Below are 72089 nucleotides of genomic sequence, written 5' to 3' on the forward strand. Positions count from 1 at the left end.
TTTTGTTAATTTATTTCCACAAAAAAGACTTTTGTTGACCTTTTTGTGTACGCTAAAATTCTTGGTGTAATATTGCTAGCCTTTATTAACTGAATAATCATATATATACTTAAGGGCCAATCATAGAGTCCAACCGGTACAAAATTAATGATCTAGAAAATGTCAAAACACCAACATGTTAAGCCGAAAATAATTTCATAAATCAACTTCATAACAGTTATCGTTCTGTTATTTTAATCCTTTGAAATAGTCCGTACATCAAATGTAAGGTAACGATTCGTTATGAATATCTAAAATTTTGGTTCGGTGTGCCGCTGTTGTTCGGGAACTGTTCACGAATCTGACATCTATTTAGGATGACATCATTTTGTCAAATATGTTTTACGGAGGGCTTGTGTGGAATGTGGGTTAGTGTCTAAAATTTTGATTTTGTTTACCAGCTTTTAATGTGACTGTATCCTCTGAATAGTTTCGTCCAGGTGTGCATGAGTCACCTGATAAATAAATAAATTCATACCCTGAGACTCGTGCTAATATATCTCTCAAGCCGTAGTAGTAGTAGGAGACTTAGGTAATCCACAATGTCTGATTGTTAACATATAAATGATTATTATCATTCAGCCTTAAATAGTGAAAAATCAGTATTATAATTAAAATCTTTGAAAGGCTTTTGGAAGTGGAATGCATAAGAAAAGCAAGATTTATGGATGTCAACTTCTTTTTGTGAATAATTCTACCAACAGTAAAGTTGTTAACATCCATAATTCTTGCTTTTCTTAGCATTATAATTTGTTTCTCATGCTACGAAAATATACGAATTTTTGGAAGTGTTTGGAAATGTTTGTTTTTCAAGAGTTGAAAACATAGCAGATTTTCACACATTTGTTTCTGTTATTTTTGTAATAAATGTCGGAGGAAACTGAACATTAAATTTGTTTTGGTTTTTTTAAAAATATCCCTCATTGTATTGTTAGTCAGTTTTACTAATCTATCATTGCAACTTTGTATGTTGGTTCCTTAACGCCGCAAAGGCAGTATTCCAGCTACAGTCGAGTCCGGACCAAACAATCCAATGATTGACAGCATGAGTGTTGATCTTCGCTACTGGGATACGATGTCAAGCATCAACCAAGCCAGCGAACCTGCCACCGAACGCGTTAGTCGCCTCTTAAGACGAGCGTGTGTTGAAACATATTCTGCACATGAAGTCTGAAATTTAAGCACATAATTTAATGACAACTAGTCTGGACAGTATAGTGAGTGAGTGAGTGAGTTTAGTTTTACGCCGCTCTTTAGCAATATTCCAGCAATATCACGGAGGAGGACACTGGAAATGGGCTGGAGAGTATAGGCAAACTCAACCAGTGATATGAAACGACATAATAAGAAGACATCAAACGACACAAATATACATACTACAGCTACACTAAAGTAGAGAACCCCGGATTTCTTTCATGTGACAACAGTTAATCTGTCATTAACATGACAAATTAACTACATGTGAATAATCATCTGAAAATACACAAAACGTGTGCTGAAACTACTTTTTGAGTAGATCTAGGATGTATTGTTTTATGAAAACAATATTTTAGGAACTATGTGCTCGTGTAATATATACAAACGAATGCAAAACAAGTAAAGTTTGTTTTGAAACTACAAATACAAGTGCATGACAGCGTGTACCTCTCCTTTAGAACCCCACGACATTCCGTCGATTTTGAAAAGGGTTGACCTAATGTCAAGTCGCGTAGCAGTTCACAGGCGAACAGAGTGCAACACTTCCGGTGTCGCTTTCTAGGTCACGTGACCCTGACTGGGTGGGTGCCAACCACTGAATCTTGCCCCAGGCGTGAATACAGCTATCGGGCTTTGTCGGTGAATAGAAATGTGAGCGCTTGAAGTTCGTTTAAATTTTTATGGGCGTTTTCACAATGGTGAATGATGCAAACGAGTTTACTCGGAATTAAATTATTCATGGGACTGGATTATCCAAATACACGATCTTGTGAATGGGAAAATTAGTTGGATCAAAATGGCTTTTTAAAAAAATAATATACAGCTAATGTTGAACACTGATGGAATGAGAAGTATTGAAAATTTAGGGCTGTGTATATTTAAGCGGGCCTGGGTAACAATACGTGAACTACAGTGTGTGTGTACAAGTTACAGATTAAACATTAGCAACAACAACATCGACATAGATATTGACAACAACAACGTACATATAAAATGCGCAACGCCAGAGAACAGCCAGACTCGATTACCCGCTGACTGAGATTCTGCCGGGCGTAGAAGACAAAATAGCTGTGAAAATAATCAGAATGGATTGCGTCAAACCAGCGATAACATAGGTGTTCGAGAAAACGGTACCCGGTGAACATGTCCTGCCCTGCCGGCAATATTCGTCACAAATTGCAGCAGATAGCGTGTGTTTTTAGCCTGGCGTCGCACAGCAATACTCTGTGCCACACCGGCGGCCTGTGGACATTCGAATTCAGGGCAGCACTGGGACTGATTCTTGAAAACTATAAATATTTCGTCAATGTTGAATTACGCTGTATTGCGGGCAAAAATTTGTCATTGTTGCCCGATCCGATGAATAATCGAACGAAAGAACGTGAAAATAGGTGATCAATGGATGAAAAACTGGAGAAAATATTCGATGGATGCACTGACGAGTATGTGAGCTATGATTGAACGAAAAGACAATAGACTGACAGAGCGACAGAAATAACATACGACTGATACAACAAATATTTCAACACAAGTCAGTCGTGGTATCGTTTCAGAGCAGTAATGTAATACCACTTCAGAGCAGTAATGTAATACCACTTCAGAACAGTAATGTAATACCACTTCAGAGCAGTAATGTAATACCACTTCAGAGCAGTAATGTAATACCACTATAGAGCAGTAATGTAATACCACTACACAGCAGTAATGTAATACCACTTCAGAGCAGTAATGTAATACCACTTCAGAGCAGTAATGTAATACCACTTCAGAGCAGTAATGTAATACCACTTCAGAACAGTAATGTAATACCACTACAGAGCAGTAATGTAATACCACTTCAGAGCAGTAATGTAATACCACTTCAGAACAGTAATGTAATACCACTTCAGAGCAGTAATGTAATACCACTACAGAGCAGTAATGTAATACCACTTCAGAACAGTAATGTAATACCACTTCAGAATATTAATGTAATACCACTTCAGAGCAGTAATGTAATACCACTTCAGAGCAGTAATGTAATACCACTTCAGAGCAGTAATGTAATACCACTTCAGAGCAGTAATGTAATACCACTTCAGAGCAGTAATGTAATACAATGTACCACGTTAGCCTTCTCGCAGTGTCACATCATCTCCACATCACACAAATCCACATCACACAAATCCACATCAAGCGGAATATACATATATTATATTCAGTATTAAAATGTGGTTCACTTAGGCAATTTACAAAATGCAAAACTATATCAATTATTTTACAAACTGATTGAAAAATAGGTCCATTCTGTTTCAAGACCCATTCAAAATGTCTTTAAACCATTACTATTTATGCTGTGGTAAGGGAAAAGAAATAACCATCCATATGTACATTGACTTCCGTTTTGTTATAATTTTGTTCTTTTCTGGCACTACCTGGTAAAATTTTACACAAAAATGTTTCGAATTCGTTGGCATTATAACATAATTTGACAGAATATTCAGTCATTTCGTAAAATAACTGAAATATTAAGGCTTTTTTAGCCTGGCTGAAATCTTCCGTCATTTCACTCACTGACTATTACAAATGTCTGATAAAAATTATTTAATCATCTGAAATAATAACGGTGGTGGTGTGGTATAATACTTACTAGTTGTCGTTATGTCTTGGCCAGTTTGTTAAAACGAGAGCGTCATATTTCGCTTCAATTTCTTTTCGAGAGCAATGCAATTCGGACGAGTTATCTCCCTTGGTCCACAAAGCCCATCTTCCCGGACTCGCGTTTGTTCCGACAAATTAAACCTGAAAGCCGTTTATGACTTCCAGTTTTTTGTGTCATGTTTTTTAAAAGAATAAGTCTATTTCCTTCTCCTGAATAAGATAACAACTTTATTTCGCCGGGTAACCACGCGCGTGTTACAAATGAAGCTTGTATCATTAAACGCACGTGACAGTTCAGCCTATCAAAGGCTTTAGGTACAGTTCCGAGTAACGGTGACAAATATTTATTGCTGAAACTAAAACCACGATTATTTAATTAAGTTTATGTCAAAACTGTAAGAGAATTGACAGTTCAGTGTAGAAGCGACCTTTTCAGAAATATTTACAGAAAACCAATCGAAGTTTGTTTTCAAGAATCCTGCTTATATTTGGAATACTTGTCTAAATCGTCATCGTCCACATGTTAAAAATGGCAGTTTGATACGACTAAAAATATCTGATTCACATACAGTCGCGCAAATTTAATATGAAGAAATATCCCACACATTCAGTTTGGATGTACAAGGTTATAATTAATTTTAAAATAAACAGAATATATCCTTATCATTTACAGGAACGAACTATACATAAACTTGCGAACAGTATCGACATGTATCAACATTTATCAGACTAACGCTTAGTCTCTGAACACATATATTTTTTATCGTAACAAATAATCCCATTTAAACTGAAAAGGAGCACCAGTGAGATAGGAGATTCAGAACCTGGGGAAATCTCCACATTTAGGGTTTTAGAATTACAGGGACGGCTTGGCAGTGGGAAGCATAATGCGGTTCAGGGGCTGTAAGACAGACTATAACATTCATACATTTATATACACTGGTGTCCAGCTCAGCGAAAACCTAAACATACAGACTAAGATAAATTAGAAAATACACCGTATAAATGAAAGTGTATCGAGTTTGTTTTCACATAACTGAAAATTACGAGAACCTTCGTTAACTTATTCTGCAACAGTTTGTAAAATGTAATCCGTTGCTGGGTAATTTTGTGTACAAATAAATAAATCATGGTTTCAATAAATACAGTTATTTTTAAATAAACAAATTATTGCTTCAACGACGGCTGGGGTAAGACATGAATCAGCAGCCGCACGCCGCCTACTCTGCTCCAAATGGAACTGTTTTGCCGAAAAGTAATTACATATTGATTTTTCAAAGCTGTCCATTGATAGTAGCATATTGTGCGATTTTTGTAAAATTTGGAATGTTTCAAATTAAACCATATTAAATAAAATAGAACAATTTAGAAATATGTTTTGATTTTTGAGTGCTGCCTTAGCGCCAGAACAGTTCAGGTTTTCATATAGTACCCAAAACATAAGAACCTTTTCAACTACAAATCGAACACATCTTAATCTGAAATCAACTGGGAGGTACAATTTCTTTTGCCCAGCATTTTATGTCCATTAAACATTTTTGAATATTTATTTAAATTAGAAGTTATGTGTTCTACGTACAGATTTTGATGAGCAGGTATGGATATATTGATATAACGCTATACTCTGATGTGCAACTGTATTCTGCAAATTTGTGACGGACTTTTGTCAACAAAATGGAGATAATGTTAGTTTGGTACAGCTCTGTAACCCAAATCACTACGATGACAAACAAGTCATTAGGACATTTGCTAAATTATATTTTCCTTTCCATACGAACATTATATTGTATTATAATGTTGTAACTCACAATTGTCAATCAACTATTTTAAATCTTGGTAAATATATATTTTTTTATTTTAAACTTTATGGTACACTAAATATATAATAGTAACAGTAGTAAAAGTTGTATTTATTAATATGCTTTGCACATATGTATCAGTATACATATCTATTCAATTTTGGGACAAGTGTTAACATGATGCTTTTGTAAAACATGTGTTTGTGTACTTGTATTGTTCTATGGGCCTGTGGCCTCTTTGACAGAAATAAACTATATATATAGTTATATAAACTATATATACATGTATATATTATATTTTATTTCTCTTATACCAGGTCATTTTGTCAGTGGATATTTCGAAAGTTAAATAATGAACGAAGCACACTCACTCACACAGAAAAAGAAAGGTAAAAGAAAATACATATTTGAGAATCTAATTTAACCAAATAATTAAAATCGTGATGAAGCATACCTCGGATGGAAACAGTCGCCGACCCGTCAAAAACTGCAAACTACAACTGTGTTACACACGTTTAAATGACATTTGTGACGTCACTCCATTGTCTGCTCGCTCACTATTTTTCATGAATGGAACGATGTGTCCCAGTTTCAAATTAAAGCCTTCATTTTGTCATTTTGACATTTAATTTTGATAACAGAAATATTCCCAATACTTTGAATGTAATTTAAGTAGGGTAATGTCCTCGTAACTCTCCATTCCTTAAAATGGGGCCTCGGCACCATTATCTTTAAAGAATGGAGAGGTACTCGGACATTTCCCTCTACGAAATAATTTCTTGTGTGTTTCAGTTTTCGTCATCACCAAACATGGCTGTACACCTTCTTATGCCAGGCATGCATTTGGAGACGTCTAATACAATTATGCATGGAGTGCAATAATCTGAACCTCCATAATATATATGTATATATAGCTAAATATAAAATTACATATATATTATATGCAAAATGTATAAGTCAGAACTCACACGTTTTGGGGCTTGCTGTGAAGGGTGACCTGAATTCTTAATTCTCATATCGACAAGGAAAATTATATCATCACAGTGATACATTTACATGTGTGTATTACGTGTGTGACCCCTCCACCCCTACACACTCGCGCGCGCACACACGCTGTCATATTGCCCGTATATTGCTGAAGCGCTGTAAATCTAACTCACTCACCCCGGGATGTCAGTGTTAACGCTGTAATGATCTCATCTACAGGTAACATGCGTGTGGATGTTTGAAATGAACTATTATCAAGGTGACTATCCCTCGCACACAGGCCGATGTAGACTTCTTCTTCAGACCTCTTGACGTGCACACAGCCAATGCAGTGTGCCACAAAGACCCGGAAATAAATAAATTAAATTATATCCAATGCAGCCCATGCAAGTCTAGATTCTGTGGCAAGTCTAGATTATGTGGCAAGTCTAGAGTATGTGGCAAGTCTAGATTACCACAGATTCTGAAAATGAAGAAAGTCTCTGGGCTCCTTTTCATCACATTTTGTGATTATAATTTGCGAACATTTTTTTCTGCAAAATATGTACATTTCAGAGACTAGATGTTAGTCTAACAGTGAATGGTATAAACGTTTTGAAATTCTCAGGGTATGTTTAACCAATTCTTATATTTATGGAAATATAGGTAGCACTGCTTTAACTGAAAATATTTTCTTGGGTCTTTGTAAAGTTCACAATACAATTTAGAAAGACTTAATATTTCGTAAATTAAGCTTCTCTCATTATTAAATATATGCCTAAATTTGAAATTGTCCTCAAATCGCATTTGATAGCATTTGCGTTTCTCTGCCTGGCGGTGAAAACATGTATACGTGTTTGTGTGCCGGTATTTTCACCTGTGTTTATATCTCTGATTTGACTTTACATTTTTTCGATATGAATGGATGAGTCTTTGTTTATATTATAGATTGATCGTGTTTCTTCTCGTATAATTTAACCGTTCTTATCAACCACACGAACTGCCCTTACTTATCAAATGCATTGAGCTTCCTTTTTTATTTATATCAATTGGCAATTCTCTGTCTCCTCTCTTATTGGAATGTTTTCCCCTTATTTCACTTTTATCCTAGTTTTCCCTGTTTCTGGTTAACCATAAATATATGCTTGATTAACGTAAACAACAAATGATAATCCATGTCTGTTTAACTGTACCCCTGTGTGTGTCAAATTATCCTTTACCCCCAATTTATCCTTGATATGTGTTCCAACATAAATTTCTAATTAATGTCTGTTTAACCACAAATTCACACATATCTTTGTTTAACATTGTTTCCTATTTCTTTAACACAGCAATTGTCACCGATTTCACCTTCACGTGTTTCACAGTATATCGACCCTGTGTTTCTTTGAACACAATGTATCCCTCACTTCTGTTGAGACATATAGAACTATTTCTGTGTGTCTGACATTTATCAGACTGTTACATATTGTGGGTGCAACCTTTTGTTTCTATTTTTCCTGATTATTTCATGAATTGTCTGATGTTGGACCATCCATATCTGTCTGTCTTTTGGAGACGTTTGTCTTCGGTTATTTTTCTCTTTTGGAATCAAAGTGCATGCTATTTTCCGCAATATATACCAAAGAAGTGCTAAAAGGCGAGATACAGTAATATAACTGTATTTTCATTTTCCAGCGCGAGGTAAGCGTAGTGTTTGTTTGATTTTATTTGTTGTTGTTTACAATATTCCAGCTATATATGGCAGCGGTCTGTAAATAATGGAGTCTAGACCGGACAATCCAGTGATCAATATCATGTGAATCGATCTACGCAATTGGGATACAATGACATGTGTCAACAAGTCAGCAAGCCTGACAGTCTGATCGAATTGTCGCCTCTTACCACCAACAGAGATTGCTGAAGACCAGTTCTAACTCGGATCTGGACGGGTCGAGGCAAGGACAGAGAGGTAGCCTTGTGGTCAAGCCGTTCGCTTACCAGAAGGCCTGGGTTCAAGCCTCTTAACGGACATAACATGTGAAGTCCCTCTCTGGTGAATCCAGCAGTAATTATGCAGGAGAAAGGGCGGTTGTTAACCATACCTGTACCTATTCACCCTCAATGATGCTTATCAAGTGATCAGCATTTACTCGTAATATCAGCTGACCTATAATTACCGTTATTTCTGTTTACGGTTAGGCTCATGATAATTACAAATACAGTATGTCCGATCACGAGCTTGACGCCGACAGTTCAACAGCTATTCATGGACATCATCGACCAGATAATATGTTCTCTTTATTGATAAAATAGTAAATCGCAGTGTTGAATGACTTCCCCGAAAACACCTTAACACCTTTATGATAAATAATAATTATTTAAAAATACACTGCACGTCACTTATATTAGAGCGTGGGCTCCTTTCATATTCAAAATGATAAACGTGAGAATATTTACACTGATCAGTGATAGGGGCTTTAAACACATTGTGCTCACAAAAATATTTATTTCTGTCTACTCGTCTGTACATCGATATTTATACTCGTGAAAAGTACGATGTAATTAAAATTTAATTCTCATTATAAATAATTAATATTCATTAAGATATACCCAATGTTTTATCTAGGATTTAACGATATTTTGACAGTAAGCAAGTTTAGATGAAAAAACTAAAATTTATGAAATTTTAATGTAGAATATAGTTGAATTATTTTATGTTAAATAAATTAAATTAAAAATTCGAGTAATTTGTTTGGTGGTAGTCATATCAAACAAGATAATTATTTTTCGTGCTGTTATATTTCAATGTAATGATATAGAATTAAACCAGTGTGAAAAAATAAATGTTCGATCCCTTGGAATATTTTTGAAACCAACCGGTCAGCCTACAAGATCAGAAAACGTCAATCAAAATCAAACGACGCAACCCGACAATCAACAGAGATCAAGGTTATTACATCCCTACAGCTTACCATCAGCTGATCAACAACAAATAACAGTAACTCCTCCTACCTTTGTGTATCTGGCTTCATAGCCATTATCTATGATCACAACAGCTATCAGCAATATCATCACATTGTACATTGTACATCAACCACCTCGATTGTATAACTCAATTATCCTTCATATTTATTCTCCTTGTGCTTAATGTTGTGTCACTTGCATGATGACGGCGTTAGCATCTACACAGAAACGTCGAATCTGCTGCAATAAAGATGTTGTCAAATCACAAAATTAAGTCATAACAGCTTCTTAATGTCACTTATAGAAAAAAATGTTTGTTAGACCTTAAAGGGACGTTGATATATAATTTATTCTGGTATAATTTATTATTAACAGAAAAGGACATCAGATTAGTTTGTCATATCCATCAAATATTTCACCTCGGGGATTTATTTATCGAAACTGACAGCATTCGAAAATCTGTTTTAATTGAATTTCATACATTTAATCTGGGAAAAAATAGGCATGTTCCGTTACACGTAGTGGATTCAGTCACGATTCCTCAAGCGGAAGTACGCCTTTAAATACCTCAAGCCCACTGCATTAATTTACCAGCGTGGTTAAGAGCCTAATGACTGCTATCGGAATGTGTAAACACTGCTTCGAAAACTGTGTCAATCATTTCCTCAGAAGGGTTCAAAATAAATAAACTTTATTAATTTTAAACGAAACCAGATCGAGGCTTACCACTCAAGCAATTTATATTACACAATAAGCATAACACGAACGTCATAAAAAAATTGCGCGCGAATTTCTGCGATATCCCCTCTCTCTACCTTGGCAAAGCGATGTGTAACAAGCTCTATCACGTGATCTCTCACGACCGAGATCCTCCGAATGAATGCGACTGGTGTTGAGGGCTGAGTCCCTTGCTCCACCCGAGAGTCACACAAACAGGTAGGTGAGCCTTCACATGCCATTCCGGACTGAAGTCGTTCATATCCGACCCAAGATCTCATTTCCCCAAAGCTGTCACCGGCCGAGCAGCATGTCTGTCGCCTGTGCTCTCCCGTTGCCCAATCCAAGATGGCGTCACAATTTCCCTTCAGTGGGCTTGCTGTTCAAATTTTGCTGCAGACATGTTAATCCAAGGGTTACGGCGTACACATACTGTGTGGTCCGTCTCTGTCGTTAATATTGCCTCGACTCACGGTGAAAAAATACTGCATTTGTGTGATTTAAGCTATCAATACCGCAGATATCCGACTCCTGTTACTATTCAGTATTTCGTGTCATATCTTACGTATTAAAACATATATAAGTATACAAAAATGACCAACTAGTTTAAAACAATTGCTGTTCCACACTGTGAGTTATAAACTTAATCTTAACCTAGAAATGAATACGTTTTGTTTGCTCAATCAATATTTAAACATGGCAGTTGTCAAATTTATTTAATAGGCGCTGTTAATGGCTGTTAAAAAATTAACGTTTTCTGTCAAATTTCATGCTTCTCGATCAAAGTTATGTTTCCTTGGACTGTCGCGCATGTGTTATCGCGAGCCAACAGGTCGCTTTGCCAAAGACATAGCTCCAGCGATTTTGCACCGGTCGGCCTTTGAAGCACGCCGAGTATTTCCTAAGAAGGGGTCGAATAAAACACTATTGTAAAATGCGCTGGGGACAGTGGGTCGAATGAGAAGGAAAAATAACTTGAAGAAACGAAACACAAACACTCTTACAATTGATCTTGTCATATTTTGCACAGGATTAGATTTGAGATTTTAAAAATCAAATTCGGAATGTACAAACTCCGACTCCGGCGATGTTGCGTCGTGTTCTTTACTGAAGTAAAACAGGTGAATTAATGCCACGCGAAACGTGTACAGGTGAAAAAGCTACATTCTGGGGAATATATTTGACCGAGGCCTATTTCATTGGCGAATATTCGTTGTGCTGTATAAGTAAGTATTGATTAAGCACACAGGTGTCACGTGTTGCCTGGCTAATAACTATGAATCTAGTGAAACGAATCGTACCTCCATTTTATTACAGCTGACACACTGATATGTCATTGTGAGTGAGTTAGTGAGGTTAGTTTTACGCCGCTTTTAGCAATATTCCTGTAATATCACGGCGGGACACAAAAATGAGTTTCACATATGTGGAGATCGAACCCGGGTCTTCGGCGGGACGAGCGCACGCTTTACCTACTACCCCACCGCTCCTATTCCATAATGGGTGTAATCTGAAACTAATATCCGATAAAACAGAAACGTCAATAGGTTTACAAAAGCGATAATGTCACGTTCTAAAGAAATACTTGTACTGAATGTATTTTAAATTCACTTTGTAATTTAATTCAGGTCGGGACTTCGCAATACAACGATGTCTGTTGCGAATCCACCATCGATGTGTTTGCTGAAAAGCATTTCATGACTTCTTGTAGGCAGTTGACTCTTCTGACAGCAAATGTTACAATCTCTACATCATTCGGGCCCTGCGTTTTGCATATTTGTTTATCTCAAAACGATAAAAATGCCTCACTGTTTTAGGTTTTGTCAGCAATATTTTGACATGAAAATTCGTTAATATTCCTCAAATATTATGTATGTAAATATATGTGTTTAATTATGTATGCGCTCTGATATACACAGGGGAGGTGATCAGACAAAATATTCAAGAAAACAATTTGTATTGCCGCATCGAAATACCAACGTTATACTCTAAATATTTTGAAATTGTTAACAAGAAATACATTATATTGCATAAAACGGATATCTAGCCAAAAATCCATACCGGGAGAAATATGGCGAGGTAAAGATATGCATCTGAAGACTGCATTTGTCTTTTCAAAAGTATTAATTTACACATAAAACTAATACAACAAGATACAACGGTATGGACGGTATTCTAAACAAGGGCTGTTTACTAGACAGAAGTAATACTAGAAAATCTAATCTAGTCCAAGCTATTCACTCAGAAATTGTGATCTTGACAACTATATTCCTACCATTAAAGGACTTTAAGCTTAAATGATTAAAACCGTGAACTTACCATCTATCAATAGTGGATATTCTAGCCAAAATTATCCACACCTAGTAATTGATCTAGCCAAACGAAATGAGATCCAGGAAGGGTTCTCTTGTCAAAATAATTTTTAGCTAGAAATTATGGTCTTGTAGAAGGATTTGACACGAAAGAAGGGTGAAAAAGATGTTTTCAAAAACAGATAACGCCAAAACGTTACTATTCTAACCATGACATTATAATCTATCCAAAAGTATTCATCAAGCAGCTATATCTATCCATAATAATGTGCACTCTGTTAGCGAGGTGACATTTCCTGAATATTGCTTAAAGCGGCGTAAAACTGCTCACTCACTCACTCACTCACTCACAATGAGCGAGATGACGAAACAATTATGTATTCGCCAGAAAGACTTGGTGTTGTCATGTTTAACATCGAAACATTTACTGATTATCACTACTGCATAATGGTAGGTTTAGAAAACAACGCAAGGCCGCTTCTTGCAAGACTTTACAAGGACATGGTAAATTGTAAGGCCGCATTGACTCCACTGTCCATAGTTTCATGTCACAGAGAAAATAGATTTCATCAGTTTCCACTTAACGAAACAACACAATAAAGGGCTAGCTTGTTTCTTTGGGTCAAGGTTTTCCACGACTAGCCACTCATGGATGTAGCTAAATGACCGAGGTTGTTAATTCCTATCAATATTCTCCTTTACACACGCCATTACGCAGTGCACCAACATGTAGTAATTTTAATGAAAGCATCATGAGTGAATTTTTTTCCCGGCGACATTAGGATACCGGGATTTTTTAATCATGGGGTGTAAGTTTTTATATAAACTGAGGAGATTGACATGTTGGATATTTTCACATATATCAGATGGTTTTAATCTTGAATATGGGTGTATTATATCTATTATAAGATACTCAGAATTGTTTCTCTTTTTAGTTCCAAAACATGGAAAATTGTTGCGCACATAATATGAAAGTTATTTTATGCAAGGTTAAGGCACATTGAGTTCAAGTAGATCAGCTTAATTACCCAAACGAATCTGTAATCTTTTAACCGCATTTAGATACGCAATTGCGATATAGTCAAGGCTGAAGTATTTTGTCGAAGGTCAAGTTGTTCTCCAGCTTTTGTCTCCACAAAGCTGCTTAAGATACTCGCTGCTTAAGTGAAAGCTATACCCCCCGCGTTTTGAGGACACTAAGAAACCCTGTTACTGTTAGAGCGACGTGACATAATTTAAAAACATGCTTTTGTCACTGGTAGGAGAACGTGTATGCGTGTGTAACACAAATACCGCGTCAGCTAAGGACGGCGAGTGTCTTGTCCCAATAAATTCAACTTTAGGTAATATTTTACTTTTGCGTTTCGATCGAACCTCTTCACGAAGTAAGGTAAGGGTTCGGTAATTCTCGCCTTCCAATAAGCGAAGATTTGATAATGTTGTGCTATTTATTTGTGTTATTAAGTTATCTTATTTATGGAAACATCGGGTAAAGTATTCTTGTTACACCTACCCGATCTTGGGAATATATGCATGGTCAACAGTGGTGTTGAATGAAGTGGTCAATATGGGTTGTATTGCTAGGGAAGGAGTCCCGAAGCAAGGACAAACATTATTCAGCCATCTCAGTTGTAGGGTGACTGTATGCGTTTGTTACATTTCAACTGCATGGGGACCGACTGCAAATAATCGAGGCTGGACCAGACAAGCCAGTGATTGATTTCATGGCCATTGGGATGCGATGACATGCAATCACCGAAACTGAACACGTAATCCATTCATTCGTATTTTACGGCAAGCAAAGGCTGCTGCGGTTTAATATTATCGCCCAGCATCCTGGTGCGTACGTCCAGGGTGAGAGATCACATCGGCAACGTGGCACCCATGTAGTCACGAGGGGCGATGGGGTAGCCTAGTGGTTAAAGAATTCGCCCGTCACGCCGAAGACCCGGGTTCGATTCCCCACATTGGAAATCGAACCCACGTCTTCGGCGTGCCGAGCGAACGCATTAACGAAGAAGAAGAAGAAGAAAATATTTTTAATGTTGTTTCACATGTTATATATAAAACATACATAAAATTTAAAACATTCAACAAAATATAACATCCGGCCATATGGCCTATGAGACACAAGGCACTATATTATATCTAAAACAGATAGTAGTAAATAAAATATTAACCACAAGGCTACCTCACCGCCCTCTGATTAGAGTGATTTCAACATGTCTGGAGCATGTCGTCTGTGTAGAAGTTTATGCCACGACTGTCTGTACCTCTTCATAGCCACGCTGAGAAGAACGCCTGTTTGCACTACAGCCATTGTTTCCTTGTATGTAGATGATATGTCAAATTATACGTCTTTGCTGTCCAGTGACTGATTAACGGTACCATGTAGATGGATTTGTCTTCTGTGGTCTGAGGAATGTGTTGCTCTAATGTGTCCCTTCTGATACACTATATGTGCGTCCACCTTTCTCATTCATTCATTCATTCATTCATTCTACCCGTGAAGGTCCGGGTTAGAATATTGATCTTCAGTAACCCACGCTTGTCGTGAGAGGTGACTAACGGGATCGGGTCGTCAGGCTCGCTGACCCGGTTGACACATGTCATCGGTTCCCAATTGCGTAGATCGATGCTCATGCTGTTGATCACTGGATTGTCAGGTCCAGACGTATTTACAGACCGCCGCCATATAGCTGGAATATTGCTGAGTGCGGCGTAAAACTAAACTAACTCACTCACTCATTCATTCATACTCCTTATCAGTAATTAGTTTTCATTACTGTTTGCTTTGGTTGGGGTATTTGAGTGTTGCGGTGTAGTCTTGTCGTTGAGGCATTTTCCCGACACTTTGAAAGTCTGGGTTATAGTCTCCTCATTAGTGTTTAGTGGGTAGCCATTTCTAGTGTCTCTTTACACTAAGAATTATTGTTGAACGCGGCTAAAACAAATATATAATATATACTAATATATAATCCCTGTACTTTTATGTTTGAGAATTGATAGAATCTGAATTAACGAAACAAAATGTTTCTAATATTTTATGTTCATTGGATTTAAAAACAAGTGTAAAAGGGCAAATTCTAGTTAGTTTCGTAGATGGTGTTCTTTCAGCTTGCAGGCGTGATGTGGTGGTCGAGGGGTGTTCTTTCGTCACCCAGAATACCCAATTGCTGCAATGCTGCTAAATTCAGCGTACCATGCCAGTTCGCTTACTCTTTTAGGGGTACACAGATTAGATGTGTGTCCGGCTTATAACGGCCAGTTCAGACGCAGCCGATCGTCGCATACGACGATATGCAAGGATCATGATTTATATAGTTATTGTATTTTCCTGTAAAGATTCAACATTTAGACTTGTTAATTTTAATAATTTATCTAAAATAATATAAGATACAATTTCATGAAAAGTATATGTTTTCCGGAGTGAATTAAGCAGTGTTAGAATAAATTATAAAACTTTGCATGAAAATACCATAATTGTTTGCTTCGCATAGTAGAAATCGAAGTTGGATAAATTTATGTTATTGTTCTGCCGTTGAGTTTATAGTTGTTTCCCCGATTTCCTGGTATAGTTCGTCTATGTACATAAAGCTACTTTCTTTAAATTAAAAAAGTGTGCATAATATAATGCATTAGCCATGTATAAATTATGTTACCAACTGGCACCATTTCCTTTCTTGGTGTCTGGTGCTTCTTTCCATGATGCACTTCGTGCCAAATTCATAAATTAATTTCGTTCATACTGCTATACGTCTCTACAATATCCGTTTCGTCAAATGTTATTCAGTTAGTTAGTGAGTCTGGTTTAAACCTAGATTGAACAGTATTCAGTTACATCCATACCAGTTTAAGAAGGATGAAATCCCGGAGTAATGCATGTCGAGACGCTGAACACTTTAGTGAAGTTCATTAGCACTGGATGGCGTAGGCAAACCGAGGTAATGATCTAGAGGAATCGGAGAATCGAACCCACGATTATAGGAGTCTGAAACCTTGGGATCAAAGTGAAGCTGCTGTGCCCACATAGCCATCAGTGAAGTTTTATTATTTTATTATTGTCGATATTGTGTTCATTATCATCAGTAGCAGAGTTTTGGAGTATGAAGGGTCAGTACATGTAGTTTAATCGTTTATCGTTAAATTTGGATATTTTGAAAAAAAAATCTGAATTCACATGGTGAGTGAGTCAGTTAAAATTAACGTCACCTCGGTAATATTTGCCCATATAGTGACGAGAAAGGTTTTGCATATACGATAATTACAAGTTGCTAAATAACCAGTCATCGAAGTACTGTAAAATAACTAGTGTATCACAGATGGAGTCTAAAACTAGCATGTACATCTAAAACTATTTTATTTACGAAGACAATACAATATAAAAACAGGCTATAGGTCGTCAACAACTGAAGGTAGATCACCATACTAGGGACCATGGGGACTTACAGTGCCTTTGCTACCTGCATGGACCCTAGCTGGATTACACCACCCCTTCAGCTACTGGTGATTGTGCTTAGCCACAAATTAAAATGACACATACTACTTTTTTCCACAATTGATTAAAAATGTGGTAGGTCTGAATGCACATAAGGTTTGTTTCGGTTTTAAAAAATCTGTAGAGGATACTAAACGACCTTCCGTGTAATACCATAACGAGTTAATGATTTGGTATCAAACGAGCGAAAGTTTAATAAATATGGTATTTCACGGAAGCGAGTTTAGTATTGTTTATTTCTCTCCAACATAATTGATAGAAACCGCTTACAACTAAGGGTGATGACTCTGAGCTTTCCGCGTGTCAAGCAAGGCCTAATACCATTGTGACAGAGGTATTAGAATTGTGACATCATAACTGTAAAACATGACGTCATACGTCTAGCGGTATTACACTAGTGTAATATTGACGTAAAAATATTAGACTACGGTAGCTTCCACGGGCGAGTAATAAAAAATATTATTACCTACGAGGGCGAAAATATCGGGGTTTATATTTTCATACGATGCCCTAGGGCAAAATATCACTTTGTCGTGGTGACGTGACGTCACGAACAATGCTATGACGTCACGTTTCTTCTATGACGTTGCGTTCTACATGCGGCGACGGCAGGTAGCCAGCCTATGTTTGAAAGGAGATTTGGGTACATTTTCCTCAATTTGACGACTTTGGTAATAAATAGAATATTATATTCGTGCCCATATCATACTATGTTTACGACACTCGTGCCTAAATATCGGTATATCCCTCGCTCTCGCTCGGGAAATACCAACATTTAGGCACTCGTGTCGTAAACATAGTATGACATGGGCATTCATATAATATCCTCTGTATATTGGTCGACTCAGAGAAAAAGGTTTAAGCAGTGATTGCAGAAATCATCAAACGAAATTCTTAGTCTCCTATAAAACGTGGTGTATCTGGATTTTTTAGCGCTAAGATATCATGTTGGTGTTTAGACAATGGAGCTGTAGATCAATGTTGGATGATAATAGAAAAGGAAAATTCTAGTTTTCTATGTCCGCCCAAAAGGGAAGGTTGTCGGTATCTTCACATTTTGAAAATATGGAAGTTAAAAAAGAACATGAGACCATCTTCACGCCTGAATACTGACAACGGGAACAGATGTTAAAAACGTTTATCTGCTAATACTTTATGGGCTTTTGCGGTTGAAAAACACACAATTTCTCGACAACCCTCTTCAGTATATTTGAAATCGAAACATATTTTATTAAACCAATGACACGTTTTTAAAACGCGTTTTACTGGCTGTAACAGATAAAACAGCTCAGCAATCATGAATTTTGGATTGAAATACTCACAATTTCTGATCAATATGTTTTGAGAAAACCCTCATAAAAATATTTGGAATCTGTAAAACAACTTTAAAAACCAATGACACTAGTTTAAATGCATTTAACTGGTTGTACGAGAAAAAACCACTCTGCAGTCGTGTATCGCGGCAACGGGGAAAGTCTTTAGTGCACGCAACAGTGAGTATGTCGTATATTTTCCCGCGTTTTTAAGTGTCGTTTATGACCACATCAATCTCTATTAAGGGAGAAGTTTCGCGCGCTTTCTGTCCTTGTAGTGATTAATTACCCTTTGAATGTTTTAATTTCTGATAACAACCTTTTCATTTGAGCAATATATCGTAAACAGCAGTTAGACGATGCAACGTAAACATGGCCGTTCAGTTTGATTTTTTTGTTTTCGTGTTTTTTTATAGTTTATGGAACGTGTGAATGCAAGCAGTAACGAGAGTTTGCACAATAGTTTGTATGAAATTGAAATTGTTTGTAATTTTTTAAAAACGATATCTTTTTGTTCTGTTACTGCAGTAAATTAGAATCTAATTGTAGTTGATAGTTTCAAAAAATATTTCAATAAAAGAAAATATCCAACACCTTATTTAATCAAACTTGTTTTCAATATTTGGGTGAGTGAGTGAGTTGGATTACTCCAGAAATATCACGGCGAGGGACACCAGAAATGGGCTTCTCACGTCATATTTAGTGTGGAGAATCGAACCCGATCTTTCGGCGGAAGGAACAAATGGTCCACCGACAGGGCTACCCAAGCCCCATCAGTATTGAGTCAATGTTATATTAGAAACCGGATATTAATTATGTGCGTATTAGCCCAGTGCGACGGTTTGTCAATCTGGTTCGAATCCTCACTTGGTGCAGTCAACAGTCGTCGGTTCGTATGTACGCCCCTAAGAGATACCTTGGATAAAGCCAATTCTTGGTGGCAACCAAAATATGGAAGAAATACATAAGAATGGAAACAACTAGTCGCACGCAGCGCCCTATAACCTGTACAGCCCCACCCCGACGACAGGCTGTTTTACCCAGCAATACTCCAGCTATAACCCACACCCTATTAGACTAGTTGCAAGCACGGGTTTCTGGAAACGAGGGGTAATCAGATCAATTCGCAGTCAAACATTCACTAATACAGCATTCACACACTTGCCCAAAATATCCAAAAAGCTACAGTTGCAAAACGAAACAAACTATACAGGAATTAGGAGCCGGTCATATTTCTCGGAAGTATCTGCTCGTTCTCCCGAGAAATTGATCGTTCGCCGCACCTTACGGAATGACCCGACGACCTCCGACGGTCGGTAATTAATTCAGCAATAGATGTATCCAGGGTGATTTAAGTTGTTTTGTTTGAAAACAGATACAGAGGAAGATAGTCTATAAGTCAACAGAGATTAGTTTTCCATCACTGTTATTTATTTTTCTGTTTTTGTTCGGAGACAATCGTGTTTGTGGTCGCTTCGTGAAGACGAGGAAGATTAAATGATGTTCTTAATTCCGAAACGGGATCGGGTGGTCAGGCTTGCTGACTTAATTAACACTTCTTCGGTTCCTAATTGCGCAGATCGATGCTCATGCTGTTGATCACTGGATTGTCTGGTCCAGACACGATTATTTACAGACCGCCCCCATATAGCTGGAATATTGCTGAGTGCGGCGTAAAACTAAACTCACTCACTCACCTTTTCGACAGGGGTGGTGGGGTAGCCTAGTGGTCAAATCGTCCGCTCGTTACGTCAAACATGGCCATAAGACGGATTCATTTGTTCCACAGAAGGTAGAACGCCGGTATTCCGGCGTCAAACTAAACTCACTCACTCACTCATACTCCTTTTTGAAAGTTCGTATCAGTAATTATTTTTCATTACTGTTTGCTTTGGTTGGGATATTTGAGTGTTGCGGTGTAGTCTTGTCGTTGAGGCATTTTCCGAAGGGCAGACTATAGGATGGTCATGTTACCGATCGGAAGAGTACGTGAGCCGATCTGACAGGTTCTGTTTCAAATGGACAGATTGTTTTACCAAACTCTTCATATCAAAGTCTTTGAGGGCGGTGGGGTAGTCTAGTGGTTCAAGCGTTGGCTCGTAACGCCGAAGACCCGGGTTCGATTCCCCACATGGGCACAATGTGTTAAGCCCATTTCTAGTGTCCTTGCCGTGATATTGCTGGAATATTGCTAAAAGCGGCGTAAAACTAAACTCAGTCAGTCAGTAAAGTCTTTGAATGGCATTTGAAAGTGATAAACACTTGTGGGAGATTTATGGATGTCAATATCTGTAATGAATGGAACACGACATTTTGGGGCATGTTCTAAGGAAGGAGAAAGAATCTTCTCCGAAAATGGTATTCCTCATATTGCAGGAGGTGACATTCATAAATTCCACTTTGTGTGTATCAATTCTTATTCGCTGTAGTTATTCATTTGTCTGGCCTCTGTTTTCCAGTCCCGCGAGTAATTTTGTCGTACCACTTATAATAGAGTCAGACAATGAACTGGGTGCCGTTGTACAAAACAACCTTAGCGCTGAGACTACCTTATGTCTACGTTAAGGTATGAGAGTTACGGTCACCTTAGCGCTGAGACTACCTTACGTCTACGTTAAGGTATGGGAGTTACGGTCACCTTAGCGCTGAGACTACCTTATGTCTACGTTAAGGTATGAGAGTTACGGTCACCTTAGCGCTAAGGCCGCTTTCTACAACTGCACCCTGATCAGTTGACAAGAGTGGACATAGATAGGACAAGTAAAAACAGTTTAACGGATCAGACAAACTCGCGTATTAAACCGCCTTTGCTTAATAACCATCGCTTGCTTACATGTACATGGAGCAAAACTAAACTAAATGTACGGTGTCCTCCCATTTGTGAGAACTCCCAGTTGTGAGACACATTAATTAATGGTTCAGTGCACATAGGTGGTGTTTCCACATCCCTACAATGAAAGTGGGATCAGCCCAGTTGTTGCAGAGTACCTACACGAGCCTTGGTTCATTGATGAGTTGATTAATAAAATAGATTATCAAAGATTTTATTTACACAGAAGAAATAGTTCTTTGAATATTTTATTTATTCAGAAGAATATGTAATTATGATAACACATTTTTATTGACTATTTCTGAAGTTTGAAAATCATTTTGGTTTAAACATATTTTATTATTATTTATGAAAATGAATTGGGATTGGTGAAGTATTACTGCTTATGTTAACACCGCTCCCATGCAAAATAAAATACAAAATGAAATGGAGGATGTGACGTCATCGATATTGACTATTGCATAAACATACTTTTAAGTACATATATACAGATTACATCAAATACAACTATTCTCAAAGTAGTCATAATTAGAGACTTACAGTTGTGTGTGTCTAACAAGCTATTGTAGGAATATAAATCAATCATGAGAAGGTTGTTGAGTTAATTTAAGTATTTTCCGAACGAACGATTATAACTTGCAATGAGAACGCCGCGAAATGCTATTCAATTCGATTTTCTCTCTAAAGAATTCTGTTGTGAAGTTTAATGTTTGGCTCTTGTAGCACAGACTCAGTTCGGACCAAAACTGTCGGGCGGACAACAGTTCTCTATTCAGTATAATGTGGCATTAATTGTGATGTTGCCAGGGCACCGTTTCACAAAGCTCTCGTAAGTCTAAGATCTCGTAACTTTCCTACCTCCTATACTGTATAAACATTGACTTACGATAGTTGTAGCGCTACGAGAGCTTTGTGAAACGGGGCCCAGGAGTTTATGTTTGATATTGGTATTTCCTGTCACTGGCTCAAGACATGTCATGCTTTAACAAAAACTACCCAAACTTATCTTTTCGTGTACCTGTAGTACATTTAACTGACCAAAACGGTGACTTTTTAAAAATATGAACCCTTTGTACTATGTACATGCCCTTCATTTATTCAGTTCATGTAACTGAAAATTGATCGAAATTGTTTCTATATGTAGAGAGTGTCTTATTATGTTAATTGTCATATATTCGCTGTCTTGGGAAGACTGGTACATTCCCCTTTTTTTCGCCCTTGAGAAGCTGCATAAACTGCGGAGAGGAGGCATGCGTTGAACAACAGGCAAACCAGTCTATAAGACTATATACTTAATTATCTTGCTTTCCTATTGCATGAGAGTTACGTCCCTTGGCGTCCTTGGCCTATGATTCTACATGTTTGGATTGAACTGATCGGGTTTGCTGTGTCTTACTTGAGTTCGTATTGACAATATTCGACCTTTGTCATCTCTTTACGCTCGTTTTTTTACCCTAATGAATATAATTTTCGAGTTTCTTTTGTGAACCTTTCTTTCCTCATTTCATTTATTAGCACGGGCATCTTTGTGTGTTTGAGAACGAACGTGGTTGTTTCGTTGACATGTAGTTTCTCAGCGTTCTAAGTCACTGTGGGCCATTCTAAACATATGTGATCATCACAATTCATTAGGCTTCTTTGTACGTCGGTAGTATGGTTATGAGAGACAAGTGGGGCGGTTAGGTTGCCTAGTGGTTAAAGCGTTCACTCGTCACGCCGAAGGTTCGGCTTCGATTCCCCATATGGGTACAATGTGTGAAGCCCATTTCTGGTGACCCCCGCCTTGATATTGCTGGAATATTGCTAAAAGCGGCGTAAAACCCAAGTCACTCATTCACTATGACAGACACGTAACGCTAACAATTTCTTTGACCAATGAAGAGTACCGTAAACATTGCAATAGAATCACTGTAGATAATGCGGAATGTTAATTTATGATCTAGAAAAAAATAGGCGTACAGTGGTGACGTTCGGTACGTCTGTGTAATTTATTTTGCTATTTTTAAAATAAAAATATTTCTTTAAAGTCGGTAGTAGCATGACAAGCATGTACCAAAGGCTTCTGTGAAAATAAGTGGCTTGGATAAAATAGCATTCATCCGACAGGAATTTTTGTTTAATTATATATACACAAACATAATCATCAAAATTTATTAACCGTGCCAAAGACAGAAATATGCATCACATTTTATGACCCGTGTTAAAGGTTGTAAAAAATGATGTTTTTATTTTTGTATGGCCAATTTCATGGGTCATAAAACGCTGTTATTACTTCAAATTGTGTTTTGCTAGGGATCCGTTTGATGCGAGTTGAAGTGAAACGATGGATTTCGTTGTGATGCCGTCCAAATATATATATTTTCACAGAGATTTGGAGAGCGATTCTCGATACAATCTCTGGGAAATGTAAATATGCCTATCTAATTCGTGAACTCGATCCGATACTTAGTAAAATCGACACTTGCTAGGAGAGAAATATGGAGAAATCGAATCTTGGTGATCTGGACAATGTAAAGGAGACAATTCCATCACCACTGACTGATGGGAAGGGGAGCTTTGTGTGTACTAGGGTATCCCAGTGGTTAAAGCGGTCGCCTGTCGCACTGAAGGCCTGGGTTCCAGCCCGAAATAATACAATGTGTGAAGCTTGTTTCTGGTGTCGCCGTGATATGATAGCAGTTTTGTTGAACGCGGGGTGAAAAAACAATATTCTCACTCCCTTTGGAATATCTGGGACATTTTAGACAATTTTTACGGTTTAAAATCTCTGATCTACACCTACACCTAGGGTAGCCTAGTGGGTACAGCGTTGGCTCGTCACGCCGAAGACCCGGGTTCGATTCCCCACATGGGTACAATGTGTGAAGCCCATTTCTGGTGTCCCCCGCCGTGATGTTGCTGAAAAAATATTGCTAAAAGCGGCGTAAAACCAAACTAACTCACTCACTCACTCTGATCTACACACCAGACAAAATGAGTTCCCCACACGATGGAAAAAGTATAGTCACTTACGTAAATCTCCAGTCTTGAGGGGGCGGTGAGGTAGCCTAGTAGTTAAAGCGTTGGCTCGTCACGCCGAACACCCGGGTTCGAATCCCCACATGGGTACAATGTGTGAAGCCCATTTCTGGTGTCCCCCGCCGTGATGTTGCTGGAATATTGCTAAAAGCGGCGTAAAACCAAACTCAGTCAGTCAGTCCAGTCTTGAGTGAGTGAGTGAGTGAGTTGGGTTTAACGCCGCTTTTAGCAATATTCAAGCAATAACAGCCCAGCCTTGAATCATCCTCTCGATCAGTGTGTGCAGATTTAATGAGCTAGGCCCCACAGTATTCGTCTATCAAAAACTATGATGCATTTTATCCTTTTCCAAATTCAGCACAATCCGCTCAGTGGCCCAGTGGCCCAGTGGTTAGGTTCTTCCAGGATCCACTGCTAATGGGTTCGCATTTCGTACTTACAAGTATGACCATTAGTTTGCCTGTACTATAACTTCCTGGTCGGATTTCACGACATGCAGGATGTAAGTAGTATGTTGTTGTGCAATAAAGTGCAGGTAGGTGTATCAAATAATTAAGTGGGTTGGGACGGAATGCCGCATCATCAGATGTTAACTGAACCAGTAAATTTAATCACAATTGAAACCAAAATTTTAATTATATAATTACAAAGAAATAGAACTAACAAAAGCAGTTCTGTGCGGGGCAAGAAATTATATTTCCTTCCACGGGAATAGTACAAATATTTTTCTCTATTCATTCTGTTGTAAGAATTGAGGTGGGAGGACGAGGTGTGCCAGGTGTCGCTCCACAAGGCGATCTCAGCGCTTTAATGATCGTAATTCCTTACCTTAACAATCGATCTTAACTTTAAGGCGATCTTAACTCGCGAGTATCAACATTGTTTATCGAGTCTAAAGGTCGAAGCTGAGGTTGTTTTGTGGAATTTGGGCATGCATGCCATCCGAGATGAATTCTATTTAAATAATTTTTTTTATTTTTATTTACCTTCGTTTAACAAAATTGAAAAACTCAAAATTCCGAAGCGGTGATTATGTTTGAGGTATGTATGTAATTTGTATGTCAGTGGGCTTTGCTTCACAAGACAACACTTTTTTAATACCCAAACAAAACAAAATATATACCCTCTAACAACTGTAACTGATCCTGTAAAGTACAGTTGCCAGATTTTACAACCTTCCACACAGAGCGATACCCTTAATTTTTAAAAAATGATAAAAAAAACAATTCTAAAAAAATACAACTTCGAATATCTGTCTGCCATCAAACTGCAATATAACCAGCCACACTAGTGGAATGGACACAGACATAGCGAAACAGAATATAAAGTTTAGTTTATTCAAATTAAGATTTAAATAATTCATATTGTTTCGAAAGCATTTGAGAGACCTAATCACCCTGAGCCAGTAGGAATCTTCATGTAAAGAGGCAGATTTTTAATAATGCTTGTGAAATTTTGAAAACAATCTACATGAAGAGTGAGTAAATTATATTTTACGTCGCGTGGAGTAATATTCCGATAATATCCCAGCGAGGGGCACCATAAATGGTCTTCACGCATTGTGTGTATTTTGAGAATGGAACCGGGTCTTCAGCGTGACGAGCAAACGCTTAACCACATTCCCCAATATGATGCAGATGAATATTATACCGGAACGTTTATTGTTGAGTTTATGCATGTGTCAATACGACAGTCAAGTTCAAGGTCAGTCATGTGATGACAGTCGAATAAAAGATGACCATTGTTTCAGTGAGTGACTCAACCTGTGCATGTATGCAGGATATCCTGAGCCGCTCTCACAATGAACAATACAAAACTGTCATGTCACTGATGCTCGCCACTTAACAAACAAATGGACAGTTTTATATTTGGAGCAATGTATATGTGTGATGGTGTCTTTATCAAACGTTTGAAAATTAACTCAAATTTGTTTTCTGGCAGTAAGGCAAGAGTGCCACAGCGGGTCAAAATTGAAATACGCTGAGGGCATTGATAATTATAACAAACCAGAAAAAATGGATGCATCGAAACCGGAGTATCATCTTGTTGAGCATTAAAATGTAGCGTGTTCGTCTTGCAAAAAAATCATGTGACGTTTTCCCGAAAAGAAACAGCATTAAAATGTCGACAGCGATTGTAAAATTTCAAATTGTCGGTTTCAACAAATCAATTTATATTTTTATTGTCGACATTCGTGATTGATACAGCTGCAGCAATAATATGACATGTTAAGCACTTCTTTTTTTTGCACAAAATCATGTTATGTTGAAAACGGATTTCGCTTTCCACAATAAAAGTACTTTTAAAAGAGGTATCGCAAGTGTGGCTACATATTACAGTGGCAAAAACGGGAAAATGTTTCATAAACTTGAGCACTTAGGCGTAAGTTGCTGGATGCCAGAGACATTCTCGATTTAAGTGGGGACATCCGCAACTTGCTTCAAAAACAGATCTTAAACAACGAGATAATCAAACTCGAAGAATTCTTGCTCTAAACCTGAAACAAATATCTCATGCAAATTCCAAGCCGGCGCTATCCATTGATTTGTTCTCAAATTGCGGGAAATCGTTTTTAATCTTCTTTTTTAAGTGCAAAACAGTTGTATGATCGGACCGACAGTTATTTCGGGGTTTTTTCTGATTTTGGCTCGAGAATCATATCGCGTTTCATCTGTCGTGCAAACTGCTAAATATTTCTGAAAAGGCGGTGTAGGATAACTGTGCATCGAATTGTTTGACTTGTGCGCCTTTCCACTTTCCATGTCCTACTTGATTTTTGGAGTATCTGTCTGTATTTAAAATATTACGAGCATTTTGTAATCTAACAATGTTCAGTTCCGCATATCGTTTCTCCTCCGTTACATAGTTCAGATCATGTAAATCAGAAGAAACAATATATATTGCAAAGGAAAAAGTCTTTTTAAGACCAATAATAATGATATAATGTTTAAAACATGTGAAATATACTTTACACACGTAAACGAAAATATTGAGATTACGCATTGCGAGCTTCAATTATCCAGCTAGTGTAATTTTATGACAGTGTGACCTAGATTAATTTCCTCGTGTATTTAAAAAGCTTTGCTGTCCTACCAGCCTTGTGGAGGTTTCAGTATAACGATTTAACGTCTATCTCAGCGCGCTCTCATTGGCTGAAAACGAGCACATTTAACCTTCAACCTTAACTGTACAACGGGGTTTGTAAATACGGTTTCGTTTCATTTTAATTCCATTCCCCGTTTCACCGAAGCTCTTATTGAAATCGAGAGGGTGATATTTGAATTTTATGGACTTATTTTTTACCCCATTTGAAAAGCGGAGTGAGAATAGCGTCGCTCTGTAAGAATGTGTTTATCATAGCTCGGCGCTCTATGTTTTCATGTTATGACGCCGATGTGAAATGTACATTACGATAGCCGTGCCACCCGCTCATCAGTCGCCCATTGAATGCAATTTACAACCTTGTATATCTCAAGTTGGATCAACATTGAAATGAACACATGAAGCAGGAAATACGGTCTATTTTTTTCTTCTTTGCAGCCTTGTTTCTAGCGAACGGGTTGACATGGAAATTTGAAACGAAATTCCGGAAAACTGGGGCACTTGAGCGGTTCATTCATACAGCAGCAGCAGATGGCGAGATTGACAGAAAGAATTAGCGATGCATAGGACAACGCGAGCTCGTCTTGACGACCTGAACCACCACCTAGTGTGTGTGCTATGTGGAGGGTATTTCATTGACGCGACGTCCATCATCGAGTGCCTTCATTCGTGTGAGTACATAGACACTGAAGACACGCAGCATGCAGTCTACCAGCCTTAGATGTAATATTCCTTACACTTTTGTTGTAGCGTCAAACACCATGGGGGCATTTATCAATTAATACCTGTATTCAAACGCTTAGATGATGGGACACCTGTTTTCATTTCATTGTGGATATCTATGTGAAATTTTTGTCACATGTTTCTTAAAGTAATTAATTCGTTTACTTTTCTGTTTGTTTAGATAGATCAAAATACCTGCTATATTTGCTTTTGGTATGTTTTAATAATAAGTTTAATTGTGTATTAGCTATACGATAGGATAATGTGCATTTTAGAGGGGTCTGGATGCGATCAAGAATTGTGCGAATAATACTCTATTAGTTTTTCAAAACATTTTTCAAAGTTTTATACGATAATGTCATATTGACATATTGTCAGCTATGTAAGGTATATCATGCCAAAGCTTCAGTTTAAATGGACGTTTTGTAGCTCTGCCCACGCTTTAAGTTGCGCAATATCCGGTTTATCAGGAACATGCTCGACTTTCACATATGGGGTTTTAGGTTTGTCAAAGTTTCACAGACGAGTTTTTCATTGTGACATTGTACTTTTAAATGCGCCATGGGTGTTCTTAACATTGCGACATGAAGAAGATTCACCCACGTACAGCATGGGATTTATCTGTGCGACGTGGACTATTTCCTATACGTCAACAGTGCACCAGCGGCTGAGAAAAAATCCCACATTCTTGTGACAAATTATCCTCTCTGTGTATTCCGAAGGCGCAGCGTCATTTCCATAACCGTTAAGCTTTATTAAATCCGCCTGGTTTGAATACGTTGGGTTTCATGCGATAATTTATCCAGTTTCAAGGGTGCGGATGGGTAGCCAATTGGATGAAGCGTTCACTTGTTTCGTGGAAGCCAGGTTTTGATTCCCGATATTGGTACAGTGTGAAATCTTGGCGACATTTCCGCCAGGATATTAGCTGAAATGACATCGAACAATACTCATTATTACGACGTGAAACAATACACATTATTACGACGTGAAACAATGCTCATTATTGCGACGTGAAACAATGCTCATTATTGCGACGTGAAACAATGGTTATTATTACGACATGAAACAATGGTTATTATTACGACATGAAACACTACTCATTAATACGATGTGAATTAATGATCGAGGAATCAGACACTGGTTATATTCTAGTCCTGGGCCCCGTTCCTCAAAGCGATCGTAGCGCTAAGACGATTGTAACTCCCATACTTTAACATAGACTTACGACTGTCGTAGCGCTACGATCGCTTTGAGGAACGGGGCCCTGGGCGCTAATGTATGTTAATGTATGGCACTTACGACTATCTTAGCGCAAAGAGAGCTTCGAAAATCTAGGCCCTGACTCGATTATTTATGGATCAAGTCATAGCTTTCGGCATGGTGGGGACAAAACATGCTTGCTGGGTCACACACAATATCGATTACAGTCAGTATGTGAGTATGGTTTTACGCCGCTTTAGCAATATTCCAGTAATATCACGAGGGGGGACACTAGAAATGGGCGTCACACATTGTACGTGGGGAGTCGAACCCGGGTCTTCGGCGTGACGAGCGGACGCTTTAACTAACACAGCTATAGGACAGCGAAATGGAAGTCATGGAATCGAGAGTGCTGACAGACCAATCACAGACTAGCCAATTTTCACTGGGGTCTCCTCTTGTGTCTTCGTGTATAAAATGCGTTGAACGTTTCTCTTGCTCACGTGACTACCGTAGGCGCTGGCGGAGTGGTTACGTCTTTTTCAAATGAGAAAAAAATGCCTCATCGAACTTTTCTTGTGATATTGAATTAGTGCTACGGCGTTATCAGGTTTGATCTGAGTGGGGCTGGGTTGTCTGTCAGGCGATCCTATATAAACAGTGATTAGATAGCAAATGACACGTTGCCCCTGGTTACAGTGAACCCAGCTACCAATCTGACACGTGCTCTTGTGTCGCTTTTCTACTTCCGGGTAGAATCGTGAAGATTCGCTTCCTGGCTGAAGGATTAAAGGACAAGCTGATTACCGCCAGATCGTTAACTCCGATACGCTATCTGTCCTGGAAATCTGACGTTAACGCTGAGCGTACTTTGACAGCCAAATCTAAAATAAAGGGTTGTGGCAGTCAGTTGTCAGCTTTCGAAACGATTCGGATCCTGCTACATGAGTGAGTTTAGTTTTACGCCGCTCTTATCAATATTCCAGCAATATCACGGCGGGGGACACCAGAAAATGGGTCCTGCTACATGGCAACCAACACACATTCCCTTGGTTGTTCCCTGGGTAGAGATGCTGTAGCGCTTAGAAGCGACTAGATATCCACAACAACGCGCCTTTATTTATTTGCATTCGGAACTGTCCGACCATAAATGTAAAATATGGAATTGTGGCAGTCAGTTGTCAGCTTTCCGAAACGATTCGGATCCCGCTACATGAAAACCAACACATATATTCCCCTGGCTGTGCCCTGGGTATAGATTCTGTAGCGCTGAGAAGCAACAGGATTTATCAGATATCCACAACAACACGCCTTTATTTATTTGCATTCGGAACTGTCCGACCATATTCATTTTTAAAATACAGAGATCATGTGTGCTTCTGAATGACTGAATGAGATTAGCTATTGGGTTAGGAAGCTGACGGGGCCGTCTACAGAGGCGTTGCCACACGAGAGGTACAGTATAAGAGTAACCGATGTGGTATTTAAGGGATTGATTACAGGTGTGTGTATCTCATGTCGTTAGGGGTCGGTGGGGAAGCCTTGTGGTTAAAGCGTTCGCTCGTCACGCCGAAAACCCGAGTTCGATTCCCCACATGGGTACAATGTGTGAAGCCCATTTCTTGTGTCCCCGCCGTGATCTTGCTGGAATATTGCCAAAAGCGACGTAAAGCCACACTCACTCACTCACTCACTCACTCACTCACTCACTCACTCACTCATGTCGTTAGAGGTCATTGTTATTTAGTACGCTGGACTGACAGAAAGGTAGCAATCCTTGTCATGTGGTGTCAGCCGAATGACTGATAACATCTACAGATACACAGAGTGTAAATAGTTGTCACAACAAAGTAGAGGTTGATTGTATATTATCGAACGTGTGACTGTGACTGTTCTTTTTACACCTTCGGGATGGCCACGAGGCTAGACTAGTCCGTCACGTGACACCACAGCTACATTTACCACAATCTTCTAGCAGTGCCACTGCTACTACAACAAGTACTACTGCTGGTGCTACTACTACTACTACTACTGCTGCTGCTGCTGCTGCTACTACTACTACTAGCAGTGCCACTGCTACTACAACAAGTACTGCTGCTGCTACTACTACTACTACTACTACTACTGGGGCCTTGGGGTAGCCTACTACTACTACTACTACTACTACCTATGAATGGAGTACAATATTCTTGAACGCTACGTTAACCCAAATTTGACTTTACTGCTACTGCTGCTACTGCTACTACTACTACTACTACTACTACTACTACTACTACTACTACAAACATCAACACCAACACCGCCGCTGTTGCCAAAATTACCACAGCCTGTGCGTCACAAAAAAATTCGCGTAACGGATCTATGAAGGACATCTTTGTGTAACAACGGTATGTTTTGTTCTAACTGCTCCGAACAGTGGCCGCAACGAGACATCGTAGGTAGCGACGAGACGAGCTTGAGTTCGCCCAGCGTTGTTTGAGCCAATGACTGTTGTTTGACGCCGCAGTCAAGAGAATGCCTATGAATGGAAGCACTAACCTGTTCCATGAAACACATTTATGCATTAGTTAAATTTTATAAACAGAATTTGCCTGAACATTGAGTACCACGTGACTGACAGGCAGATCCACAGTTGGCAAAAACATCCCATTTCCTTCCTCGTGCAGACATTCCTCCATGACGTGGACGTCCCATGGCTCACGGTTACGGTTTGGGTGGCTGTCATTAGGAGCCTCTATAGTTTACAGGAAACGCTTGCCGTTTTTTAATCAGGGGCTCGGTAACGGGAGAAAAAGCTACTTGTATAAGTAAGGGTGAAGCAAGTATATCACATGACCTCTGCATGCGCGCGTTTACATTTCGTAATCTGTAATTTTCACCCAAGAGGTAAGCATTAACCATTTAGCGCCTGCATAACTTAGGTTGCACTCCCACATCTATTTGACATTCCGGGATATAAATCAAATTTTTTTTGTCCTGTGCAACGTAAATAATTCAATCGAGAAATTAATCAAAATTTCTAATTCCACCACTACTTTCAGATCCGCCTAAAATCACTTCCACTTCCTCCGTGCATATGTCGTCTTTCGTATTTCCCCAAGTGAAGTCAAAGTTCAGATCGGCTCTTCAGAGGCGACTAACGGGATCGGGTGGTCAGGTTCGCTGGCGTTGTACATGCCTGTCATCGTGGCCCAAATTTTGTAGATCGATGCTCATGTTGTCAATCACTCGTTTGTCAATTACGCGATTATTTACACTCCGCCACCACATAGCTGGTCATGGAATACTACTATCAGACAAATAAAAACTAGATATTTGAGAAAGGGTCTTAGGGTTGTGAACGCGACTTCTGTTTTGACGATTTTGATTAAGCCCTTTTCAAATTATAATTTGAGCCAATTTATTTTTTGTGTGTTTTGGTGTATATTAGTTTGCCGACTTATTAGAGGGTCTGTAAATATAACATGCTCGACAAGGAAGTAACCAGATTAATTAATATCCTGTTTCTAAGGATATGACGCGCGGGGCAATTGGCAGACCACGTGAAACAGTGCTTAAAACACGATAAACACAAGAATGTAGTGTTTCGTGAAACACAGTGGAAAGTGCGAGCGTGAGAAGTTTGAGGTAGGGGTGGGGACGGACAGGAAGGTTACTGGAGATTTTAAGCAGAACATTTACATTAACGCAGGTTTTATGTTCCACCCGGCGGACATGTAATTATTTACAGTGAGTATAGTAGGCGTGTCCGTAGTCTGTCTCACAGTCCCTGAACCACAGATTTTCCCTACTGCCTAAAGTCTAAACTGAAGCAAATCTAGATTTCCTTAGGTTCAGGGTCTGAATCATCAATCTCACCGGGGCTCCCTTTCAATTTAAATGGGTTTATGCATTACTATCAAAATGAAATATATTCAGAGACGATTCGGGTTCGATTACACTGCTGACATGCCGTAATAAAACTGAAATACTCTAAGTACGAAATACTCTATAGTCTGTTTGCAGTGAAAACGTACCGATGATTTTCACTCTAAACAAAAAGGTAAATCGAATAAAGTGAAATTAAGATTGCGAATCCTCATAAGTTTACCTTGCCAATTGAACATTCAAATCTCAGAAATGTATTCCACTTAGGATAAAAGTTGTTTAACAAACGATCAAAGTTTCAAATCGCTATTATTGGTTTGTATTACAAGGGGGTGTGCACTTTAAATGAAACATCGAGAACAAGTAGTGTTGGTTTAAGTTAACGCTCATCACGTACCGCACGTGCTTTTGTTTCACTGTTACATCTACTGCGCTCACCCCCTTGTAATACAAACCAATAATAGCGATTTGAAACTATGATCGTTTGTTAAACAACATTTATCCTAAGTTGAAAAAGATTCTGAGATTTAAATGTTCATTTGGCAAGGTAAAATTATGAGGATTCGCAATCTTAATTTCACTTAACTTCATTTACTTTTTTGTTTAAAGTGAAATTCATAGGTACGTTTTCACTGCAAACAGACTATAGTTATCATGATTATCTTGTTCAGTATCATCATCGTCATCATCAGAGTCAGAGTCATCATCAGAGTCATCAACTTCGCTTTTGCGGATTTTAACTGTTTTGAGTCAAATGTTTTGTCAGAATTTCGTCATTGTTTTCAAAATGATTTATTGTTCGGACATTTTATCCTCAAGTTGTAAAATTGTGTATGCTGTAGAAATTATGCTTCTCTCCTACTTATTTTAAAATAAATTTTCAATTTAATTTAAAAAAAAGTATTTCGAACATTTAAAAATATTCTCTCAACTATATGTATCGCGGATTTCGTTTATGTTTTATGCATACGTCTTCTGTGTATCAAAGTGCTGTTTACAATCCCACTCGCACGCGTCACCTAACTATTAAAAGTTCAAATGTTACGTTTAAAGTCCGAATTTCATTAAGCGCACAAGCGGCACAATAACATACTTTAAAATGTTCGCTCCAAATTTTGAAATTTAAATATGTCACGAATGTAGTCAAACTCCAGACGATTCCGTTATATTTTGCTGGTTTGACATTTAAACACGCCACATGATCTGTTTGCTTGGCGTCGCGACTAATTGAGCTATGTATGCAATAGAAACATGCCAGTTTCGCCCACCCGTCTTGCCCCTCACTGCTATTGGCAAGGTACTCGATGACCGCGTGCGGATATCGGTTACATTGTTGACAGTGATTGATGGCAAAAACCAACCTCTCACATGACAGTCACGTGATGAGTTTGTGAATGAAGTTCGTGCTTGTGTTGGTGTGTAAGGAATTCAGGCTGACAGAATAAGGAAATCTAGCAAAACTTGAATGTCGCCTTTTAAAAAGCATGACAGCGCTGTTTTTACAGGCTTTGAAGTTTCAAATATTTTTGTTTGAATTTTTTGGGGCAAGTTTCTTCACTTTCAAAAGTTGTTTTCGAAGGAATAATTCTGTTTCTAAAGTTGAGATGAGAAGCATGTCACATAAGCATTTTGGTTTATATAAGGCATCCGGCGTTGTTAAAAAGTCAAGACTAGTTACAGTGGATGAAAGCTTGGTTGTATTTGCTGTTTTAGAACTATACCAGAGTAGCACAAACGAAGTAGTGAACACGACCAATCTGACAGTGACAGTTTCTGTCCGAAAGTTTTCAGTTCAGCATCACTGCGTGAAATGTTAATGTTTGACTGATTAAATCATCTGTTGTCTTTGTTGTTAGTAATTTGCCAGCTTTAGGACGCCTGTCTGTGAATGTCTGGAGTGAGTGAGTTTTATTTTACGCAGCTTTAAGCTTCACACATTGTACTCAAGTAATGGAACCCGGGTCTTCGGCGTGACGAGCGAACGCTTCAACCACTAGGCTACACTACCACCCTTCAGGTCTGGATAATCCAGTGACTGACTTTATGATCTTCGATCTGTTGATTGGCCCACTATAACATGCATCAACATAGTCAGCGAGCCAAGCGTCGTTGATGAACAATTCCAGCTCGGATATACTCGGATCGGGTGATATGGAATCTAATCAGAATTATAATGCGCCAAATTTAATTTACCAAGTGAATCTTTATATTAGTACATTATCATCGATTCTCATTCTCAGCTTCCTGAGAAGTATACAAGCCGAACTGCCTGTATGAGAGTCACTGTATACAATCACATCTTCCTAGCTGCTGGTCGAACAGAGGCATATTTCAAAATCATTCGTTGGAATAGTGTTCACTGTGGCCTAAAACACGATTCATCCGCTTCTATATTCAACCACTGCATACACGGAGACACGGTTGATTATTATTTTCAACAGATTAAAAGATACAGTTGCAACAAAGAGGGTTTGGTTGATCCTGGTCCAGTCAGGTTCGCAAGGCTCAACATCAGCTCAGGGCCCTTGCCCTTTCTAAACGTAGAACAAACGTTAGACTAACAAGTCTCTGAAATTTACTGAATAATTTTGCAGAGAAAAAAGTTTTGAAATTAAGTTAATAAAATATGAAGGAGCCCAGAGACTTTCTTCATTCCCTGAATCTATGGTAATCTAGACTTGCCACACATTCTAGACTTGCATGGGCTCCATTTAGACTAATGCTTAGTCTCTGAATATATATAATTTTGGTAGTAACAAACAAGCCCATTTAAATTGAAAAGGAGCCCCAGGGAAACCAGAGATTCAGAACCTGAGGAAACCTTGACTTGCTTTATTGAGGGCTTTGGCATTGCAGAGAGGCTTGGCAGTAGGAAAATAATGTGGTTCAGGGACTGTGAGACAGACTAGGGCTCCATTGGGTATATTATGTTTCAGAATCTGTATGGTTTCGAATCGATTCTTTATTCAGTGAAGACTTGGGTTATATACCCCTGAGCTTTTATAATTTCGTTGTATGCCTCTGATCTTCCAACACAGTACGTTTATCACCATTCTACCATAACCGCGTTATTAAGATATTTTTTTTAAAATCCTGTGTTGGAAAATCAGATTATATACCTCTGAATGACTTTGATTAACCAATCACAATCCAGTATTTACTGAAGTCATGGTAGAATATAAGTTATCCATTGAAATATATATAAATTTTTACATTTACAGTCTAAACAAACGTGGAGGGGGACTTGTCTCAGGAAACGCTACCTACTCGAATCCACCCAGGACTTTTATTATTATGATTATTACTTTTATCATCCACTTTAAGTTTCCTTGAACGAATCATCTTATGTTGCATTCTTTATCTGTACTGATAGCCAGAGTACCTAGGTCGTGTGGGGTTAAGTCACAAGTTTTATCTGTCGCTGGGGGTAGGTAAATATTTGCTTTGTCATAAAACGTCCCGTCATCGCAATAGATAGTTACATGAGGGAACGAGGCACTGCTGTGAAAGTAGCCTCTCAGTAGGCTCCCCATCTCCTCCTACGCAGAGGCCTTTGAACCCTGATGAAGATTATCTGTGTCAAAATTTGAAATCTTGAATTAAATAGTTTCGGATTTTAAGTGGACCCTTGATATGGCAACCACGTGAAACCCGGTAGCGGGACCTGATAAATAGCTGTTTTGATTCACGGAGCAAGTTGGTTTTTTTCTGGTCTTATCAGTTGCGTTATTAAAACATAGTTGCGTTGCATAAACACTATATTTCACATCAAGGAAAATTAGATTCGGTTTTTTTCCATTATGAAATGCATATGGCTCGTAGGTTCAAAGCGCAACCACTATTACGATACTTTGTGAGATAAGTATGTCCCACAAGATTGGGTCCACATATTGAGAGAATGAGTGAGTGTGTCAGTGAGTGAGTGAGTGGGAGAGGGGTTTGCGCTGCATTCTAGACAGCTCCTTCCTTGTCACCACGTCGGAGCAGGTCCTGAACATCCGGGCTACAGCTGGTCTTCAGCAACCCATGGTAAGAGGTGACGAAAGGGATCGGGGGTCATGTCAGCTGACTTGGTAAAGGCATATTCATCGGTACTATGGGGTAGCCTAGTGATAAAACTGTCAGCTTGTCGCGCCAAAGGCCCGGGTTCGATTCCTCACGTAGGCATAATGAAGCTCTTGCGCCCTGCTCTTATATTGCTGAAATATTGCTTTAAAAGGCAAAGACTGACTAAAGGAACTGTCGGTCACAGTAGACTCACAGTTTTCCGCTGAACACCCGAAGGGTCACATTATAACACCTTCATTTCCCCAACTATGCTGTGGTTCAAATGTATATTTTGTCCGTTCTAAAGATTGTACGATAAAAACTATTTATTATGTGTGAAGGCTGAAATACCGTTACACCTTGATAGCATGAATTAATAATAAAATGGACGAATTCTTGACGCCGACAGGGCATTGGGACATTACTACAACTCGTTAAACTGGACATGTGTTAATCTGGACGATTTCACTATGCAGTTCTGCCCGGATTAGAGGGAGCTTTTTGTACATGATGGTCAGCGTTAGTTTTGAAGATATTTTGATGTTTTGGGATGATTTCGTAGATCATTGCAAGTGCCTTCAGTCACTGGTTTTCCTGGACCCCTCCGGTCCTCACTATAACGCCTCTGTGGGAGTCAGGGTTTCCCACGAGATGATGCCTGACACTGACAGGTGCGCTGATCGATCATAACTGTCTCAACCTATGTGACGTAATTAATTCTATTAATTCAAAGCGTGCTACAAAAAGGCTGGAAAACTCCAGAAAAGGTCTTACACGTTGTATCATGTCCTTACATATTGTATCATGTCTTTACACGTTGTATCATTTCCTTACACGTTTTATCTTGTAGGGAACGGAGATACAATGAAAAAAATCCCTACACAATTTAGAAAATCGATGAAGCCCCACTTCTGTGAAAATGTTCGAGATCATTTACAGAGAACTGTTTCTGTATTTACATGTATTACTAAATATATATTCACAGGTTGATAGCCGTGAAATTGTGAAGTACAGCATCAAATGTAATATCTTACATCACTGAGATATATACCCGCAAAACTTCGTATCTGACTTTGCAAAGTATTGCTTTGAGAAAAGGAAAAGTTCGATATTTACACATTTATCATATTTTAAGATGGGGAAAATGCAGAGAGCACTCACTGTTCACTGTGGAAATTCGGCTTTGGAAAATATCTATTTCATATCGAAATCTAAGAAGGAGGTGCGTGAGACCTCAGAGCTCCTATTAATAACAGCAACAGGATGTATCTTTTTACGCAAAATCTCTCGTATTTTTTTATTCATATTTTTTGGCAATTTGTATCCTGGATTTTTTTAGGCACCAAAATTCTCTGGCAGGAAGTTGCACTAGCGTAATGTTACATTCCGTAATATTTTAATGTAAACAGCCGGACTAAAGAAAGCTTGTACACCCAGGTTTTATGGTGACCGAAAATACCACGAACGGCAACTGTTTTCAGCCTGAGGCGGTGGGGTAACCTCGTGGTAAAAGTGTTCGCTCGTCACGGCGAAGACCCGGGTTTGATTTCCACTTGGGTACAATGTTTGAAGCCCATTTCTGGTGTTCCTTGCTGTGATATTGCTGGAATATTGCTAAATTCGGCGTAAAACTATACTCACGCACTCGCTGTTTTCGCCTGGTAACTTTTTGATAGGTTTTTAATTTTCTGGTCAATTTCAGATTTTCAGTGCATAGTTTCTTTTGCCCGTATTTTAACGGCGTTATTTTCATTGCAGTCTGCCGGACATGTATTGTGAGGTACCTGGAGTCCAGCAAGTTCTGCCCCATCTGTGATGTCCAAGTACACAAGACGAGACCGCTTCTCAACATCAGGTACATGCTCCAGGGTATTTGTCGCCAGAATATACTCTCCACCCGTCGACATTCGAGCTTTGTGTTGTGTCACACTCGAAATACACGGCGTTATCGAAAGCCATCTAATTACAATACTCATTTCCTTAAGGCAAATACTAGTCTGTCGTACAGACCCTGAAGCAAATATATCCAAGAAAGGCCACGCAAGTCTAGAAAATGTGGGCAAGTCTAGATTTCCTCAGCTTCAGAAAATGAAGAAAGTCTCAGGGCTCCTTTTCATTATATATAAAAAATTTTTACTATGAACTTTTTTTCAGTAAAATATGTTCATTTCAGAGACTAGTTGTTAGTCTAGGCAAATACATATACATATTTAGTTCACATCAAAATTCCTAGTTTGTACACTATTTAGATTTTCCATAGAAAATAAGGACAACCTGTCACTATGATTAGACCAACGCCTAGTCTCTGATAGTACATAATTTCGATAGAAACAAATACTTCCACTTAAACTGAAAAGGAGCCGTAGTGAGATGGGATGTTCCTGATGTAATCTAGACTTGATTCGTTTAGGGCTTTAGAATTACATACAGGGCTGGGCGGAAGGGATATAATGCGGTTCAAGGACTGCGAGACCGACATTCCCTTCAAAGGACTGGCGTCGTGGTACTATCGGCATGAACAGTCTTGGCTATTATAAGGCTACCGTTACAAGACATGTCTAGATCATACAGTACAACCTTGGAGGAAGGCTACATGCAATAACAAAGCGACTTCAATAATTGGTCTTATTTCAGACAGTCTCAGCACTACGATATCACTGTAAAATTGATCCAATTCTCGAATGCGATCATAATGCTACTCTGCAGAGGCCCAGATAAGCTGCGTATACGGGAAAAATACTCATAGAAATTTTCCAATTACGCATTGAAAAAATAATTGTTGCGTACCAATTACGCATTTAAAATGTTAGATACGCAAAAAGTTTAAAACAAATGCGTACGGAATATATTTATAAAAATCGCTTGCGTAATGAAAAAGACATCGATTGCTATCAAGTTGTACTGTTAGTATAGGACAAGTGTTGTACTGTCAGTATAGGATGAGTGATTTTTTATGAAATCATTTCCATTATATTTAAGTTGGTTTTGATTAGGTATGACATAAGGCAGAACATACCCTCTTAGTAAACTTACTCAATGACATAATACTTAGGTGAGTAAAATGACTGAAATACGCACACATTTGAAAGCAGTGGGTAACGGAAAATGAAATACCCACTCAACATTCATAATACCCACTCCAAAACAATACAGTGGGTACAGTACCCACATGAGCTCAATCTTATCTGGAGCTCTGACACTGTTTTAGCCGATGTCTGAGTACAATATCTGAGTACAACTACTTCCTTTGTGTGCCAACTGTTTGACAAACTTGTATCCCTGTTGTATTCCAGAGCGGACAAGACTCTACAGAACCTTGTGTACAAGCTGGTGCCGGGATTATTCGATGGTAAATACAATCCCGAGCCTGGGTCTGGTTGTGCTGTTGTGTGTTCGAGTCCCTGTGGCATGAATGCGTATATCTGAACCCCCAATAGCCCGTAGGTCATGGGGAAATCAGTCGTCAATGGTGCCTCAAGTGTCTGTACTGTGTTATGTCCCTTACAAGTACCAGGATTCAGTGATCTTGGGCTCGAATCTCAAGTTAAACCTGAATGTGTTTCTGGTTTGTTAGTTAAAGGGTAGGCCGGGGTTGCATACTGTGATGAAGTGATCAAGGAAGTTGAGCCGACAATACTACACGGACATTGTTCATACAATGCTGGGCGGTGGGGTAGCCTAGTGGTTAAAGCGTTCGCTCGTCACGACGAAGACCCGGGTTCGATTCCCCACATGGGTACAATGTGTGAAGCCCATTTCTGGTGTCCCCTGCCGTGATATTGCTGGAATATTGCTAAAAGCGGCGTAAAACCAAACTCACTCACTCACTCACTCATACAATGCTACATAATCCAGTAATGACAGGAGCATAAATTCGGTGAATGATCTGGTGCATTGTAAATAAATTCGGTGAAAGATCTGGTGCATTGTAAATAAATTCGCTGATTGATCTGGTGCATTGTAAATAAATTCGGTGAAAGATCTGGTGCATTGTAAATAAATTCGCTGAATGATCTGGTGCATTGTAAATAAATTCGGTGAAAGAGCTGGTGCATTGTAAATAAATTCGCTGATTGATCTGGTGCATTGTAAATAAATTCGCTGAATGATCTGGTGCATTGTAAATAAATTCGGTGAAAGAGCTGGTGCATTGTAAATAAATTCGCTGATTGATCTGGTGCATTGTAAATAAATTCGCTGAATGATCTGGTGCATTGTAAATAAATTCGGTGAAAGATCTGGTGCATTGTAAATAAATTCGCTGATTGATCTGGTGCATTGTAAATAAATTCGCTGAATGATCTGGTGCATTGTAAATAAATTCGCTGAATGATCTGGTTCATTGTAAATAAATTCGCTGAATGATCTGGTGCATTGTAAATAAATTCGCTGATTGATCTGGTGCATTGTAAATAAATTCGCTGAATGATCTGGTGCATTGTAAATAAATTCGCTGAATGATCTGGTGCATTGTAAATAAATTCGCTGATTGATCTGGTGCATTGTAAATAAATTCGGTGAAAGATCTGGTGCATTGTAAATAAATTCGCTGAATGATCTGGTGCATTGTAAATGCATAATTGGATTGGCAATCAAATTTAACGTCAGATATTTACAAAAGCAGATGTTTTAAAAATCTTCTTTATTCCATTTAAAATTTTCACTGTCATATCAAAAAAATATTTCCAGTAAGAGTACTTGTTACGTGGTCCAGTTGATGATAAGCAATACCGTTGGCTCAATCCCGTGCCACGTCAGAGTGAAGACGATAAAAGATGCTATTTGTTGTTACCCCATCCGGCGTTCGACATTGGAGGGGTTGGGGATTTATAAAAACAAGCACTAGTCAGCCCGGAGTCTGCGTGGATGGGGGTATTATTCTTCGCCAGCTATCACAGTGGACCATCAACATTAACCAACATTTGTCCTGACGAGGGCAAGCATGCACACACAACTGCAGACACCAACGTGCATAAACGTTGCTGCATCAGTGCAGTAAAACATCAAACTTCACTTCACTTCACATATTTCACAGAACAGGTGAATACATAATGAAGGTATGACGTGTCTATTAAAGGACATGCTGACTAAGGAGTGTAAGACCAGGAGACATTAACGGAGGTCATCACACAAAAACCAAACCCGTGAATATCCGGGGTAGGATAGGTCTTCAATAACTCATGCTTGCCACAAAAGGCCACACTGCTTGCCGTAAGAGGCGACTAACGGGATCGGGTGGTCAAGCTCGCTGACTTGGTTGACACATGTCATCGGTTCCCAATTGCGCAGATCGATGTTCATGCTGTTGATCACTGGATTGTCTGTTCCAGGTTCGATTATTTACAGACCGCCGTCATATAGCTGGAATATTGCTGATTGCGACGTAAAACTGAGCTCACTCACTCACTTACAAAAACCACCGTGGTTTGATCCCAGATTCAATATTCAGGATATTGGTGGGCTGGGTGCCAGGGAGCCTGTTTCATCCACCTGATCGTCCACGTTCTAAAACAGAAGGGAACGAGTGAGTTTAGTTTGACGCCGCGTTTAGCAATATTCCAGCAATATCACGGCGGGGGACACCAGAAATGGGCTTCACACAATGTACCAATGTGGGGAATCGAACCCGCGTCTCCGGCGAGACGGGCAAACGCTTTTACCACTAGGCGTCCCCATCGCCTTAGAATGAAAAGAGAGAGTGAATTTAGTTTTACGCCGCTTTTAGCAATATTATAGCGACGGTTGAACTTACAAGATAACAGCTCTGGGTGTAACACCATCCAGGTTATACATGAGAAGCAGATACGTTTAGTAAATCGCTCCCACACATATAGACATTAACGTTGAGATGGTAATTTAGATAAATCTTGATTTAATCTGAATATTGCTTCATATTTTAGATGAAATGCGGAGGCGCAGGTTATTCTATTCCACACACCCGGAAGGTATGTATTCAATATATTCTCCTCTTCATCAGTTATCCCCCTTTCTTTCCACCCAGGATCCGCTATTGTGGGTTTGAATTCAACATCCCGAAAACCACCAATGAGCAATTTCACCAAATTTGGCGACACATATTCCTCTATATGCTTGTACTCATCATGTTTTTGTACTCATCCATTGGGAACAAATTGGGCGACATATATCGGCTTTCCTTTGACATAAAAAGGCCCTGTGGCCAAGCTGTCTCAGGCGTCTAATTCGCTGTGCAAACAAGGTGTCTAGGGTTCTAGCTGCGTCAGCATCATAGCGGCAGTCTTGGGTTTCTCCAAACTGATAACGTATGATGCTTGCATAACGCCTGTTTTACTCCCAAAAAAAGCTGATTCGAATATTCACTGACCGCTGCCATATGGCTGGAATATTGCTGAGGGCTGCTGTAAACAACAAACAAACAAACAAACATGGAACATTTTCGGGACAAACGTGTTTAAGGTATATATTCAATCACTACCCGATTTGACGGAATTATTTTAAATAGATTTGACAACACAGGTCATGAACGCGGTGAAGCTACCCTTGCTCTCCGGACAGACTGGATTCTATTTATTCCAGAATACATTTAATCCGAATTAAATGTTAATTACTATAGGTATTTCATGTTGCATATTTCGCTGTTAACTTTATATCGAGTTGTGTGGATTAAGGAAGTTTCAGTGTAGTGTGTTTCCCTGCAGGACGGAGGGTGGTGTGTCTGGAGGCCCGAGGGGAGGCGGTCATGGAGAAGGAACTGGCCCGGGAGGACGAGAACATCAGTCTGTGTCTGGATATGAGCAAAAAGTACGTAAAACCCATCCTCGGCAGTCTGGGAGAATTGGCAGGATCCGAATACCATCCACGACAATTTTAAAATAATTTGTAAACATAATACATGCTATTTTCAAGGGTGTTAGTATTAGGCACTCCCTCGCTCACCTACCACATAGTGACGACAGACTGGTGCAACAGAAGTCCAGTTCAAAGCGGAGTTAAACAGAACTCACTCACTCACTCAACCATTACATCTGTTGAACAACCACACAACTGGCGTAAACAACCCGAGTGATGCGACCAATTGGTCCAGGAATGATAGCATGCTGTTATGTTACTAATACAGTGTAATTAGATCATGACACAACACAGATCAAAGTCTTCCGGAAGAGTCCAGTGACACGACCGGTCATGTATCTGCGAATGGTGTTTCGTAGTTTCAGGTCTTATCCCAACGTATTATGTGTTCCTACAAGTTAATAGGGTTTGCTTCCTGGCAGAGTGTCGATAAGAGCATAAACTGTATCTAGTTCTCACACTTCATGTTCGTATCGAACTTATTTTCATGAACGGAGATGGGTATTGTTAAAACTGCTGGACTAGGCATGTACAAGGATGTGTAGGGCTGTAGGAAAATCAAGTTCTGTGGATAGTCAACTTCTTTATTGTAATGACTGCGACGTTTTGGTGTAGGTACTAACTCTTGCTTGATAACGGTGTTAGTACCTACACCTACACTCATTACAGTAAAGAAGTTGACTATCCATAGGTGAGGTGAGGTGAGGTGAAATTGGTTTTTACGTCGTGCTTGAGAATATTTCGCTCGTATGACGACGTGCATGCGTGTGTATGTGTATGTGCGGCTGCTTGTACTAGCCCAGACTTAAGCTGGTTTTATAGTGCTAGCCCACTGAGATACTATGCCGCAGTGAAGCTTGAATACCCCACTCAGACACATTATACTGACTCCGAGGCGACCAGTCCTTGTTGTACCGATTAATGCCGAGCGCCAGACAGGGACCAACAAGTACCATATTGTAACGTCTTTTTGATATGACGCGGTCGGGGATCGAACCCGTGACCTTCCGCTCTCCGGGCGGACGCTCTAACCACTACACCACGGAGGCGGTCGACTATCCATAGAACTCGGTTGTTTTCCTTCAGCTATACAACTTCTAAATGCCTCTCAAAGAAGTTATATTTAGGGCTGCCATGTAAAACAGAAATGTGTCAACAAGAACTAATACCCTTGACTTCTGCTTAGCCTCTGAATGCACTATATCATTTTTATAAAACAAACAACTCCATTTAAATTGAAAAGGCGCCCCAGTGATGATGCTCACTGAGTGAATGTATTTTCAACCTAGATCATAAGCAGTCGTAATCCAGAAAGGGGTTCTCTCTCACTTCATGGAGATCATACCCGTGACGTCCGGGTTAGAATATTGGTCTACAGTCACCCATGCTTGTCGTAAGAGGCGACTAACGGGATCGGGTGGTCAGGCTCGCTGACTTGGTTGACACATGTCATTGGTTCCCAATTGTGCAGATCGATGCTCATGCTGTTGATCACTGGATTGTCTGGTCCAGACACGATTATTTACAGACCGCCGCCATATAGCTGGAATATTGCTGATTGCGGCGTCAAACTAACCCACTCACTCACTCACTCACTCACTCACTCATGGAGATAATACGTAGTTTAAAATATCAATCTTAATCCAAAGGTGTAAATCTTTCATGAATCAAACAGTGCACTTTGTTCCGCTTATTTGTTCAAAAACGTGTCCTCTGCCTTAGTGGTTCATGTATAAATATTCACACGGTATTTTAGCTGAAAGTGTTGATTCTGTGTGCTTTTCAGGCACGCGAATATACCCCGTACCCTTACAATTTCACGGTGCCATTGTCTCACAAATACAAGGAATTCTTGGCCCAGAAGGTTTACGGTGTAATTTGTGAATGTCTTATATTTTTATGGACGTAAAACAAGTACGCCTATTTTGTTTTTAGTGGGCTGCCTCCCGACGAGTCCGATGATTATGGAATTTTGATAACAAGGTATGTAAACTCACTCACTCGACTAGCGCCATCTTCTGGATGTAAAGTTTTGTGCCAGGGTTCAACATGGTGCACAGTAAACTACGGATATGACGAACTCAAGAGGACCACTCATTTTAGTTCGTTACAGCCGTAGTTCGTTATACACACCGGGAAAAGCTGCAAAATTGCTGATGCGGCTTAAATCAACATTTACTCACTCACTCACTCATACGCATTTCGAATATAACGTACAGCAGGTGGCTGGAACAACAATAATTGTTCGTTATATTCGTCACAGGCGAGTTCGTTTCTATCGTAGTACACCGTGTATTACTTTTTAGGACAAACTCAGTAACTGCTGCCAAAGTATAGAACTTTTTGTTGCTTAAGAAATTATTTTTTCGGCTGGACCTACACGGAGTTATCTATATAAATACAGAAAGATGTATACATTGGATTTGTGGGTAAATGTCTGTACATTATATGTGATTTCTTTATCCGTTGACATTGCAGCCAGCTGACCGCCGTTTCTTGCTGTGTCCTTCCGCACTGACCATCGCACACCTCAAGAAATACATCCGCATGAAGTTCTCACTCGCAGAACATCATAAGGTTAGACACGAGATTGGTGTTCATTACCAGGATCAGGTGAAGCACGTCCATGCCAATACGTGCAGAGTTACATCCCTTAGTCCAAGGGTCGAATCCCATGTCCAGCACCATACTCATGGGTTCATCAGGGCCCCGTTTCACAAAGCTATCGTAGCGCTACAACTGTCGTAAGTCTATGTTACAGTATAGGAGTTGCAACAGTTGTAGCGCTACGATAGCTTTGTGAAACGGGGCCCTGGCAGTTATCCTACGACACCCCTCTCCTCTTTAACATACTCACAGGTTAACTGATACCCCGGGGCAAAACTGAAAAAAATGTTCGTTGTGTTAAATAGCTCCCTCACGCACTCCACTCACTGCTGTGCGCCGACTGGAGAGCTGAGAGCCCCAGTAAACCAGGTTGTCATACGATCCTTAACTGAGACTCACTCACCCACTCACTCACTCACTCACACTCGGTGATGGCATTTGGCAGGGTGGAAACACACATTTCTAGTTTCGAGCAATGTGCCCTGATTCAAGCTAATGGATAGTATTTCCTGAGCATTTCCTCACTTCACAAGATACCCGTGAATATCGGGTTCAGAGTTGGTCTTCAGCAACTGATACAAGAGGTGAGGTGAAGTGAGGTGAAATTGGGTTTAACGTAGTGCTTGAGAATATTTCGCTCATATGACGACGTGCATGCGTGTGTATGTGTATACGCGGCTGCTTGTACTAGCCCAGACTGAAGCTGGTTTTATAGTGCTAGCTCACTGAGATACCATGCCGCAGTGAAGCATGAATACCCCACTCAGACACATTATCCTGACTCCGAGCCGACCAGTCCTTGTTGTACCCATTAATGCCGAGCGCCAGGCAGGGACCAACAAGTACCATATTTTAACGTCTTTTGGTATGACGCGGTCGGGGATCGAACCCACGACCTTCCGCTCTCCGGGCAGACGCTTTAACCACTACACCACGGAGGCGGTCTGATACAAGAGGCAACTTACAGGATGAGGTGGTCAGGCAAGCAGACGCAGATCGTCGGACTTGATTCCAGGCACTGGATTGTCTGGTCCATGCCGCCATGATGTAGCGGGACGTGTGTGAATCATGACGTCTCAGCTCCATGTGGGTTGTGTTCAGCGAAGCGTGTCCTCAATCTGACTGTGGACTGCAGCGTTAAAATAACAAACAAACATCTAAAGGTTATGAAGTGCTGTGCCCTAAACACATTATTGTTATCAATTGAATTTGTATTATTTCTGGGTTTTTTTAATTTCTTTGTACTTTTCAGAAACAAATATTTAGATTCATACTATACGTTTCCTTTCAGCTGGACATCTTCCACTCTGACGAGTCCCTCACAGATACATTCACCCTCCTAGACATCGCCTGCATCTACTCCTGGAGGCGGGTCAGTATCATAAGACGTTGGTTTCCAACTGGAAATTGTGGCCACGTACAGCTTGTTCAGCTTGACCTGAGCTACTCTACATATGCATGACCCGGGAGGTCAAATGGCACAAACGGCAGTTCCGGTTATCTTCATTAAATAGGGGTGCAGAGAATGTTATTAATGTAGCGTCCGTGCGAGGCATGCATAAACAGATTCGTTACAGAACTTGTCCCGGAAAACAACACTTCAATTATCACTTTTTCTATTTCATGTTCAACTGCAATATTTCTGTCCCAGTAGTCGCTTTCCAAATTTTCAACATGGGCACAACAATCAGTCCACTCGTTTACACCAATCATCTAACACAGGTGCACCCCTTCACAATAATAGACCCAACCAGTTGTGACACGGTCACGCAATTCATTAGTATTCACTTGATCAGGTCAAGCTGAACAACCTGTACCACTGAACATACAACATAACAGGCTACATAGAAATACACAACACGGCATATTGGAATGAAGTTAAGTTTGTGAGGATTGTACAGAAGCACAAAGACTAACAGAAACCATAGCCAAATAATGGGTTCCGGTAACAGTTTGACACACAACTTTTTTTAAATTTTTTTTTTTATCATCTTTATTTCCACATTTTACATAGTACATGAAGAATGCATTCACATAAGTATGTTCATACAAATATTCATATACAATATATCAAGTATATTCAATACACCCTCACAAATCCCCTTCATACAATGAATAAACGTCTTTGAATATCTTATCTCGGTGATTCCATTACTAATAATAGTAATTAAATAGATTTATTATATGTTTTTCTGACCTAGTATTTCCTGTAAATAGATTGTGGAAAGATGACCAGAAGGTAAAAAACTCACTGTTGCTGCATGTAGAGTATGCATTATATTTTGTAATTTCATAGTATTTTGATACCTCGCTTACTACATGTTTGAAACTTGGAACTTGTTCTTTTATTTTTTGTGTGTATATTACCTGTTTCACAACAAGACATATTGCATTTAAAGAATTATTGTTTTTCCCTTTAAATCCAAGTAAGATGTTTTCTGGTGTAAAGTTTGACACAGAACTGTTTAAATACATAGATAAACACAAAATACATTTTACTGATTATAACAGCTCGAATAGTTGATTATGGGGAGTACACAATGTAGATTAAAGCACAAAATGTACAGACGCCTAGAAACGGTTGCTGTTACACGGTGAGAGATGACCAGGTATTTAGGAATTCATCGTACCGCTTTGTGGCTGGAATAACGCTTAGTCTCTAAATATGTATGTTTTGATAGAAACAAACAAGTCATTTTAAATTGAAAAGGGGACCCAGTTACAAAGGGGATTAATTCATAGGAACAATGCATATCATGTTACTACATCGCACTGGCAGTTGGTGCAGTAGGGTAGCCCAGTGGTAAAAGCGTCGATCGCCCGTCACACATACGGCCTGGGTTCGATTCCCTACATGGGTACAATGTGCAAATGTACAATTTCTGGTATTCCTGGAATATTGCAAATGTACAATTTCTGGTATTGCTGGAATATTGCTGAATACGGCGCTAAACCACACCCACTCACTCACTCATTCATCCAATGGTAGTAAGAAGTATCCACGCGTTTAGTGACATGCGCAGATCCACTTTTGTAATTTTTAGTACAAGAAGCTACATCATGATGTGGAACTCAAATTCTGTTCTTCAGTCGAAGTAATAATAACATTTCTTTCGCAGAAAGCCCCTCTGCGTCTTTTCTACACAGTCGACGACAAGCCCAACCAAAAACGGAAATCGTCTGCTGCTGAAAGTGAGATCGAGGCTGATATTGACGCCAAGAGAACAAAAATGGAGGATGTTGAGTGTACAGCAGACGATACAATTTCGTGCACGCAAATCAAGCAGGAAGGTGAAGCAGGGGCGCATGCGCAGATAGAAATCTACGATGCCGGTGAAATGTTCAGCGACATAAGTGATTACGACCCGTCACCATTACCAGACTATTCCCAGCAGATTCCCATGACAAGCGAAGGGAGCGATAGCACAATCACATACGGAAGTACGGAGGACAACCAGATTCAGCCCACAGGCAATAATAACACAGCTTCAGACAGCCCCTCAGTTCGGAATCATTGCAGTCAAAATGTCCGTGATTCCGAGACTGCTGTGTGTGAAAGTATCAATTCTGTTATCAGCTCCGGATTTACCAAATCTCCTTCCTTGTCGATTAAAGATCACACAGTCGGTCATTTCAACAAAAACACAGACAATTCGCTTGACCGTGCGTCTGATGCAAAAGTGAATGTGGAGAGTTGTGTTCAACAGAAACAATTGAACGGAGTTACTAAAGAAAAACCAGCACCAGAGACCTATTCCAACGGTGTGGGATATACGTCAGTTAAAATATGGCAGAAACCGAACGGTATTACCCGCGTTAAGCCCGACAGCAACGGTATTAAACAACAAACAGGTATTATTTGCACCAAATTCCAAAATACTGAAGACAGGGCAAACAATAACACTATTACCATGGAAACCAAGCTCCAGAATGGCCATGAAATGACGTTTTCTGTGGACTTGAAGTCAGAACCGTTGGATCTTTCGGAAACTTCCAGGAAAACCATCTGCGACCAGAAACCAATCGTCATCGGCGAAATCGATTTTTGATTTCGAAAAAGAATATCTTTTTGGAAGATTTACAGTGATGATTGTTTACTATATATAGAGCGCGCGATGTCAAATGATCTTCCGTTATTCCGTGCTGTATTGTATAAATACAGGTGTATATTTAACGGTGTTGAACCTTGGACCAAAGCGGCTTATCCCTATTGTGCTATTGTGCTATTGTGCTATGAATGTACCTGTGCATGTTTGGTGGCGCGAAGTCTTATATTTTGGTTCACTGGTGTCTTTTGAAGTCGTAGAAGGCGATGGGTTATTTCGTCTTCAACAATCCTAAGTAAACATCAAGCTGTGCCTAATATATTCACCAGGTGGGCGAATAAAGGGTGAATAGCTGTAAGGAGAGATAATTATGAAGCTGGAATGGTTTGGCGAGTTATTTAAAGCACAGCTGGAACACTGCATACATCAAACTGCCCAACTATGGAACAATAATCCTCTACGGTTAAGACATCAATAGACTGAGTGGAAGAAAAGTCTCAGGGCGATGATGTGCTACAAGCGACTCTGTCCAGTCAATGTCCCTGAGGAAAAGCCAATATAGTTCTTTAGGTGTTTCCGTGTTTTACGAGGAAGGAAAGTGGCCAGGTATCCCTTCAGACAGAAATTACAGTACGACTCTACGCGTCACTGGGTTGGTTAACATATGGGCTTTGTCATTCACTGTAATGATTTGTTTGATAGGATAATTTGTGTCAAAGTAAATGCCATTACTGACTCTGTTGAATAGTTTAGTTTTGTTATAGTTTTGCTGATGATCATTATAAATTACAGTCTTTAAATGTGAGGGTAGCAATGGCAGATGTGCCGTGTGGGGGTGATTGTTAAGTTATTTGTTGGGCTTTTACCTCTATGACTGTGTACTCATCGCGACGGTTCTTGCTAGGATTCCGGGCACTTGATATGCTCTGTGACATGTCTTGCTAGGATTCTGGGCACTTGATATGCTCTGTGACATGTCTTGCTAGGATTCCGGGCACTTGATATGCACTGTGACATGTCTTGCTAGGATTCCGGGCACTTGATATGCACTGTGACATGTCTTGCTAGGATTCCGGGCACTTGATATGCTCTGTGACATGTCTTGCTAGGATTCCGGGACTTGATATGCACTGTGACATGTCTTGCTAGGATTCCGGGGACTTGATATGCTCTGTGACATGTCTTGATAGGATTCATGTCTTGCTAGGATTCCGGGACTTGATATGCTCTGTGACATGTCTTGCTAGGATTCCGGGCACTTGATGTGCACTGTGACATGTCTTGCTAGGATTCCGGGCACTTGATATGCACTGTGACATGTCTTGCTAGGATTCCGGGCACTTGATATGCACTGTGACATGTCTTGCTAGGATTCTGGGCACTTGATATGCACTGTGACATGTCTTGCTAGGATTCCGGGCACTTGATATGCTCTGTGACATGTCTTGCTAGGATTCCGGGCACTTGATATGCACTGTGACATGTCTTGCTAGGATTCCGGGCACTTGATATGCTCTGTGACATGTCTTGCTAGGATTCCGGGCACTTGATATGCTCTGTGACATGTCTTGCTAGGATTCCGGGCACTTGATATGCACTGTGACATGTCTGCTAGGATGTGACACTGTGACTTGATATGCACTGTGACATGTCTTGCTCTTGCTATGCACTGTGACATGTCTTGACTAGGATTCCGGGCACTTGATATGCTCTGTGACATGTCTTGCTAGGATTCCGGGCACTTGATGTGCACTGTGACATGTCTTGCTAGGATTCCGGGGACTTGACATGCACTGTGACATGTCTTGCTAGGATTCCGGGCACTTGATATGCTCTGTGACATGTCTTGCTAGGATTCCGGGCACTTGGTATGCACTGTGACATGTCTTGCGAGGATTCCGGGCACTTGATATGCTCTGTGACATGTCTTGCGAGGATTCCGGGCACTTGGTATGCACTGTGACATGTCTTGCGAGGATTCCGGGAACTTCATATGCACTGTGAATGTTCTTGCAAGGCACTTAGCATCTGCTTGAGCGGTACATGCTAGGATTGCGGGCACTTTAACGGTTCTTGCTATATTTCAACGTGCGTGTCCTTTCATTGTTAACGTTAATAAGTTTTGATTCTCCTTTTGTTGTTCTTATTTCGTTTACAACAGATTCCCTATTTCAGTGAGTGGTAATATCTCCCTAACAACTAGACTTTATTCTCAATAGGGCCCTGCTCACACTAAGAGCGTACGCTTACCGTGGCAGTACAACTGTTTGAGAAAGGGCACGTTTTAGTTCCTGGGAACAGAAATTTTTCATCTTGGTGTAAGGTACGGAAAAAACAAATTCCTGATTTAATCTGGAAAGGTACTTCTTGCGCAAGTAGCTTCCGTAGCCGGCTGTTAATCTTGCCATGACTCTATAGTAGATGTTTAATGATGTTACTGGTGCTACCGTTATCGTAATAATCGTAATAATGGCGTGATAAGGAGAGCAATGTGTAGCATTTATTATTTTTATTTTAAAGGAAGGAAACGATGATTTGGTTATCGTATTGTGGTCAATAAGTTCAGTAAATATATAATAATAGGTTTATTTGCTATTCTTAAATTAATGAAAGTGACAAACACTTCCGTAATTGTAAGAAATCATAAAAGTCCATTGTATGACTTTAACTGTATCATGTGCATGTGTTTATGAATTACTGTTAAATAGTGCACAGGTGCCTTTTGAGACAGGGAGTTCCCAATTGCGCGGATCGATGCTCATGCTGTTGATCACTGGTTTGTCTGGTCCAGACTCGATTATTTACAGACCGCCGCCATATAGATGGAATATTGCTGAGTGCGGCGTAAAACTAAACTCACTCACTCACCTTTTCGACAGGGGTGGTGGGGTAGCCTAGTGGTCAAATCGTTGGCTCGTTACGTCAAACATGGCCATAAGACGGATTCATTTGTTTCACAGAAGGTAGAACGCCGGTATTCCGTCTTACTGAGAAAGGACCTCGTCAGCCACGGATTAATTCCATAACAGACATACTTACATTCAATTTGACACGTAAAATTTCCATCCCGTATAATTCTTAATGATATATCAGAAATCTTCGAAATATGAATATCCAGACTTGGTCGTTTTTCCACATTTGTTATTTTAACTTTTCATAAAAATATTATCACAGACTGATGTATTTGACGGTAATGACTGGCAGATGAACAGTGTGTGTGTGTGTGTGTGTGTGTGTGTGTGTGTGCGTGCGCGCGTGCGTGCGTGCGTGCTTGGGGGGGAGGGTGTGTGTGTGTGTCATGGGCATCGGTAAAACAAACACGACAGATGGTGATCCCTCAGTACTCAGTTTCAATACTAAAACAGGCTATGTGTTAACAATTTGAAATCAAAATATATTATGTGTAAAATACTGCTGAGTGCGGCGTGAAACAACAAACAACAACTATTATATAATACTATATTATAAATAAATATACGTCACATGCTTAACCCTGGACCACGTTGGTTAGATACAGAGAACAACGAATTTGAAACCTTTTTCACCGTTTGGTCTAGGAAAGACTATCCACAGTTTGACAGTAGAATATGTGTGTTTTCCAGCGAGCTCGGTGAAAATCGTTACTGTAGGGGATAGTAGAGTAAAACTATTTTGCTTGGGGACTTAATGATATGAACATCTGCATGAATCGCTTACCCAATTAAAACAGTATTCCACCATATGTAAATAGGGCCTATGTTAATTATTCATCAGTTAACTAGTGTTATGTTCCACATTTGCATATTCAATCTCTAAATGTCACCAAGGAGATGGCAGCTTCAGACATATCTTCAACGCTGGGTTTTACATATCAGACCGATAACACTGGCACGTATTTACTGTTAATATCATGCTAAACGGTTCAATTAAGACAATTACATTATATAACGGGACATCTCCGTACAGAGGCGGTATGGAAATGTAATCGAAAATAGTATGTTCTTTGTCTCGAACGAACGCTTCTTAAAAACAGGAATGTTAGAGTTATGTATTCTTTTGTTCCGTAACCCAGTGGTCAATAGGGGCGGTGGAGTAGCCTAATGGTTAAAGCGTTGGCTCGTCACGCCGAAGACCCGGGTTCGAATCCCCACATGGGTACAATGTGTGAAGCCCATTTCTGGTGTCCCCCGCCGTGATGTTGCTGGAATATTGCTAAAAGCGGCGTAAAACCATACTCAGTCAGTCAGTGGTCAATAACTGTCAGCAAGGACCAGAAAGTGACTGATGTTGTCCTATTGAATATATTTTGGTTTTGGAAGTTTTAAGATTAGTATTCATAAATAGCAAAATTTTATCGGAATATGCTGCTATAAATATGGATCAATTATAGTGAATTTGGGTTCATGGCAATGATACACCAAGGGCATCCTTGTTATTTTGCATTGTGTATATTATTATGAATGTATATGCAGTCCTAGACTGTTGTAGCATGTCGTTGTTGATGCTGTTAAAACAGCTGTTCGTGTCTTAGTTTCTTGTTGTAGTATATAGTCACGCTGTGTTCACTCTTGAGGAGAATAAACCACACTGTTTATGTTTTGGCATTGTTTGTTGGTAAATCCATTCATATAGACCCGTGAAGATCCGGGTTAGAATTGATCTTCAGTTACCCATGCATGTCGGGATCGGGTGGTCAGGCTCGCTGACTTAATTAACACATGTCATCGTATCCCAGTTGCGTAGATCGATGCTCATGCTGTTGATCACAGGATTGTCTGGTCCAGACTCGATTACTTACAGACCGCCGCCACACAGCTGGAATATTGCAGCTTTAAACAACAAACCAACAACCTGTAATCGTGGGCTCGATTCCCCGATTCGTCTTGATCATTAATACGGTTTGTCTACGCCATCCAGTGCTAATGAACTTCACTAAAGTGTTCAGCGTCTCGACATGCATTACTCCGGGATTTCATCCTTGAAATACTGTGTAACTGAAATACTGTTCTATTTATAGGGTTATACCAGACGCCCTCACTAACTGAATGAGTGCGGCGTTAAACAACAACCAACCAACCAGGCATTCATGGAATTGTCACCTCTCTGTCGATAACAACCAGATTCTGTTTTCTCGGATAATCGAGACTGGTTATCCTCTGTAATTTATAGTATCACAGCTTGCAGATCAATAATGGTGGTCGGCCCAGAATCAGTATATGTAGAGTGTAAACTGTGTATGAGAGGGGTGTCATGTCAGAGGCATGCTATCTCCGTGTCCAATCACTACAAAACCGTCATTTGTCCGGACTTGTACAAGCGGCCACTCACGCGAAGCACGCACGCACGTTCGCACACATACATGTGCACGTGAGCACAAAATCGCGAACGCAATGTTAAACCCTTTTTCACCTCAACACAATCAAGTCACGTCATAGCGCGGCATCACTGTGCAATGGGTCCAGAGACCGTTTCATAAACCGGCCGTAGAGCTGTCAGTTTTAAGTCAATGTTAAAGTACGAATATATGATTTATGACAACGATTTATGGAAAGGGGCCGTGGAGTTTGAAGCGACTCGATTCTTCGTATTTTGATTTCATTAGTTCTGTGAGGTCATGGGCTTTCTATCGAACGGTATTTAAATTGGTCTGCCTGTTTCAATTATAGATCTACGTCCGTTGGTTGTGTCGGGTTCTGCTCCTTGTCAGTCATGATCAGTTAGAGGACCGCACCATACTCCACGGTTTAACTGTCGGTTGAACTTACATAACTTCAATGTGGCTTTGAAGTAACAACGATTTGCGGCTACAAAACGTTGAAATAGAAATGTTTTATGTTCATACACGTCTATGCGCGTGTGTGCGTTCTCGGTATGACAGGTAATCCATCGACACAAATTAGTACTTGCGCAATGAGCGAATACCAATAGAAACTGCGCAGTAACGTGCAATCTTACAAGACAGAGATATGGTGTGTGTATTATTAGTGAGTGAGTTTAGTTTTACGCCGCACTCAGTAATATCACAGCTATATGGCGGCGGTCTGTAAATAATCGAGTCTGGACCAGACAATCCAGTGATCAACAGCATGAGCATCGATCTGCGCAATTGGAAAACCGATGACATGTGTCAACCAAGTCAGCGAAACTGACCACCCGATCCCGTTAGTCGCCTCTTACGACAAGCATAGTCGCCTTTTATGGCAAGCACATGGGTTGCTGAAGACCTATTCTACCCCGGATCTTCACGGGTCCTACATTAATGACAAAACACACGACGGTGTCACAGACTGGTCTCTGTATAGTTATCCCCCATCACAGGATCATGTATAACACATTTACCTGGGTCCTGCAGATTACCGGGGAAACAGTCTGTGGGCTGCATCGTGCTTGTGTTGTGCAGGAAAAAAGCGACAAGTGAAAAACGAACAGTACAAAAAAAAGTATATGCAATGTTACCATATTTAATATCTATTTTTTAAAGCCAAATCAAGATGACTATTGGCCTTGTATATACTCCTCAAAAAGGAAACGGATCATAAAATATATTCTTAAACAAATAAAGTGATACTTGGAAATAAACTTGACATTGCAAGAGATATTACTGTCCAGTTATAGTTATGTATGATAATAATGAAAGTCTGGAAATTCCCTACAGCCGGCAGTGAGTTTTGACGGTAGATATTATAACTGCCAACGATCTTGGATTGCGGTAGTCGTATGATGGGTCAGTTCAAAGTTGGCATATGCGGATCAGTAGTTCGTGGAAGGATTTGTCAAACATTCATTATCTGGACGAGGCACACTGCCTATGGGTAACCCTTTAGGGTGTTATTCCAGGTCTTTGGCAGCGCCTGTCCATGTACATCCAAATAGAAATATCACATGAGTATTAGCGTTAACAAATTGCACAACATCGCAGGTTACGCAACTGCTGAAGGGTATTTCTTGCATCTCATCTTTGGAAATCAATAAATTTGCATTTTTTGCCTCACATTTACATTTCAAACATAGTATGTCTCGTTCTTACTTATCCAAGTGTTAACTGAACCGGTTAATTTCCCACAAAGTTACACATTATCAGATTACATGTTTACAAACTGTTACAGGAAGGAGTAACGCTTACATACACTTAATCAAGTTTCACGACAGTTTTTTAAATATTTATTTTTTAATTACATAAACATCTCGCTCCTTTGATGGGCATTTTAAAATGACACTTGAATTGCGTCAATGTATTCAAGAACGTCCAAGCAAGTCTAGAATATGTGGCAAGTCTAGATTTCCACTGTTTCTGAAAATGAAGACAGTCCCAGGGCTCTTTTCTTTATATTTTATGATTGTGTTTATGAACAGTATTTTTCTGTAAATCTGTTAAAATATAGCTTTTCAGAGTTCACATAAATTAAACAAATCATATGCTTTGTGATACATCAACGTGCACGTAACATTTAGTTCTCTAAGTGGCATTTGGGAAGTTGGGAAGTACAATAATGATTTGTACATAATTGACCTTCACCTTTCATCCCTTTGTTAAATTCACTGACTTTAGGCAACTTACTGCCTACCCTATAGTGTTAATTTTGTTGTTTTCATTGTATATACCCTGTATATAAACCTTCCACCTCCTTGTTACATTCTTGCTTGACAAGAATCAGTATCGAATCGCCGCGGCCACGCAGTTGTTGTCCATACAAATCATTACAGAACATTTACCCTCAAATATCTACATGTTTATTAAATATGCTGTTGCCATTGTAATTATCGTACGGTATAAGTTTGAGACAAATACGTCATATGATCATACAGAAAATTCGACAGGAAATATATCGATTCGTTACAATCACTTGTCTATTTTTTCTTAAAATCTTAGGGGGATGGTGTTAGCCAAGTGGCTAAAGCGTTCGTTTGCCTCGTCGAAGACCCGGGTTCGATTCCCCACACGGGTACAATGTGTGAAGCCCATTTCTGGTGTCCCCAGCCCTGATATTGTTGGTATAGTGCTAAAAGCGGCGTAAAACCAAACTCACTCACTCACTCACTCATTCAAAATCCCTACCAATCAGTATTTTTGCACAGCGAATAACGCCCATATCATATCTACGATCTTGCATTGAATCAATTCTAATGGGAAACTGGTATTTAAAGTAGCCCATGACCATGTGCGTGAGAACGTGCATGGTTTACAAATCATAAACTGCTGAGAAGGCACTAAAAATAATACATAAAAGGTGTGTAGACATGTCATGAACTCGTTGTATCTGTCAGGTGTTTTTCTTTAGTGTATATGCACTTGTACAGGAATGTGAACAGGGAATATATATATACGAGCCTACATGAAACATACACATGACCTACAGCCATTAATTAACTTATATGAGACAAATGTACATACGAATGACGGTAGCAACTGAAAACAGCTGTATTACGAAATACGTTATGGCGTAGCTTGACACGTGCCATGCGATTTTACATCTTAAAGCTGAAAGAGGTTGAAGTTAATTATCATTCATAAAAATACAAGCTTCATATGTCTTGAATATTATGAATCAGATGCAATTGTATAGAGATGTGCGAAAGGATTAAAGCGCATATGTTGACAATAAATGACATATTGCCTTGGTATTAATTCTTCTCGACGACAATTAATTGTTTATTTGTTTATTACTCCTGGTGACAATTATCCAGTTGGCAATTCCTGACCTGGTAATTGTTATAAATGTAATTGAGGTCATTGTCTTCAAACTGTTAACGTAGGAATTTTGTTGGTCACAACTGTCCAATGGTAATTGTTTCCGTTAGAATTGATCAGGCTGGAAATGTTAATTACTGATTGGTGCAAATTGAAATTTTCCCATCCAAAACCACAAAATAGCAGCTTTCATTCTACATTATATTATGGAGTATGCTCCCTGGCTAAATCATGTGAAACATATATTTTGTACCGGATGTATTTGTAAACCTCTTTCATTATACACTAAACGCCAAAAGAAACGTTACCCTCCTTCCATAATGACGGAGGTACCTATCTTCAGCTGGCGTTGTGATGCGTGGACGTCCACCTCTTGGTCTGTCTACGGTGATCCCATCTGTCTGAAGCCCTGAATAAGTCTTATAACTGTTATACTGTGGCATCCGTGGGCGTTGGCAACAGCATCGTATGTCGACCCCATCTGCACCATCCCAATGGCTCTTTCTCTCTCTTCACCTGTTAATCATGGCATATTTCTCTTACTTGTGTATCATATCATGTATTCTAGGCTCTCTTCATACCCTATAGAATCATTCGACATGTGAAATGGATGTAAATACTGTTTGAATATTGCTGCGTTTTGGCGATTGATATTGCTACGTGTAAACAGAAAATGGAAAAGTGTTACTTTGCAAGCAAAAATATTAGCAAAGATAATTTTAGATGTTCCTAAACTTTTTTTCACAATATCAAAGACACGTTTTACTTGTTTTCACTAATGCAAATCAGCAGAAAATGTTTTAAAAGACTGAAATCATAGGAATGATTATTTTAGAATTTTACACACTCTACAACAGTTGTTTCTTGTTATAGTAGTTGATAAATGGTGACTTTAAATAGTTTATCATTGTCCCAAAGCAGAATTTTATTTCAACCTTTCTTTCGGACATCAAAATCACTATTATTGGTTTATTTCGGCATGGGCGAATACAGGACAATTTAACTCTTCTGAAAAAATGCATTTCAACTAAATATGAATGCTTTTGAGAATTTGTTTTCGTGATTTGCATAAAGCAGTGTTGTTAAGCTTTCTTGTAAACTAAAACCTTCTAACATATCTTTGATAGTTTTTCAGTAATTCATAAAGATAGGAGGGTAACGTTTCTTTAGATGTCTAGTGTACTCAATCCTGGATCATATCAAAATCTGAATCAATCCTGAAAGGCCAGCTTTTACAATCGTTGACCAGTGAAATGAATAACTCATCTAAAGGACAATATTATAAGATTTTAAAAACTCACCTTCACTCGAGCTCGACAAATACTTACTACTGTCTGAAAATATTTGGAAACCTATTCTATATTTTAAAACATCTAACCATAAATTGCCAATAGAAAGTGGGAGATGGACGAATCTCGCAAGAAAAGAAAGAGTCTGTAACCTTTGTAACTCGCAGTTAACTGGGGATGAATTCCATTATATCTTTAGATGTTCATATTTTAGCCAACAACGCATCACTCACCTAGAAGATAGCTCTTGTTCCTTCCCTAATCTCTCTACATATAAAACATTGATATCAAGTACTAAAGTTTCAACAATCAAACACCTATCTAAATTTATCAAATGTATATGTTCTAGTTTTCAGTAATCATTGCGTATATTTCCTGTCACCTTCTTGCATACTTTGTATATTCTGCATTCCATTTTATGTACTCATTCACCACCGGAGGTGGTTCCATTTTGAGTACTAAAATCTGTGTGATAAGGAACAATTATACAGGTGCAACATACGTATACAGTATTTGAACATATACAGGTAATGCATTGTTTAAACGTCATTAAGGCCTTAAGGTATTATCGTCAACCAACTAAAAACATCGCATTCCGCTTCACACAATATGTCCAGCTGTTCGCTTAAAATTCGTTATGGACCCGTGAAGATCCGGGCTAGAATTTGTCTCCAGTAACCATGCTTGTCGTAAGAGGCGACTAACGGGATCGGGGGTCAGTCGCACTGACTGGGTTGACACATAGTCATTGTATCCCAATCGCGTAGATCGATGTTCATGCTGTTGATCCCTGGATTGTCTGGTCCAGACTCGATTAATTACAGACCGCCGCCATATAGCTGGAATATTGCTGAGCACGGCGTAAAATTAAACTCACTCATTCACTCATTAAAATTCGTTATAAATGTTTGTTTGTTCTTTAAGGCAGCACTCAGCAATATTCAACATATATGACTGTAATCTGTTAAAACCTGGATCTAGACCAGACATTCCAGTGATGGACAAGACGTGCATCAATCTAAGCAATTGCGATGTATCAAACAAGCAAACGAGCCTTACCATACATTCCCGTTAGTCGCCTCAGGTTCGATTACGACAAGCCCATTTCTGGGACGTCGTGACATTGGGTAGCCTAGTGGTTAAAGCGTGCGCTCGTCACGCTGAAGACCCGGGTTCGATTCCCTACATGGGTACAATGTGTGAAGCCCATTTCTGGTGTCCCCCGCCGTGATATTGCTGGAATATTGCTAAAAGCGGCGTAAAACCCAACTCACCGTAATTATCTTTAGCTAACATTAGAGAGACCCATATGAATTGCTTTAGACGTAAACATGTTCGGTAAGGTAGTCTAATGGTTCAAGTGTTCGCTCATCAGGCCGAAGGCTCGGGTTCGATCCCCATACACGACGTGGAGCCCAATTCTGGGGTGTCCTTCACCGACATATTGAGAGAAATATTTCTAAGAAATCAATTACAGAGAAGGCACGAGCGTACAAACGCACACGCGTGTACGCAAACACACACGCCCACACACATATATACAGCTTCAGTCTCCTAACGTGATAAACTCAATAACACAATAAATCCAAGCTGTTGGCTTTGTGTGATAAACAGTACTGTTCGCCCACACAGATACACAATCATTGTAAACATATACATGTCAGGAAATTATCACTGTCCGACAGCCGAACAGTCATAAGGCCTCTGTTTTTTCACATCTTTTTCAAGTTGGGAGGACATACGTTGGCACAGATCATATATATTTCAATAAACGGACTCACATTACCGTGCAACTATACGGACGTAGACCGTTGCTATAACATTAGAACTGTTTCTTGAGAGGGACGTGCTATTTATACACCGGTCAATTACTTCACAATCCACAGCGGCTTCTAAACGGTGTCAGAAAAGCTCAATTATTTTGTGATTTACGATGCTTGTGTGTACTTGAGGAAATGTGTCTATGTCCAACTCTGTTTACCTCCCTTTGACAGATTCACGACCGTTGCATGTAGGTCTGGGGTCTAATGCTGTAGACTTATTCATGCTTTAAAAGGTTGACTTTAATATCGTTACGTTTACAGCTGGTGAAATTACTTTTTGTTAAAAAATGTAATAAATTAAGGATTTGCATACGAGTTGTAATTATTAAGTACAGTTTCACTGGTAATAGATTTTAATCAAGTTTTGTTTCGCGTGTACGTGTTTCATGAATAGCGGGTAATGAATTTAAGATGCTGTTTTTAATTAAATACAGGAAAGGTTGACGATATAGAATATATTTACGATGTCAGTTCCATTAACGAAGTGCATTAGGCCTCACATTTAGAGTTAGCGACCTTTCATTGTTTCCAGTTCACTTAGCTTCTGTACGGTTGATAACAAAATAAATTAAATCTGGAAAATACATAAACTAGTTAGGATCTCGGCGACTGGAACAAAGCGATTGCGTGACATACAGTTTACACCTAGTTCCGATGACTAGTTCCTATTTGATAATGTCAGTGTAAAATTGGGAGAAGATTTACGTCACAACAAATGTGTTTCCATCACGCGGAAGACCCGGGTTCGATTCCCCACATGGGTACAATGTGTGAAGCCCATTTCTGGTGTCCCCCGCCGTGATATTGTTGGAATATTGTTAAAAGTGGTGTAAAACTTAACTCACTCACTCACTCAAATGTGGTTCAGTTATATGTATCGACGAGACTAACATCTAGTCTCTGACATAGATATATTTAGTTTCATGAAATAACTAATACATTTCAAAATGAAATGAAAAGGAGCCTATGTGATTTATTTATGTGTAACTATGGTAATCTAGAATCACCAACCACGATAGACTTAGTTAGGGTGTTTTAGCCAAATGTTTTTCCGAGTCTCCGTAACAGGCTGTATTTTTTAGGACAAGACATGTGGAAACGCGCACGTGCTATTCGACGGATACCACGAAGACCCCCAGATGCACGGACTTGTCGTGTGTAGAGCAGCGAATAAAACACATACAGTAGCCTCTCACACAAGAGCAGTGGGTAGCCTTGTCGGGAAAGCGTTTGCTGGACACGCCGAAGACCAGGGGTCGATTCCCTGCCGTGATGTTGCTGGATTATTGCTGAAACACTCTCTCACTCATCGAAACAGTAAGCATCATCTCAACAAGCGGGTTTTTTTCTATTTTGATAATAAATTTGAGTAGGCCTATCACTTTTTTCGAGCAAAAGTCCACTTAAGCTTAAAGACTCGTGATATTCATATCCGTGTAGCTCTGTCATGTGGAAACAACGCGATAAAAGTGACCAAGTAACGGAAGAGGTCTTCCCGTGAACCCGTTCGTCCTGAAGGTCATGTCATTACTGACATCACGGACACCGATAGCGTAGTAGTCGCAGCAGTTGTAACCATGACAACAACAAGAGGCGCACTCTGCCACTCGCATCTATCCAGCTCCCCATCCCCTACCCACCTTCATCTTACCCATCGCTCAAAATCCCATCACCACCGACACAGCTTTCCCATCCCTCACCCATCCACACTTACCTGTCAAATCCCACCTCACCCGCCTGCCTCACTCACCTCATCCCTCGGAAACCTCACCTTCAACTCACCCACCTGCTTTATCTACGTCACTCACCTACATCACCCATCTCACGTCATCTAGCCCGCCTGCCTCACCCCCTCCAAATCGCCCGCCTACCCCACAGACACTCACCTCTCCCCACCACCTGCCTTGTTGTTTTTCCCAGCATATTCAATCCCCATCCCCTCTTCTTCAACCAACCAACCAATCACCCCAGCCTAACTCATCTATCACATATTCACTTGGAGCTGCCCTAATCCACCCCACCCCGTCGGCCCGTCTTCTCACCCTATGCAGCCCAGACAACCACATCAAACATCTACCCGACCCACCTTCCTCCCTAACCTCTCCCTAGACACCGCATCCCCTACTCATCAACCCCCTCCCCCCATCTCCCACACATACCACAATCACCACCCACTAACGCCACCCTGCAGTACTTCCAACCTAGTGCTTTATCTAAAATGCTGAAATAAAAAATCATTTAATTCCCCAGACTTTTCCCAGCGATTATGTAATTTCGATATCATCCTAGCGCCACTTGAATCCATCATGATTCATTTCTACTTCTGATTGATAGGCCGATATTTCACGCTATTGACATGCACACAGCGATTCTTCCGCAGTAGATACAAATCCCCCGACCTTCTCTCCTTGACGCCGTTCAATCGGAACTTGGATACGACAGTTTGTTTTAAGTGCGTGTGTATAAACGGCATTTTGAATACTTTCAACGGAAATATCCTAATAAACAATGTATATGAATCACAACGGGCATTATATTCTTCAAGGAAGTAGCACGTGAACATTTGTCATTGGTTGACCAAGTTCCAACCGGGTAGTGAATAATAATTTGATGTTATCTTTGTCAATACAGGACTTAAGTACTCTATAGAAATAATTTAGATCCGCGTTTCGCTGTGGTTACGTATTGAAAAAACCGTCCTTTTAAACGTGAAGCCAAATCTATGTAATCATTTTCAGACACGTTTCATTTACATATTTATACCACTTTAATGTTATTCTGTTTAGACACTTGGCAGTGTAAAGACACGTGTTCTTCCTAACAGTAAAACTTCCTTCATTTCGGTTTAACATGAGCCGTTATAGTGTGGTCAACACGTGGATAATTTGTGGATAATTATAAAAAAAAGTCCTAATGTTTACTTTATTTGTCGTTTGCACGTTAAAATATTTGATATTTCAAACAGTTTCTTTTTTCAAAGCGTAATATGTAGGACCATTTATAATGACAACGTTTCAAGATGTCCATTCAAGCTTCATTGTTACGTCAAATACTCCACATTACATCAGCTTCGCCTAATATTTACAAATAATATAAGGGAAATCCCATAAAAATTTCAAAACTCTGCGACAACGATGTGAAACTACTCAGTGCATGGGACACAGAGGAGTTAAAAATATAGAAAAATACCCATCTGAATGAAATATTGTCCTAATCCATTCGTTTCAGTGACCTATCTATTTTCATCAAAAAAAGTTCACAAGTATTTGGCATGAGGAACTAACCACTTCTTATTTACTTCCCATTATTACATTTTCATTTTTTTTTATAGCACTGGTAACCAGTTAAAATGGATTCATGATGACACATGACAGAGGTCTCCTTTATCTTAAAAACATATACCCGATCATGAATCTGCCAGGTAAAGGAGCGTATGCACTTGAGATTGGATCTGATTGGAAATACACACGGTTTCAACACATTACAGGTCTAACAGCAATTGCAGGAACCCTGCAAATGCATGGTTCAAAACACAACTATTGATACCCATCTGAAACAAAACACCAACCGTTTCTTTGTTCGTTTAATTTTTAGTTACCATCAAAATGAGAATAAATTTACATCACAGTCCAAGTTTTTATTAAACAGAATTAATTGTATACGCAACGTGAGGAAAATACACTTCTGAACGAAACCTGGCATGCCAAATTTGTCAGACATCACTTACAGATTTTGGTGACCTTCTTTCGCAATTAATGATACTTCTCCCAGGAAAACACGACTCTGTTTAAATTATTTAATTTAATTTAAAAAGTTGTGTTGTGTAAAAGGTTGTTTAGTTGTAATGTCATGGCTCTCCTGCTCTCACTGACCTTCCAGGTATGTTCTGGGTGGCCCATGATCCCCCGGAATTTAGGTCTGTCGGTAGAGGCGACTTACTGTACGGGGTGGAGGGGCTCGGGGTCTGGTTCAGTATTGTAACCTACTGTGTAGAGCGATCTTCACAACATCAATCACCGGATTGTCTTGACTGGATTCTATTTATAGACCCAATATGGCCGAAGGTGGTATTAAACAACAAACAAACAAATCCTCCATTTATATGTCCTTTAGTTAATGTCAAACAATTTGAATACGCTGTTGGACCTGAATACAAACGTCATGTGAAGTAATAGTGAGTGAGTGAGTTAAGATTTAACGTCACATCGGCAATATTTCAGCCATATCGTGACGATGTGAAGTAATAGTACAAATGAAAAGTTTATAAAGACCAAATATCCTGTTGTGATCTGCGCATAACCTGCTTTCGTTAAAAATATTTTTAAATACATTTTCAAAGTTTCGTTGTACGTGGAATGCAGCCGAAAGAAGGAGTACGCAAGTCCTGAACTTCAGATCCGAACTTCACCCCGCTCTTACGTCATCTACTAACGTTCATATCGATTCTTGCTGTCGTTTCATCATGAAAACTGTAAAGCATTGGTAAAACATACATGTTGAAACAAGAAGTTAAAGTGTGTAGCTTAGGTGCATATAAATATTCATTTATCACAAACGTCTATGGTCTCTTGTGAGTCTTCGGTTTCAGTGGATTTCCACATAACTAAATTATAACGATAATAAATTTACAAAGAGGAATTCCGTCAAACAGAATAATTTATCATGGTCAGTAGATATTTATTCGTAATAAAGTACGATCAATAAAGAGCTGGCGTCAATTACTAGTATATGTCATAACAGGACAATACACGCGATGGGGACGTGGTCACTTAAAGGTAACGCTTGACAAAGGTTGTTTTGTTGAGGTAATGTTTAACAAAAACGTTTTTTTTCATTTATGTTTGACACAAGATGGCTTCATATGAATTAATGTTGATACAAGATTGTTTTAGCTGAAGTAATGTTTGACATAAGATTGTTCAGCTAAGGAAATGCTTGAAAATTTTGTTTAGTTGAAGGAATGTTTGATTCACAAAGATTGCTTTGCTTTAGCTGAGTCAATGTTTGACAGAAATTAAATATTCCTGTGGAACCATTTCCAATAATTCTTCCTAAATATGTGTTTTGCGTGTTTCATGTTTCGCAATATGTGTTCCTCACTACGTGTTTCCCAGTGCATGTGTCTTAATATGTGTTCACAATGTGTTGCTCAATACGCCATCCGAACAACATGTGCTCAATACGAGTTCCTCAATAGATGTTCAAAACGTGTTTCTCAAAATGAATTCGTCTATATATGTTCTCAGTATGTTTCTCAATACGTGTTATTCATCTCACACCAGCACACCGATAAATGTTGATCCTGAAATTGTGAACATCTTGTGCATTAATATATTCAATAACTGCTATGAGTGTGTAGCACTTATTTTCTCACGTTTTTCCTATTTATATATAACCACAGTTTAAACATAATTTTAAAAGTAATTGTCTTTAGCCACTTGTATTCCTCTGTAATTTACAAAAGAATGTCATATGTTCAACACGTTCTCTAGAATCTGAAAACAGGACAAACATATTCTGACACAAGTAAATATAATTGCCTCGGATGTGTGTGAGCGAGAGAGAACCAGTGTTCCCAAATACTGAAGTATGTCGTTTATGCTTAGAAGACGTTTTCGAAGCAGTGGAATATGAAATAATCGGTCATGTGTTTTAGAATTTTAGGATTGACGTTGGGCCAGAAGTTTGTATCAAAGCATTTACTAAGTTGAAACAATATTGGAATCATTTAGGAGAACTGGGACTTATCGCGTAATATAAAAAGCTTCTGTCACTTAGATTGTGCAATAATCAGTTAGTTTTAACAGTATTTCATTAAATAACTGTGATGACAAACAGTCCCAATTTGAGACGGCTTAGCTCATTGCAGGCTCCCTACTGTGTGACAGTGTAATGGATTTTTTTGTCTTGGAATGAATTGATCGGACATTTATTCTTTTCTTTCATAGAAATCATTATTTAAAGAATAGTTTCGAATTCGAAAACTAAAGAATGACTAAACAAATTTGTTTTGTTACTTTAAAAAAATGTTTATATGAAACGAAAAGGATATAACCCTAATGTTACATGTGGGTATCTAGTCAATTTAGTCGTGTCAAGATTGAGGGGCTAATAAGCTTCTTTCAAGATTTAAAAAATACCTCCATTATTCAAATTTGAAACATACAGGACATAAAGTTGCAAGTTAACCTTCCCTTCCTGTGGGTTAACAGTAAATCATTCCTTATCTCTCTGTATGCACGCACCTTTCAATGTTCAATATATGGAGTAAATATGTAAATTACAACTCACATTTGGCTTACAAGAAATCCCGTAAATTATTACGAACGACTGTTAAAAATCAAATTCTTTTAATAAAACGTGAGAAATATCGACCTCGTTTTCTTTCCAGTGTTAATACTTGTGTGACGTCACCATCGTCTGACTCGGTCATAAAAACACAGACAAGATAATGTTCAGATTATTGACTATATTGGCGCTGAGACGGCCCCTGATGCGTCCCTCGGTAATGGCTGTTTTAATCAGACCCTGCATGTGTGCTGTCATTAAACTTGACAAGCAGAACGAATCCTTCGCATCGCCACTAGCAACGGTTTCTAGGACGATGGACGATCCTAATATTAATGAGGGGTGTCAGGCTGGACACAATTCAAACACCGTCTGCAAATATTTGAAACTCGTTTGACCTAGATTTCTCCGACTCCGCTATAAAAGACGAGAATTTGAGCGCGTGACTTGTGTGATATTCGGGAGGGCATAACACACGAAGGATGTGGAGAGATTCGGGAGCTGGCAACGGAAGGCGGAAACTGCATGCTGATGTGCTGAACAATGAAATGTACATGCATGAGCGTCCACGTGACATGCATGCATGTGTCAAGTTAGTGCTTCTCCGTGCGGAGAGTTGGTGAATTCTGCTCTGCGGCGATACGTACATCAAACAATAGGTTTACAAGGAAAACAATTTCTCAGCATTTTCAATTAATTCATACGATGTTAATTTCCACACATTAAAGCATAAATGATTAAAAAATTGATAATTATCAGCAAATGAACACAAATATATATTTCTCTAAATATTTACAAATTCTGTCTTGACACACACATTTATTTCATCAAACTGTCATTGGATCACACCTTTTCTACACACTAACATCGTTTTTAAATAAATATATGTAAGATAAATGTTTGGACACCAGTTAAAAATATAACGACACTCCCTTCCTAAATATCGTTTGAAATACGTCAGTAATAGTTACAACTGTTTCACATCTTTAGCTGTGTAACTTCACGTATGTTCAGTGGCAGTCTGGTGGATAAAACGTCCGACCAAGTTTCCAGAACTATCTGAAGACAATATGTGAAACTAAATTTCCCACCCGTCAACCAGGGAATATATACGAGATATACTAGTAACCTGCTTCAACACTGACAAAGCTTCAAAATAAACCCAACATATACTTATATTCCGTGTACACGAATGAGATCAAAAATCAGACTTGTAGATTATTAAAAGAAATACAATTTCGTGAAATAAAATTAATTTCCTGTCCCATTCCCTTGATGAAGACTCCCGATCAGAAAAGGTTAGAGATCGTGGATATTTGAGTAATATTTTCAGAAAATTGCGTCACCAGTCTTCACTGACATATCCATATCTTATTGTTCTGCTCAGTTGGTAAGAGAAGATGCATATTTGTCAGCTGTCACTGCTGAGACTATATATAGTGGCTGGTCTGAAACCGTTATACTTCTAACCGATGCACTGAAATGTGTTTTATGACAAAACTTCCCTAGTTTGGGTTAAGTTTGACATCATGTATAGACACCTTCGTTAAAAAAATAATATGTAAGAAAAGTCAGATTTGGAATTTTACACAAGGTCTTTTTGTTCCAGACATTTCTGTAACGTTATCAAGTAACTGTTGAATGTGGGATTCCTGTTGTTTCTGACAAAGATGGAACCGTAACCATATGCTAATGATGCCCTCTTGCTTGGTTCCTGGAACAATCATCATAACTTGACAAACGTTGTTTATTAACACTTATTTATTTATTTATATTCATTTTATTATTTACGCTTATTTATTTTGTTTGTTTGTTGACTTATATTTATATTTTCATTTGTGATAGTCGTACCGTGGGGAAGGCTGACATTTTGTCCCAGAAATATATTTAAATAATAAATAGAAATGTAAATAATGCAAACTGAGCCCCAAATGCTCAATTTCAGCCTTGAGCTGAGGCAATCTGGATCTGGATTTGTTAAATTATTCTCGACTTGGGCAGGACTCATATTTATTTTTTTCAGGGTCTGACTGGGGGCACAGACTGTTCAATGGACTCTGCTCTAAGCAGAGGTTACTTATTATTTTGGAAATGTTTTTGTCGCATCTATTTGTCGAAAGAACAACATGCCACTGTGATCCAATATGACTGATCCTCTTTAGTGAGTGAGGGAGTATAACAGTTATTGTGCTTTAGACATAATACTCATTTAGGACATCGAAAAACAGCCTGCACACTTTACTAATGTCACGTGGCCAGGGAAATGGTAATCTCATGTTGCAATAACATTGTTATTATTATGCTTGTTAATAAACCAGTGATATGCTTATTTCCACACAATCTGGACAATATGAACACATTATTCATCAAATAAACCCTAGGTTTTTCACAAATTAAGAAAAGTATTATCAGTCTCAAGGAAGAGCCAACTTTCAAAATGACAACGGCTTGTTATCGAGCTGAAGATGAATTTATGTTAAAGTCTCAAGACGGGTCAAAAGTAATTTTACTAGTTGTCAGACTTGAAAGAGTATTCCTAAACCTCACTGTGAACGACCTGACCTAAGCGCACTTAAAGAGAAACATGTCTCAGTGTTCTAAATTAGATATGAATATTTATATACCAGTACGAAAACGAAGACAGGTTTTGGACTGAATAATTGATCAAAATTATCTTAAGCAGACATCGCTTTATTTCAACTATATTCCCAAGTGGATGCAATCTACATAATGCCTTTCAATAATATATTTTAAGGTATTTTTACTGTATTTTCGTTTTTACACTGACCACTTATTTTTACAAGACAATGTAAAAGGCCACGACGGAGTGTCCGACAATTAATTTTGTTAACATTTAGTGTGTGTCTGTGGCAGTCAAGGTCAGGTACATGTGTCGTGTCATGTCAAGAATGTTGTATGTGTCGGAGCTGGCATGCTACCGTGGTAGGAGATGACAAGATGGATGTCTACTTGTCACCCACAGACACAACAACATTCCTACTATTCACATGGGTTGGAGGAGGGAGGTGTCAAACATTTCTCTTTAATTATTTGTATTGATGATGTTCCTATTTGTAAATATTTGAAAATACTTTAAAATCTGGTAATTTGTGGTGTAATATTTTTTAAAGTCAACGTCAACGCTTTAGAATAACCACATTGGAATACTTTCTAATATGTGAGAGTAGAGCTTGAGGTGATAACTACGCACGTGGATCACTGAAGTTAGTGATGACACCGGGTGTCCGGTAAAATGGTAAGCTTGTAAATGGCATTTAAAGAAGTAGTCCGTCCTGGAGTCCTCAATCTTGTCTGTAATACAA

The 72089-nt window shown here is 39.3% G+C and overlaps 1 protein-coding gene and 1 long non-coding RNA gene across 3 annotated transcripts; one reads left to right on the forward strand and one right to left on the reverse strand.

Moving 5' to 3' along the window:
* The first annotated feature begins 10428 nt into the window (after positions 1 to 10428).
* Positions 10429 to 51438, forward strand: LOC124279259 (polycomb complex protein BMI-1-like). 2 transcript variants are annotated; one of them, XM_046715077.1, is made up of 10 exons: positions 10429 to 10523; positions 27816 to 28048; positions 38976 to 39072; positions 40511 to 40566; positions 43118 to 43162; positions 43895 to 43997; positions 45981 to 46028; positions 46524 to 46622; positions 47944 to 48024; positions 49772 to 51438. In XM_046715077.1, exons 2-8 carry the CDS (start codon positions 27937 to 27939, stop codon positions 46561 to 46563), a joined length of 501 nt encoding a protein of 166 aa, XP_046571033.1. In that variant the 5' UTR covers positions 10429 to 10523; positions 27816 to 27936; the 3' UTR covers positions 46564 to 46622; positions 47944 to 48024; positions 49772 to 51438. The 2 variants fall into 2 exon arrangements, with proteins under 2 accessions (XP_046571033.1, XP_046571032.1); XM_046715076.1 differs by lacking the exons at positions 10429 to 10523; positions 27816 to 28048; positions 38976 to 39072; ... (2 more) ...; positions 43895 to 43997; positions 45981 to 46028 and having other exon boundaries at positions 46567 to 46622.
* LOC124279261 lies at positions 46515 to 53139 on the reverse strand. Its single transcript, XR_006899332.1, has 3 exons — positions 53035 to 53139; positions 48013 to 48014; positions 46515 to 46527 (listed from the first exon to the last, which is right to left on the reverse strand). It is a non-coding gene; the product is annotated as an uncharacterized LOC124279261 (long non-coding RNA).
* Positions 53140 to 72089: the final 18950 nt, after the last annotated feature.

This window comes from Haliotis rubra, unplaced genomic scaffold (assembly GCF_003918875.1).
Source record: "Haliotis rubra isolate DU_JTF1 unplaced genomic scaffold, ASM391887v1 Scf249, whole genome shotgun sequence".
In the NCBI taxonomy this organism is placed as follows: domain Eukaryota; kingdom Metazoa; phylum Mollusca; class Gastropoda; order Lepetellida; family Haliotidae; genus Haliotis; species Haliotis rubra.

Bases quoted from the DNA above. Each gene is read 5' to 3' on its own strand.
- LOC124279259 (XM_046715076.1), top strand. From the start codon at position 46,593: ATGAAGTTCTCACTCGCAGAACATCATAAG. The intron at 46,623-47,943 runs GTTAGACACGAG...GTTTCCTTTCAG, and splicing joins CACTCGCAGAACATCATAAG to CTGGACATCTTCCACTCTGA. The intron at 48,025-49,771 runs GTCAGTATCATA...TTTCTTTCGCAG, and splicing joins GCATCTACTCCTGGAGGCGG to AAAGCCCCTCTGCGTCTTTT.